This window comes from Lepidochelys olivacea (assembly GCF_965140295.1).
Source record: "Lepidochelys olivacea isolate rLepOli2 genome assembly, chromosome: 21".
Lineage (NCBI taxonomy): Eukaryota > Metazoa > Chordata > Testudines > Cheloniidae > Lepidochelys > Lepidochelys olivacea.
In genome coordinates, this window is record NC_140431.1 from 17,664,428 (window position 1) to 17,736,516 (window position 72,089).

At 49.1% G+C, this 72,089-nt stretch overlaps 1 protein-coding gene across 1 annotated transcript; it reads left to right on the forward strand.

Annotated features, from left to right (window-relative positions):
* Window positions 1-9,201: 9,201 nt before the first annotated feature.
* On the forward strand, window positions 9,202-58,903 carry LMOD1 (leiomodin 1; the record flags this gene model as incomplete). The annotated part of the gene is made up of 3 exons (XM_084611592.1): window positions 9,202-9,581; window positions 55,485-57,072; window positions 58,641-58,903. Exons 1-3 carry the CDS (start codon window positions 9,321-9,323, stop codon window positions 58,901-58,903), a joined length of 2,112 nt encoding a protein of 703 aa, XP_084467718.1. The 5' UTR covers window positions 9,202-9,320.
* Between the last annotated feature and the right edge of the window lie 13,186 nt (window positions 58,904-72,089).

The following is a 72,089-nucleotide window of genomic DNA, read 5'->3' on the forward strand; positions in this document are numbered from 1 at the left end:
CCTGTTCCAGTTTGAATTCATCCTTCTTAAACATGGGAGACCAGAACTGCACACAGTATTCCAGGTGAGGTCTCACCAGTGCCTTATATAACGGTACTAAAACCTCCTTATCCCTACTGGAAATACCTCTCCTGATGCATCCCAAGACGACATTAGCTTTTTTCACAGCCATATCACATTGGCAGCTCATAGTCATCCTATGATCAACCAATACTCCAAGGTCCTTTTCCTCCTCCGTTACTTCTAGTTGATGCGTCCCTAGCTTATAACTAAAATTCTTGTTATTAATCCCTAAATGCATGACCTTACACTTCTCACTATTAAATTTCATCCTATTCCTATTACTCCAGTTTACAAGGTCATCCAGATCCTCCTGTAGGGTATCCCTGTCCTTCTCTAAATTAGCAATACCTCCCAGCTTTGTATCATCTGCAAACTTTATTAGCACACTCCCACTTTTTGTGCCCAGGTCAGTAATAAAAAGATTAAATAAGATTGGTCCCAAAACTGATCCTTGAGGAACTCCACTGGTAACCTCCCTCCAACTTGACAGTTCACCTTTCAGTAGGACCCGTTGTAGTCTCCCCTTTAACCAATTCCCTATCCACCTTTCAATTTTCCTATTGATGCCCATCTTATCCAATTTAACTAATAATTCCCCATGTGGCACAGTATCAAACGCCTTACTAAAATCTAAGTAAATTAGATCCACTGCGTTTCCTTTGTCTAAAAAATCTGTTACTGTCTCAAAGAAGGAGATCAGGTTGGTTTGGCACGATCTACCTTTTGTAAAACCATGTTGTATTTTGTCCCATTTACCATTGACTTCAATGTCCTTAACTACCTTCTCCTTCAAAATTTTTCCCAAGACCTTGCATACTACAGATGTCAAACTAACAGGCCTATAATTACTTGGATCACTTTTTTTCCCTTTCTTAAAAATAGGAACTATGTTAGCAATTCTCCAATCATACGGTACAACCCCTGAGTTTACAGATTCATTAAAAATTCTTGCTAATGGGCTTGCAATTTCTTGTGCCAATTCTTTTAATATTCTTGGATGAAGATTATCTGGGCCCCCCGATTTAGTCCCATTAAGCTGTTTGATAACGCCCTGAGACCATTTTCTCAAAGACAAAGACAGACTTGTACACCAGCAAGGTGCTAAAGAGCCATTACCTACTTGGACATCCACCAGCAGAGGAGGAAGGTATAAACAAAGTATTTGCAATTCACCTGAAGGACAGCTTGTATGCAGTGGAACTGCTGACCCCATGACCCAGCAAAGATTTTTCCAATACAAAGGGTCAGAATATAAGAAGGAGGGAAAAGGCCTCTGGCTACCTCTCCACTCCACCTCCCAGGACATCAAGGAATACCTGAAGAATACTGAACTAAGGGGAGTGGTCCTAGGCTGGAAAAAAGAAGCACCCTGTGAAATACATTGTAGCTAATGGTGAGACGACTTATTTTGCTTTTAGAACTATTCGCCTGGGTAAAGTTTAGAAATTAGATTTTATTTCTTTTTATTTCTTTTGTAAACAATTCTGACTTGTACACATTATCACCTGTAAATCACTTAAAATCTATCTTTGTCTTGTTAATTAACTTGCTTTACTGTTTTATCTAAACCAGTGGGTTTGATTGAAGGGTTTGGGAAGCCTCCCCATGAGACAAAAAGGCTGATTCCCATTCATTACTCTTTGTTGGAATGATGGACTGATTTATGAGCATGTACGGTCCAGTGAGCTACTTAATGGTACAAAATGCATATTTTCGGGGGGGGCAAGGCTTGGACTGAGGGGAACATGAGTATCGCCCTCTTCATGGATGGATGGCATAGTATTCATGTACTGAGCTGGTAGTGACGGCTGTGATTGCAGAGCCATTGGCCATTATCTTTGAAAACTCGTGGCGAACCGGGGAAGTCCCGGATGACTGGAAAAAGGCTAATGTAGTGCCAATCTTTAAAAAAGGGAAGAAGGAAGATCCTGGGAACTACAGGCCAGTCAGCCTCACCTCAGTCCCTGGAAAAATCATGGAGCAGGTCCTCAAAGAATCAATCCTGAAGCACTTGCATGAGAGGAAAGTGATCAGGAACAGCCAGCATGGATTCACCAAGGGAAGGTCATGCCTGACTAATCTAATCGCCTTTTACGATGAGATTACTGGTTCTGTGGATGAAGGGAAAGCAGTGGATGTATTGTTTCTTGACTTTAGCAAAGCTTTTGACACCGTCTCCCACAGTATTCTTGTCAGCAAGTTAAGGAAGTATGGGCTGGATGAATGCACTATAAGGTGGGTAGAAAGCTGGCTAGATTGTCGCGCTCAACGGGTAGTGATCAATGGCTCCATGTCTAGTTGGCAGCCGGTATCAAGTGGAGTGCCCCAAGGGTCGGTCCTGGGGCCGGTTTTGTTCAATATCTTCATAAATGATCTGGAGGATGGTGTGGATTGCACTCTCAGCAAATTTGCGGATGATACTAAACTGGGAGGAGTGGTAGATACGCTGGAGGGGAGGGATAGGATACAGAAGGACCTAGACCAATTGGAAGATTGGGCCAAAAGAAATCTGATGAGGTTCAATAAGGATAAGTGCAGGGTCCTGCCCTTAGGACGGAAGAACCCAATGCACAGCTACAGACTAGGGACCGAATGGCTAGGCAGCAGTTCTGCGGAAAAGGACCTAGGGGTGACAGTGGACGAGAAGCTGGATATGAGTCAGCAGTGTGCCCTTGTTGCCAAGAAGGCCAATGGCATTTTGGGATGTATAAGTAGGGGCATAGCGAGCAGATCGAGGGACGTGATCGTTCCCCTCTATTCGACATTGGTGAGGCCTCATCTGGAGTACTGTGTCCAGTTTTGGGCCCCACACTACAAGATGGATGTGGATAAATTGGAGAGAGTCCAGCGAAGGGCAACAAAAATGATTAGGGGTCTAGAACACATGACTTATGAGGAGAGGCTGAGGGAACTGGGATTGTTTAGTCTGCAGAAGAGAAGAATGAGGGGGGATTTGATAGCTGCTTTCAAGTACCTGAAAGGGGGTTCCAAAGAGGATGGCTCTAGACTGTTCTCAATGGTAGCAGATGACAGAACGAGGAGTAATGGTCTCAAGTTGCAGTGGGGGAGGTTTATATTGGATATTAGGAAAAACTTTTTCACTAAGAGGGTGGTGAAACACTGGAATGCGTTACCTAGGGAGGTGGTAGAATCTCCTTCCTTAGAGGTTTTTAAGGTCAGGCTTGACAAAGCCCTGGCTGGGATGATTTAACTGGGAATTGGTCCTGCTTCGAGCAGGGGGTTGGACTAGATGACCTTCTGGGGTCCCTTCCAACCCTGATATTCTATGATTCTATGACTGTGTGCTGGGAGGGATCAGAGCCTGGAGAGGTTTGCTGTTCACTAGCAAAGCATTGCAAAAGGCACCCTAGGCTGGAGAGTTAAGGGGACCTAGCAGTTCAGGTTGCACCCTGGGGCACATCACACTTTCCCAACCCCTACCTGACACTGTCCCAAGAAAGGGCAGCCAGAACATAGGGCTGTGTGTAAAATAAAAAAAACACATTCAGAGTATCTTAAGTATCTAGCCTATGTTTTCATGCACATACATTGATTTCTATTTGATATTTAGGGTTATGTAGTTTACAAAGTCCTTTATGCGACAGACGCAGTGCTTCGTATGAAGCACAGAATATTCAGACTATTTTATTAAATTTATAAATGTTACATGTATCTTTGTGGACTGGCTAGTGATTGAACCAGGAATACAATGGGAGCTACATGACCTTTTCATGTTCTCTGCATATATATATCTTCCTACTGTATTTTCCACTCCATCTGATGAAGTGGGTTTTAGCCCACGAAAGCTTATCCCCGAATAAATTTGTTAGCCAATGAGAAACTGAAGAACTGGAATTAATTTGCAAACTGGACACCATCAAATTAGGCTTGCATAAAGACTGGGAGTGGATGGGTCATTACACAAACTAAAAACTATTTCCCCATGCTAATTTTTCCCCCTACTGTTACTCACACCTTCTTTCAGAGTAGCAGCCATGTTAATCTGTATCCGCAAAAAGAAAAGGAGGACTTATGGCACCTTAGAGACTAACAAATTTATTTGAAGTGATATCATATGTCATCATATGAAGTGAGCTGTAGCTCACGAAAGCTCATGCTCAAATAAATTTGTTAGTCTCTAAGGTGCCACAAGTCCTCCTTTTCTTTTTTCTCACACCTTCTTGTCAACTGTTTGAAATGGACCATCCTGATTATCAGTACCAAAGTTTTTTTTCTCCTACTGATAATAGCCCACCTTAATTGATTTGTCTTGTTAGAGTTGGTACGGCAACCCCAATCTTTTCATGTTCTCTGTATATGTTCTCTGTATATATATATCTTCCTACTGTATTTTCCACTCCATGCATCTGATGAAGTGGGTTTTAGCCCACGAAAGCTTATGCCTAAATACATTTGTTAGTCTCTAAGGTGCCACAAGTACTCCTCATTCTTTTTGCTGATACAGACTAACACGGCTACCACTCTGAAACCTGTCACCATACAAGGCACTGAATTTAGCCATATGAAGTGGAAATCCAACAACTTCATGAAAAAACTTGTACAGATACAGACAGACATCATCTTCCTTTCCAAATGCAAACAGATGGACATCATACCAAAAAGACTGAGGGTAAAAAATCCATTACAATCTACATACCACACAGACTATGCTCAGAGATTGTGCCGCACACTCTCAAAGAAACTGTGGAACCACCTGATCAACATCCTATACAGCAAACAGGGAAAGATCAAGAATGAGCTCTCAAAACTGGATACTCTCATAAAAAAACAACCTTCCACACAAACTTCCTCGTGGCTGGACTTTACAAAAAACTAGACAAGCCATTTACAGCACACACTTTGCTTCTCTACAAAGAAAAAGGATACGAAACTATCTAAACTACTGCATGCCACAAGGGGCCAAAACAGTTGTTCCCTTAACCCACCCAACAATATTGTTAATCTATCCAGCTATACACTTAGCCTGGCAGAAGAATCTGTCCTATCTCAGGGCCTCTCCTTCTGCCCGTGCACCCCCACGAACATGATACAGTTCTGTGGTGACCTAGAATCCTACTTTCGATGTCTCCGACTTAAGGAATATTTCCAACACACCTCTGAACAGCATACTAACCCACGGAAACCTTCTTACCAACGCTACAAAAAGAAGGATTCTGCGTGGACTCCTCCTGAAGGTTGAAACAACAGGCTGGACTTCTACATAGAGTGCTTCCGGCGATGAGCACGGGCAGAAATTGTGGAAAAGCAGCATCACTTGCCCCATAACCTCAGCCGTGCAGAACACAACGCTATCCACAGCCTCAGAAACAACTCTGACATCATAATCAAAAAAGCTGACAAAGGAGGTGCTGTCATCATCATGAATAGGCTGGAATATGAACAAGAGGCTGCTAGGCAGCTCTCTAACACCACATTCTACAGGCCATTTGGTAACCACTGAGGGTTACCAAAAGAAACTACATTTGCTCAAGAAACTCCCTGACAAAGTACAAGATAACTGCACAGACACATTCCTAGAATCCTGACCAGGGGTATTCTATCTGCTACCCAAAATCCATAAACCTGGAAATCCTGGATGCCCCATCATCTCAGGCATTAGCACCCTGACAGCAGGATTGTCTGGCTATGTAGACTCTCTCCTCAGGCCCTACCCTACCAGCAGTCCCAGCTATCTTTGAGACACCATTGACTTCCTGAGAAAACTACAATCCATTGCTGATCTTCCAGAAAACACCATCCTAGCCACTATGGATGTAGAAGCCCTCTACACCAACATTCCACACAAAGATGGACTACAAGCCATCAGGAACAGTATCCCTGATAATGTCATGGCAAACCTGGTGGCTGAACTTTGTGACTTTGTCCTCACCCACAACTATTTCACATTTGGGGACAACGTATACCTTCAAGTCAGCAGCATTGTATGGGGACCCGCATATCCCACAGTATGCCAACATTTTTGTGGTTGACTTAGAAAAACACTTCCTCAACTCTCGTCACCTAATGCCCCTACTCTACTTGCACTACATTGATGACCTCTTCATCATCTGGACCCATGGAAAAGAAGCCCTTGAGGAATTCCACCAGGATTTCAACAATTTCCATCCCACCATCAACCTCAGCCTGGACCAGTCCACACAAGAGATCCACTTCCTGGACACTAGAGCACTAATAAGCGATGGTCATATAAACACCATCCTATACCAGAAACCTACCGACCACTATACTTACCTACATGCCTCCAACTTTCATCCAGACCACATCACATGATCCATTGTCTACAGCCAAGCTCTAAGATACAACCGCATTTGCTCCAACCCCTCAGACAGAAATAAACACCTACAGGATCTCTTTCAAGCGTTCTTAAAACTACAGTACCCACCTGCTGCAGTGAAGAAACAGATTGACAGAGCCAGAAGAGTACCCAGAAATCACCTACTACAGGACAGGCCCAACAAAGAGAATAACAGAACGCCACTAGCCATCACCTTCAGCCCTCAACTAAAACCTTTCCAGTGCATCATCAAGGATCTACCACCGATCCTGAAGGACGATCCCTCACTCTCACAGACCTTGGGAGGCAGGCCAGTCATCGCTTACAGACAGCCCCTGAAAGTGAAGCAAATAATCACCAGCAACCACCCACACCACACACCAAAAACACTAATCCAGGAACCTATCCTTGCAACAAACCCTATTGCCTATTCTGTCCACATATCTATTCAAGGGACACCATCCTAGGACCTAATCACATCAGCCACATCATCAGGGGCTTGTTCACCTGCACATCTACCAATGTGATACACGCTTGCACATGATGGCGTATACATTGGCCAAACCGGTCAGTCTCTACGCAAAAGAATAAATGGACACAAATCAGACGTCAAGAATTATAACATTCAAAAAACAGTCAGAGAATACTTCAACCTCCCTGGACACTCAATTACACATCTAAAAGTGTCAATTCTTCAACAAAAAAACTTCAAAAACAGACTCCAACGAGAAACTGCAGAACTGGAATTAATTTGCAAACTGGACACCATCAAATTAGGCTTGAATAAAGACTGGGAGTGGATGGGTCATTACACAAACTAAAAACTATTTCCCCATGCTAATTTTCCCCCCTACTGTTACTCACACCTTCTTGTCAACTGTTTGAAATGAGCCATCCTGATTATCACTACCAAAGTTTTTTTTTCTCCTGCTGATAATAGTCCACCTTAATTGATTTGTCTCATTAGAGTTAGTATGGAAACCCCCATCTTTTCATGTTCTCTGTATATGTTCTCTGTATATATATATCTTCCTACTGTATTTTCCACTCCATGCATCTGATGAAGTGGGTTTTAGCCCATGAAAGCTTATGCCCAAATACATTTGTTAGTCTCTAAGGTGCCACAAGTACTCCTCGTTCTTTTTGCTGATACAGACTAACATGGCTGCCACTCTGAAACAAGTCCCATTTTGTGTCAGATCTCTAAGTCATGTTTAGTGTTCATTGTAGTTATCCTACCTAAGTATTGAAGTGCTCAACACACTCCGATGCCTCCTCAAATGGTAACAAGTCTGGAAGTTTAATCCCAGGGAAGGTGTGTAGACTGGTTTGATCTGGTTCAAAAGGCCTGGCAAATAAAGAACAGCAAACTGTATGAAGAGGCAGCCTTGATCTGGGAGTCAAAAATGAACATGAGACTGGGAGAGAGCCCTTGAGCGAACATGAAATACTTTGGTGACACCAGGTAAACTAGGCTATGTATAAGCTGTTTATTTTTTAAGAGATGTTTTCTCTATAATGGTTTTGTTCTGAATAAATAGTACTTTGCTTTCTGAAGTTTGGCTGGTCACTGATTAACCCTGTCACCGCCCCTGAGAGAACTGGACTGCAGTGCTGCTGAAGGGCTGAGAGAATCCTGGTTGATTGCAGGTCTAGAGGAAGAGTGTTGTGGGTCTCTGCCCTGAGAAAGGTGACAGCTAGAGACCTGAGACCTATGTGGGGAGTCATCAAGGGGGCCACAAAGGTGTCAGAAGTGCAGTTATCTTGAGAACAAATATTTTAATACACCAAGCACTCACTGTGACATACTATAGGGAAGATAGGCCATTTAGAGCTATGCTAATACCTCCATAAAAGGAAAATATGATTAAGAGCCAAGATGATGTGAAGATATAACTGTCGATTACAGACCTTTGACAGCTCCCTGAACGTATAGTCATCTAGATCTGCTTGCTGCAGATCCGATCATGTACCATTTCCAGAGGAAGATACCCATTTTCCCACTTCGTCCTCCTCAGCTTCTCACTTCTTTCAAAACAGGATGGGTTTCCCTTGCTTTGACACCTTCTCTTCGACACCTGCTGTTGCTCACCCAATACACATACCAATCAGGCAATAGTCATCTTCAATTTTAAAAACCTGTAGCCAGAAATATCCAATGTACTCATGGGGTTTTTGGAAGGGGGAAATTGTACGGGTTTCCAAATGAAAGAATGTAGATTTGCCTTAAAAGGACGGGAGATTGTAAGAGATTTCAGGGAACTGTAAATATATACAGGGAACATTTTGTGAAAATGAAAACTTTCTTAAATCCTGTGCAGGCATATAATGGTCTCCCGCATACTATTATCAAATTCATCAGAAAGCTGGGAATTGACAGAATGTGAGTTCCAGCTACACATTTCACCCCTGTGATGGGGAAGCAAACTGTATGTTACAAGTAGCTTTAATGCCTTTGCTGTCAGATCTTGAAGCTGCATATGGACACATCCTAAAGATCTGCAGCTCTGGTTCTTTCCTCACTGGTTTCAAAGCCCCAGCCTAGCAGCTTGTGCGTTTTTGCATATTTTCTCACTGCGTTGTCCCATTGCCTTTAAAAGGCTAAACGTTCAGTACTAAATTTGGTCATGCAGCTCTTCCAGATTCCCTGGAATGTCCTCAGGTTTCAAACTCCTCGGATAGAAAGAAAGCCCGCCTCCTGCCTTTCCTGATTGGTTTTTCTGAACCAGGCTGTACAGCTGTTAAATGTAACTGGCCAGCTATTTTACCAACCCCTGTCCCCCCTTTATAACCAATTTATCCTAGGTTGCAGTAAGTTAGAGCTGCTTAGATTTAACACTTCAGCACCTGAACGGTGGGGAGGGGAGGAAGTAGCTTCTGGACTTCTATTATTTAACTAATTTTCCTCCACTCTTTGGCTTTGCATATCATCACAGCTGTGCTTCACCTACAAACTGCCAAGATGTCCAGGGTAGCAAAATACAGAAGGCAAGTCAGTGAAGATCCAGATATTGATAGCTTATTGTCTACTTTGTCTCCAGAGGAGATGGAAGAGCTAGAAAAGGAGTTGGATGTGGCTGATCCGGATGGAAACATCCCTTTGGGGCTCAGGCAGAGAAACCAAACTGACAAGCACTCAACTGGCTTATACAACCGAGAAGCAATGCTCAACTACTGTGAAAAGGAGACCAAGAAACTTATTCAGAGGGAACTGTCAGTGGACGTAAGTCACATCTGCCAGTATTTGAGTTGTAAACAGGGACATTTGGAGAGAACTCCATCAGGCTAGCTTAGGGGACAGAATGGAAACTAACATTTAGGAACAATTGGCATGTAGGAAAGTGAGCAGGCAAGTTCCATGGCTGGGTGCTGAGAAATCTAAATGGCATCCCTTTCTATTCAGGGGATGGGCAGATGAGTGGGAAGGGGTCAGGGAAATTCTTGAAATCCCAACATTATTCAGAAATACAGAAGCCCTTGCTACTGCCTGAAATTGGTTTCTGTTTGACTCTGGTAATCTACGAACTAATGTAAGGCTAACATCCTTTGGCAAGGCTTTTATGGGAGGCAGCTTTTCCCAACGGAATACACCTCAAGACTTCAGTGCATTAAAACAATCCACAGTTGTGTGTTCTCCACATTTGTTCTCTTTGGTTTTGGAGAATTCCACTACCCCAGTCTTTTCAGTTCATCATATACAAATATTGGAAAGATTTCTTGGAATAGCAGAAAAGATGGGTGGTGGGTTTGCTGTCCTATGAAAATCAGTGTCAGAAGTAGGTGTTGTGCACTAAGCCAGGGGTTCTCAGACTTGTGTCCTGTGACCCCTTTCACACAGCAAGCCTCTGAGTGCGACCTCCCTTAGAAATTCATAACACTCTTTGATATATTTAACACCATTATAAATGCTGGAGGCAAAGCGGAGTTTGGGGTGGAGGCTGACAGCTCACGACCCCCCATGTAATAACCTCCCGACCCCCAGTTTGAGAACCCTGCACTAAGCCATTTGGTTTGTGATTTTTGTTGTAAACATAATTCAACTGAAGTTCACTCTTTTGTTAGAGTTGGATTTATTTATGCTTCTTTTCTATTCATTTCTCTTTTTCTCTACCTGGAAAGTCTCATCAGTTTCTCAGGTACTGTGAATTTCTCTCTTTCAATGGCTTGCTCTCAGCCCTGATTCTGATGAGGAGTTTGGCTTGTGGTTTCTTTGTCATGTGCCTCCCATTCAAGGCTTCTTATATGTAGCTTTGATGGAAACCAATTCCATTTTTCTGCAACATTTATTACCCTATGGAGTAGCAATACACAGCATTTGCTTCAGCCTTGGGAGGGTGGGGAAATGTTGGCTCCTATTTGCCATTCTCTGCAAGGTTTGTTTTGTTTTTACTATGGCAAACTGGAGCCACACCCAATTGGCGAATGATGGGTCCCTCTATTTGTCTTCAAGCTTCCATGTCCCAAGCCTGACTGTAGGTGCTGTAAAAGGACAGGACTGAGGGAGAAAAACAGTGTGAGCATTGTAAAGGCTTATGTGAAATACCCATTTTAACAGTCTGTATTGGCCCTAATTTCTTACCTGTTCCAGTTTATCCAGGGACACCTTGAATCTGCCAGCTCACAGCTGAGTTATCAAGCCCTAAACTAGACTGTAAACTCTTTGAGCCAGGGATTGTGTCTTATGTATTTGTACAGCATTTGAGCCTCAATTCTGGTTGGGGCCTCTGGGTACTGCCAGAACATTGCAGATTTAGGAGGAACAAACAAGATATTTGCTATCTAAACGAAGAGTTCAGTATTTCTCTCTCTCCCCACTCCCCGTGGTTTGAATACCGCTGGGGGATTTGGTCTTGCTCTGATGTGGCCTGGCAGTTTTTCTCTAGCAGGGCACTCACTGACTTCCACAATGATCTATATAGGACATTCCGTGTAGGTTGATGGACTTCTGCCCACTCCCAGAGACTGTACTTAACAACTCACTGTCTAGATACTATGGCTGTAAAGTACAGTTCACCTTAGTACCACAGGTCCAGATTTATTCTCTCACTTGCTGACTGGCATGCAATGGGAGATGTGCTCTTTGCAATGTAAACCAGGCAGAATGAATAATTCCTGTTACCACAAAACAAATAGTTGTGTAAAGAATGGAACCTTGAGTAGGAGTAGGGAGGTCATATTACCCCTGTGTTTGGGGCTGGAGCAACTACTACTGGAATCCTGTGTCCAGTTCTGGTGCCCACAATTCAAGAAGGATGTTGGTAAACTGGAGAGGGTTTGGATAAGAGTCGTGAGAATGATTAAAGGATTAGAAACCCTGCCTTACTGTAAGAGAGGCAAGGAGTTCAATCTCAATAACAAAAGAAAAGGGTGGCTTGATCACAGTCCATAAGGTCTAGATCAACAAAGGTCCTCGGGCGCCTAAGTCCAACTTAAGCACTGCTGACATTGTGTGTGCACCTTATGCTAGTGGTCAGGGCACTCAGCTGGGCTGGGGGAGACCCAGGTTCACATCCCTGTTCTGCCTGATTTGGAGAAGGGACTTGAACCTGGGTCTATACTAGGATGGCTTTTTGGTGTGTTTTTTTTAGATACATTTCACTCCTGCCCAGCTTAGGCAGCTTGTTGGCTTCTGAGATCCCTTTCTTGGATGTCTAATGCTCTCCACACATTGCATAGGGAGCCTGGACACCTAATGAAGGGCTAAGGATTCTGTGAGGTGGCCGGGCATCTTGGAGTTACACATTACAGTGCCTAAGTCCCTTTGTGGATCAAGCGCTAGGTACCTACATGGGGAACAGCAATTTCATGACAGCGGGCTCTTCAGTCTAGCAGACACAGGTCTAACAAGATCCAATGGCTGGAAGGTGAAGCCAGACATTCAGTCTAGAAATAAGATGCAATTTTTTTACAGTGAGAGTAATTAACCATTGGAACAACTTACCCAGGGCTGTGGTGGGTTCTCCATCACTCGCAATTTAAAAATCAAGATGATGTTTTTCTAAAAGATCTGCTCTAGTTTAAATAGAGAAATTAATTCAGTCCACTGGCCTGTGTTATGCAGAAGGTCAGACTAGATGATTACTGCCTGGCTTTATGGTCTATGAATCTACAAAATGATGGTAGGAAGGGTTTGCGACAGTCAGCATTCTGCAATGGTATGCAGACAACCCAAGTTCACAGTGAGCATTATGCAAAACTTATGCTCAAATAAACTGGTTAGTCTCTAAGGTGCCACAAGTACTCCTTTTCTTTTTAGTGAGCATTCAAGAGCTGTCATTTGGAAAGCCTAAATAATCAGGCTGCATGAGATGCGCTGGTTCTCAATAGATTGTGAGAAGACTTCTGCTACTTCTTGCATTTGGCATCTATGGTGATGGCACATAGTTTTTATTCACAGGCAACGCTAACCCTGAGCTGGAGTTAGATGAGAAAGTATCTGTAATAAAAAGGAAGAGAAAGGAAAACGTGATTTTCGAAAACTAGAAAGCTAGGAATGTTGTCATTAAGGCTAAACTTTAAATAAGTTGGAAAATATGCAAATTCACCCAAGGAGGGGGGTGTTGTGGGGGAAGGACTTTTTGGTGGAGTGGGTGAGGGGAAGGACTGTGGGAGTGACTCACTTTTCAGAGTAGAAGTGCACAGTAAGAAGAGATTTGAAGGAGAACAGCGAGGTTAGTTGCTCTGTGGCTGGAAGGATGGGGCTATGGTCCTGGCGTCTTGAGGGTGCTGCTTTCTCTCTAAGTTGACCTGCAGTAACTTTAGGCTGTGGAAGACAAAGCTTATTGGCTGTTGGTCAAACTCTTTGGTAAAATTGGCCCAGTTAGATTGCATTGCAGTAATTGGATATTGTGGAGCTAACTTACTTCTTCTATTTCCATCCCTGGAGGGAAAGAAAAAAATATCCCCCAACCCCTTCCCCCTCTTGGCATTGTTAGGAACTGGAGATTAGCACTTGTAAAATACCAAGTCCCAGCACTATAGTAGTTCAGTGCCTTCTGCTCTTTCGTGGGCCACACAGATCGGGAGAGAGCTCATACGACCACAGTGGCTATCACCGAAAACAGGCCACTCTTGTTACTCTCTAGAATGTAGGAAGCATGTACAGAATTACTATTTTTTGTTAGACAGTTTTAGCATACTGGGCACAGTTGGAGCTTTCTGATTTGCTCTCTGTGTTATCAGTTAATACCATGGCAATAATGCCCAGTGACTACACAAATCACTTTCCCTGTGTTTAGATTTTATATCATGATTATCTTTGGCTGTACATTTGGAGCTACTATTGGATCTTGTGGAGGGGGTGAAGTCACTTAGCTTTCAGCTTTGTGCTTTACAAGCCCCCATGTATTCTCCCTGCACACCCTGGTCTCATGCTCCTGATTAAATAAATCAAGCCAAAATGTTACAAGCAGAAAACAGAATTGAAAGCATGGGTGAGGAAGGGATGGGGCGAGGACCAACAAGGGAAGGGCGTAAAGTTTCTTTTGACTGTAATGACTGTAGAAACATCTTAAAGATTTTACTATCTATTGGGTCTGAGTTTCCAGTAACTGGAAATGAGACCAGGTTTTTTTCTTCCTTAAACTATAGAAAGTGCCTGAATCCAAAACACTGTAGAAAAGGGACACGGATGTTAAATATCTGGTGGATTTTCTTTCTAGCTCCACGTTAGAATCTCATGCTGCATGACATTATTGCTAAGCAGCTAATTTTGCAAGGCGGCATGGGTGTTCACAGGTCCAATGACAAGCAATACAGAGCCCTCATGACCTGCCCAGAGCTTGCCTGGTTTTGTTTAACATTCCAGTGCCTTTAACAAGGATTACAGGAGGAAGGCTGTACACGCTAACCCAGGCAGTGGCGAGAATTTTGTTGATATCTTAAATATGCACGTTTTAAAGAGATACTGACCAGACTGCTAGGCTAAAATGATACTTACCGATGGGGCTGTGGATTGTAGACACGTTGCAATTTTCCTGCCACCCCCACCCCCATTCTTCTTAGTAGCAGAGTATTAATATTTATGAGAACTCTTTGAAGCACTTGGAGACCATTCTAGCTCTGCTGTAGCCCTTGTTTGGGAAGAACTGATCACTTTTCCTGGATCTGGCAAAATATACAGGAGCAAACTGTGGTATTGTACAGAGAGGGCTTCAGCCTTGCTAACCCTTGAAGTATCTCTTGAACTGATTTTTGTTTTCTGAGGACTAGCTCCAGACATCCCAAATGCTTGCTGAATCTTGGAGGAGTGAGGTGAAAAGGGCAAACTTGGGTAACCATGAAGATGTTTATAAACAACCCAAAATAGAAGTGAGCTTCTCTGCACTGGGGAGCCAAGTCCACATCTTGGTTATGCATTAATGAACCTTTGTTTCCTGTTGCTAGTGAGTGAAAATATCTCCCAGTTCAGTCATTAGCCTTAGGCCCTTGTCTCTCTTTAGAAGCACTTAACAGAACCTCAGACCTGCACAGAGATCCATGTATCAGGGGGCTTATGTGAAAGTAGGCATTGAGGTGAAATTTAGGTCAGGGATCTACAAAAAGATTTTCAATATCAGAGGGCTCTTTAATCTAGCAGGCAAAGGCAGCACAAGATCCAATGGCTAGAAGCTGAAGCAGGCTAGAGATGTGGTGCACATTTTTAATGGTGAGGGTAATTAACCATTGGCACAGTGTACCTAAGGAGATGTGATGGATTCTCCATTGCTGGAAGTCTTTAACCAGGATTGGATGGCTCTTTCTAAAAAATAAGCTCTAATTCAATCACAAACTATGGGCTCAATGCAGGAATCACTGAGTGAAATTCACTGGCATATATATGGGGGGGTTGTTCTTGTGGGGGTAGTGTTGCTGAGCACCAGGAATTGTGCTTTGGGTTTCCTTGTCTCTCTCTCTCTCTAGTTTTGGGGCTTGAGGAACTGAATAAAGCGTTGTCCTGCTGGGTTCTGTCTAGAGTGATTTCTGCTAACTATTTGCCCGACCTCTCCTCTTCGTTTATGTTCTGCACACACGTTATCTCTGGGGACCCACCCCAGAGCATCCCATAGTCCATTAGTCAGGACTCTAAAGTTCAAATCCCTGCTCACAGAGTGGGGAATTGAACATGTGTCTCCCTTGTCCTGATGAGTGTGTGAACCAGTAGGCTAAAAGCTGTTGCTACTTCTCCCTCTTCTCCAGTCTGTTTGGGGAAGCTGAGGCATGCTCTGAGCATGCCTTCTGAATTGGGCCCCCAGGCAAGAAGAGGGGGATAACTAGTTTGAAGATCCCACTGGAGCTTGGGCAGGCGGTAGGCACACAACCTCACTGGCAGAAATATTGGCACTAGGGTCTCCAGGCACCTGTTTTTTGACCAGAACGCCCAGTCGAAAAGGGACCCGGTTCCCCATTCCTGGCCAATGGGAGCTGCAGGAGATGGTGCCTGAGACCAGGGGCAGCACACAGAGCTTCTTGGCCATCCCTAGACCTAGGAGCCAGAGGGACATGCTGGCTGCTTCCCAGGAGCCACGTGAAGTGAGTGGTGCCTGGAGCCTGCACCTCTCACCCCCTTCCATGCCCCAACCCCCTACCCCAGCCCTGTGCCCCCTCCCACACTCCAAAACCCTTGGCCCAGCTCAGAGTCCCCTCCTGCACCCCAAACCCCTCATCCCAAGCCCCACCCCAGAGCCCACACCCCCAGCCAGAGCCTTCACCCCCTCTCACACCCCAACTCCCTGCCCCAGCTCAGAACCCCCTCCCACACCCAAACTCCCTCCCAGAGCCCACACCCTGCACGCCCTCTCTCACCCCAACCCCCTGCCCCAGCACCTGAGCCACCTCCCACACCCAAGCTCCCTCCTGGAGCCCACATCCCTTCCCACACTCCAAATGCCTCGGTCCCAGCCCAGAGCCTTCTCCTGCACCCCAAACTCCTCATCCCTGGACCCACCCCAGAAGCCACACCCCCAGTTGGAGCCCTCACCCCCTCCTACACCCCAGCCCCCTGCCTCAGCCTGGAGCCCCCTCCCGCACCCTGAACCCCTCATTTCTGGCCCCACCCCAGTGCCCACACCCCCAGCCCAGAGCCCTCACCTCCTTCTGCACCCCAACCCCTGCCCAGCCCGGCAAAAATGTGTGAGCAAGGGTGGGGGAGAGCGAGCAACAGAGGGAAGGGGGATGGAGTGGGCGGGGACTCATAGAAGGGGCGGAGCAGGGCAAGGATGTTTGGTTTTCTGCAGTCAGAATGTTGGCAATCCTAATCGGCACCTTCAAGGCTAGGTGGCAGCTGAGCAGGGATTTTGAGAATCTCCGTTATGTCTAAATGTTGGACTTAGGCCTAAAGTGTCAGGTAGGTTCGTAAGTCACATTGTTGATCTCTCTCTAGGAGTATATCTACCCCTTCTCTTGCTATTTGCCTTTACAGCAGAAACCCATGGGCCTTGGTGTTTCCTCCACGCTCCATGGCAATGGATTGATGACTCTTTGCTTTGCCTCTCTGCCCCTTTTACACTTGGTGGAAATTTTAGTTTCTCCTTTAGAGTCCCCATCCATCCACAGCCTCACTCACAACAAGCCTATGCTTTTCACACCAGCCTGGGCAGAGACTGCATCTTCTCCTATGTGTGAAAAGTGTGAGCACATTGGGGCACTATCCTAGTACCAAAAATAAATACTGTTTTATGGGGGTTTTCTTCTCCCAAACCGCACCATTAGAGACTTCTGATCAGCAACCTGCTTTCCAGTCACAGAGCCTGTAAAAGCTGTCCCAAACATAAGCCAGAAGGAGTAGAGTTTTCCCTGAGTAAGCACTTTGGGATTTGGCACTGGAATAGCAGGGGCTTCTGAAAGCCAGGAGTGAAGCTCATTGTGGGACCAGGAGTGTTCAGAGTGGACAGACTCCCATTTCAGAGCAATTAAACCTTTGAGAGCCTCCTATTGCTCACATGTCCCATGCCCTACAGGAGGTTTTGTCTGAACCAATATGCTTGAGGATTTCCCTATGCTTTGGGGCAATACAGTTTATCTTTTGTTAAATAACATTGCTGCTGGGCAGAACTTTGCTCTTCCATGCCATGTTTCGAAATTAACAACTATTGAAAAGGGATCTCAGAAGTAGTTTATGTACTCCATATGTACTGCATTTGAAGAGTCTAGCTTTCAGAGGATGGTTGGAGAATGTAGAGCAATGGAAACATTGGGTGTTAGCCCTAACTGGCATAATATTGGCTGAAAATCTCCTTTTATTTTGACTGGATTGCCCCAAGGAACCAATTCTAAGAGAGGCACCAATATATGAAAACAATATTCAGTTGGAGAGCAGCAGTCTAGAGCCCCAACAACATACACTTGAGTTCCCGATAAAGGTCTCCCAAAGGTTCCTACTACTCTCTCTGAATTGTTACTTGGGCTGGTGAAGTACTTCATGCTGTGCAGTTCTGAATACAGGATTTATGCTTGTGTCATCTTTGGGAGACAATGCCACCAAAAGCTAAATCTACAAAACTTTAACTCTGTGTAGAAGCTGCGGAGAGCCAAGAGATTTTCTTAAATTTCATGGGCATACTCCTGAGCTTGCTATTTTTTTCTGACACTGTTTAGAATAAACATGCTCCAGACTTGGGTAGCTGGGACAGGTTTGAGGGAAATCATAAAAGAAGAAAACAAATGGTTGTATCATTTTCTAAACATGTTAAGGATTTTGTGACTAACACTGATGCATTTAAACTCTGCTACTTTGTTTACCAGCTGTTTCTGTAGACTTGCCAGGCATGTTCCTTCATCAACTCTGGAGACCATCTCTCTCTTTCTCCCCTCCCCCAACACACACTTCTTTTCCCGTAGACCTTGCTCTGGGCATTGTCATGGTCTCATGTAACCTCACTGTCTGGTGTTCATTTAGCCTGGTCTGCAAGGCAAGCAATAGGCTGTAGCAATGACCATGGGGGTGTGTGAGGTTACCCTCCCCAGCTGCATGTGGATCACCCCCTTTCTGTGAAATTGTGGAAGGAGAACAGATGCTGCTATGGGTCCAGGAATCAGGGAGAGGCAGTGGGACATGCATCCCCCCAACTAACACACAGAGAGCACACTGAAAAGTGAATGCAGACTGACAGGACACTAATGTGTGTCTGTTCTGGATAGGGGCTATTCCAGCAGACAGTAGCTGGAGATGGAACAGGCAGTGACCACTCACAATCCCAGGTTGCCTATATGTCTCTTTCTCACAACAATTTTTACAAAACACCAAAACAAAGGCTTTGGAGAAACATTCTCTAACAATCCGGAATAGAACAACTAATCCCCTTTCTTTCTCTATTAACTTTAATTGTAGGGAATTAAATCCACTCCAGCTTCTGGAATAGGCAGGGTATCATAACCTACAATCAGTTCTTTAAAAAGAGGGGAAAGACACTTGAGACTTTGTAGGCATGATATCTTGCTGTCTGCAGTACCTGTTTGTGTCTTCAGATCCTTTAGAAAATACAGATACTTTGCACTATATGGCTATATTAGTAGAAAAGATTTTTTTGAGGGGCTCATTTCATCTTTGTTCACCTAACTTCTTGATTATCAAACAGAAAATAATATGTTTTATTATATTAAATTGCTCATAAATGGAGTTCACCAGCAGCAAAAATGTGCAGCTGATCAGTTTTACACTCGCCCTGCAACTGCAGAGAAGAGCACACATTGAGTTCAGTTCTCAGCCATTCTATAGCTAGTTGCAGAACAGACACACATCCCGTACTCTCTGTCATGAATCACAGACTATCAGGGCTGGAAGGGACCTCAGGAGTCATCTAGTCCCACCCCCTGCTCAAAGCAGGACCAACACCAACTAAATCATCCCAACCAGGGTAACCCATTCCAGTGCTCCACCACCCTCCTAGTGAAATAATGTTTCCTAATATCCAATCTAGGCACCCCCCACACTGCAACTTGAGACCACTGCTTCTTCTTCTGTCATCTGCCATCACTGAGAACAGCCGAGCTCCATCCTCTTTGGAACCCCCCTTCAGGTAATTGAAGGCTGCTATCAAATCCCCCCTCATTCTTCTCTTCTGCAGATTAAACAAGCCCAATTCCCTCAGCCTCTCCTCGTAAGTCATGTGCCCCAGGCCCCTGATAATTTTCGTTGCCCTCTGCTGGACTCTCTCCAATTTGTCCACATCCTTTCTGTAGTGTGGGGCCCAAAACTGGACGCAGTACTCCAGATGTGGCCTCACCAGTGCCGAATAGAGGGGAATAATCACGTCCCTCCATCTGCTGGCAATGCTCCGACTAATGCAGCCCAATATGCCATTAGCCTTCTTGGCAACAAGGGCACACTGCTGACTCGTATCCAGTTTCTCTTCTACTTTAATCCCCAGCAGAACTGCTGCTTAGCCAGTTGGTCCCCAGCCTGTAGCGGTGCATGGGATTCTTCCAGCCTAAGTGCAGGACTCTGCACTTGTCCTTGTTAAACCTCATCAGATTTCTTTTGGCCCAATCCTCCAATTTATCTAAGTTACTCTGGACCCTATCCCTGCCCTCCAGTTTATCTACCACTCCCCCCAGCTTAGTGTCACCCATGAACTTGCTGAGGGTGCAATCCATCCCATCATCCAGATCATCAATGAAAATGTTGAGCAAAGCTGGCCCCAGGACCAACCCCTGGGGCACTTCACTTGATACCGGCTGCTGACTAGACATCAAGCCATTGATCACTACCCGTTGAGCCTGAAAATCTAGCCAGCTTTCTATCTACCTTATAGTCCATTCATCTAATCCATACCTTTTTAACTTGCTGGCAAGAATGCTGTGGGAGACCATATCAAAAGCTTTGTTAAAGCTTTACTTGTGTTCTTTCCTTTTTCTTTTCTCCCCCACACCTTTTTTTTAGTTTAAAATGAAAATTACTGTAGACAAAGTAAAGGTTTGCTCTTTGTGTTTGGAAACATAACAAGCATTGCAATGAGGACTATGAGCTCCTAGATAGCTAAGGAACAGCACAATGGTCTGGTTAAAAAGGGAAAGGGCGAACTATGAAAATAGGAAAAGTTTGTAGTTTAATGAAAAGCAGGAACAATTAGGATGATATGCACACAGATATGAACTGCATTTTCATGTAAATGCTGTGTAAGACAATGGCATAAAAATATTTTGTTTCTAATGCTATTAGGAAAAGGGCCATTTGCAGGGTTTGTGTTTTCCAAAGGAACTGGGTGAGTTGCAGTATAAAGTTTGGCCAGAGGTTCTTAGGATGTTCCAAAAACAAACTTCCTAGCTGAAAAACGTTAGTTCCATCTAAGGGCACAAATGGAGGGAGAAAATGATTCTGAATTTCTAACCAAACTATAAAAGCATCTTCATTCCATATTTACATATAGGACAGCTATATAGGACTGCAGTGAAATACATGGAGACACTGTATTGTTTAATTTATATGGACTGAGTTGCCACTGATGAGGGAATTGTGTTCATTTTCTATTTATGGTTAGCTGGAAGTTGACTTATAGAGCAGAAAGGGAATTCAGATGCTTTATGTATCGCTTTCCCCCTCAGCATTATTACGTCATTCATACATTAAAATGGCCTCTCTGACTCAACTCCCGATGGGGCAGTCACACTGAACCAGCTGTGTCACTCAATCTTCCCCATGTCTCAGTGGGCACCATGGAACTTCGGAGCATGCATCCTCTCATGCTGTATTTCATAGGAGATGACATTTTCAGGGCAATTATATCTTCCCCCATGGTAACATGTGCAGTGTGGGGATAGAAGCATCAAATGAAGAGGGTTCTTTTCAAATATTTCCAAACCAATTGTGTATTGATGGTGGCAAAACATCATCATGGTGAAATATCACATGATGAAACTACATGATCCCTTCTCAGTTCCCTCACTACCTTTACCAAAAGCTTAGTGGCAAATAGGGATAAATAACACCCACAGAATTCCTAGGAAACAGCTAAATTGAAGAAATAAGGCAATGAAGGGGACCCTGAATATACCACCTCCTGCTGAGAGAACCAAGATCAGGTCACTTCTGGTTAGGACTTTCATACTTGTGGAAGAGCCATGTTTCCATCTGACTCGTTATCGGGCCAGATTGAGCAGTGACCAGAACTGGGACCAGATATGTCACTTGTACTCATCTGTTCTGAATGTGCAGTAAAATGCGAGGAATTAGGTGAGTACAGTTTGCACAGCAGTGGGCCCGCTGAAGAGGAAACGTAAACAGACCAGTTATTGGCCAGCATGATCAGGCTGAATTGGTAGGTGCCAAGACACTTGGAACAAGCCAGAGGCCAGCACTTTTAGAATCTTTAATCTCCATAGGCCACCTCTCCAGATGAAGATAACTGCAGTTTGTTCCATTTGATGCAAAAGTCTCACCTCTTGGCCCACAGACCATGTGGCCCTTCATTTGGATAACCCTGCTTTATTTAAGTATCATGTTCTGGGTAAAAGTTTCAGAAGTCCCCAAAATCCAGGGCCTCCAAGGTATTTAGGTGCATAACTGGGGGAGGAGAAAAATAGGCTTTTCTTATAACCTCTATCCCAGTGCACAACGATATCAACGACATGAAAGAGAATCTCTTGCTGACCTCCCCACCCTCAAAGAAGTAACACAAGCTATTATGCAAACTAAGAAAAACAAGGCAGCAGGGCCAGATGGCATACCAGCTGTGGTCTACAAGTTTGGAGGTGAAGAACTGGTAACGAACCTCCACAAACTTTTTCTTCTTATCTGGTATAATAAGAAGATTCCAGAAGACTTGAGAAATGCTAACATTGTTATAATCTTTAAGAAAGGAGATAAGTCAGAGTGTGGAAACTATCGAGGCATTGACTTGCTATCTACAACAGGGAAAATTCTTGCCTGTATCCTCTTAAACTGATTACTTCCCCTTTCTGAGGAAATATTGCCGGAATCTCAGTGTGGTTTTAGACCATCCCAGGGACAACAGACATAATCTTCATTGCCTGCCAAATTCAGGAAAAGTCTCAGGAGCAAAATCAGGACCTGTACATGGCCTTCATCATTTTGACAAAGGCCTTTGACTCTGTCAATTACGAAGCCCTGCGGAAGGTGCTGGCCAGATTTGGCTACCCTCCAAAATTTATTAAGGCCCTCAGGCTTCTCCATGATCAGATGACTGCCATGGTTCTCTGTAATGGCCTAGAGACGGAGCCTTTCATCATCAAAACGGGTGTTAAGAAGGATGCGTTATTGCCCTGACCCTGTTCTACATCTATTTAGCAGTCATTTTGGTCCTCGTTGAAGATCACCTCCCGAATGGAGTTGACATTCAATACAGAATGGATGGGCGGGTCTTTAATCTTCAACGTCTTCTCGAAGTCTAAAGTCCTCAGGGTGTCCATTACTGATCTTCAGTATGCTGATGATTGTGCTATCCTTGTGCACACTGAGAATGACCTTCAGTCTACTCTGGATTTTTTTTGCACAAGCTTACCGAAGCCTAGAACTCTCACTCAGTATTGAAAAGCAACCTGCTTCTGGGCTTGCACATGACCCACCACAAATCACCATTGAGGGACAGACTTTGGAGACAGACTTTTGTTACCTCAGTAGCCAACTTTCTCAAAACACAAAAATCAACAGTGACATCCAGTACAGGATCCAGCGCACAAGTGCTTCCTTTGGAAAATTGCTCCAACGCGTTTTTACAGACCATGACCTATGGCAGGACACAAAGCTCCAGGCCTATAAGACAATCGTTGTTCGTTCACTCTTCTATGGATGCAAAACCTGGGTGACCTACAGACAGCACCTCAAGAGTGGTACCTCCAGCGATGCCTCTAGAAGCTCCTTCGCGTCAAGTAGCAAGATAGCTGAACGAACTCCAGCATCCTCGCTGAAGCCAGTGTCACCAGCATTGAAAATAATGATCCTCCTGCACAAACTTCACTGGGCTGGAGATTGTGTGCGGGTGCCAGACTCTCACCTCCCAAACAAGTCCTCTACTCTCAGTTTACCCATGTTCAGAGATCCTGAGGTGATCACAGGAAACGCTACAAAGACACACTGAAAGCACATCTTAAGAAAAAGACATCACAACCTGGGAAGAGCAAGCCACCAACCGACCCCAGTGGTGCCATATCCTTCATCAGGCAGTGTCCCGCTTCAAGGAGATGCGCCTTGCCCTTGAAGCTGAAGAGAGAGAGAGAGAAGGAAGGAAAAAGAAAAAACTTTCTCCCAGCAGGCAGCTGGCCTGCCACAAAATGTCTGTACTTACTGTGGGTGGATCTGTGGTTCCAGGATCGGACTCCTGAGTTATCTCAGGGCCATACGTAAATCCGTGGTCGAAATCACCCTCGAATCAAGGGATTGCGAATCAGCTCAATGCACAGCACACTCACCTGGGATGTGAGAAACCTCAGTTCAGTTTCCCCCTCCGTGTGATGAGGAGAAAGGATTTGAATAGGGGTCCCCCACCTCACAATTGAGTGCCCTAAGCACTGGACTATGGGATAGTCTGAAGCGGGTCTCCCTCAGCCTCTCTCGTTGACTATTAACCAGGCCAGGGACAGAGCGCGAAATGACTCCAGTGGGTAGGACACAACTGACTCATTCTCACTCTGTCTCTAGCCCAATTAGTTTTGTAACTAAAGGGTCTTCAAGAGGAGAGAGTGGGAGAGCCCCACATAGGAATATCCCAGAGCGCCATGGTTAGGGTTCTCAGGTCATTCTGTGCATCTGGGTCTCAGGCAAAAGTGTTTACGAGCCAGGTTTCCAAAGGTATTTAGGCACCCAAAGATGCAGATAGGTGCCCAGTGCGATTTCAGAAGTGCCTGACTCCCTAGGAGCCTACGCAGTGCAGACAGTCCCAGTAGATGGGCATCTTCATCTTTAGGCACCTCAATATCTTTAAAAATCTGGTCCTAAGGCAGTTTTGAAAATAGTACTGTCTATCCCTACTGAACCTCCCATGCCTCCTCATTCCAAGGTGGTATTCCCGCTAATCCTCACCTTCTGGGCCAATGTGTCTTTCATTTGCCCTTGGCACCAGAAACAGGGGCTGGCATAGGTGGCTCTGCCAGTGCCTATTCATGACTATCCTTCTTGCAAAAAAAATCCAACTCCAAGTAGCCTCCTGAATTTAATTTGTGTTTCCTAATTCAGAGATTTCAAGGCCAGAAGGGACCATTGTGATCATCTAGTCCAGAGGTGGGCAAACTACGGCCTGCGGGCAACATCCGGCCCGTGGGACTGTCCTCCCAGCCCTTGAGCTCCTGGCCGGGGAGGCTAGCCCCCGTCCCGTCCCCTGGTGTCCTCTCTCCCCCGCAGCCTCAACTTGCTGTGCCACCAGCACTCTGGGCGGCAGGGCTGCGAGCTCCTGCCGGGCAGCGCAGCGGTGTGGCTGGCTCCGGCCGGGCAGCGTGGCTGCCAGACATGCTGCTCTGAGCGGCATGGTAAGGGGGTGGGGAGCGGGGGGTTGGATAAGGGGCAGGGGGTCCCAGGGGGCAGTCAGGGGACAGGGAGCGGGGGGGCAGTTGGATGGAGCAGAGGTTCGGTGGGGCGGTCAGGGGATGGGGAACAGGGGGGTTGGATAGGCGTGGGAGTCCTGGGAGGCCTGTCAGGGGGCGGGGGGGTGGTTAGGGGCAGGGGGTCTCAAGAGGGGGTGGTCAGGGGACAAGGAGCAGGGGGAGTTGCATGGGTCGGGGGTTCTGAGGGGGGCAGTCAGGGGGCAGGAAGTGGGAGGTGGCGGATAGGGGTTGGGGGCCAGGCTGTTTGGGGAGGCACAGCCTTCCCTACCCAGCCCGCCATACAGTTTTGGAATCCTGATGTGACCCTCAGGCCAAAAAGTTTGCCTATCCCTGATCTAGTCTGACCCCCTGTCTAACACAGACCAAAGAACTGCCCCACAATAATTCCTAGAGCAGATCTGTTACACAAACATCCAATCTTTATTTTAAAATTGTCATTGATGGAGAATCCACCACAACCCTTAGTTAGAGTAACCACTGCAACAATTTACCATTAAAAAATTATGCCTTATTTCCAGTCTGAATTTGTCTAGATTCAGCTTCATAGAATCATAAAATATCAGGGTTGGAAGGGACATCAGGAGGTCATCTAGTCCAATGCCCTGCTCAAAGCAGGACCAATCCCCAACTAAATCATCCCAGCCAAGGCTTTGTCAAGCCTGGCCTTAAAAAACCTCTAAGGAGGGAGATTCCACCACCTCCCTAGGTAACCCATTCCAGTGCTTCACCACCCTCATAGTGAAACAGTGTTTCCTAATATCCAACCTAGACGTCCCCCATTGGCTTTCAGCCATTGGATCATGTTAGACTTCCTCTACTAGATTGAAGAGCCCATTATTATATTTGTTCCCCATGTAGGTACTTATAAACTCTAATCAAGTCAGTCCTTAACCTTCCCTTTGTTAAGCTAAGTAGATTGAGCTCCTTGAGTCAGTCACTATAAGGCAGGTTTTCGAATCCTTTCATCATTCTTGTGGCTTTTTTCTGAACCCTCTGCAATTTTCCAACATCCTTCTTGAATTGTGGACACCAGAACTGGACACAGGATTCTAGCAGCTGTCGCAGCAGTGCCATTTTTAATTTAATTTTGTTTTTATTTAATTACTTACGCAGTTCCATTTCCACAGCATTTAAACACCCCACATTCAATTTAAATTCAACACATATGGGTTGGCCAAATGACAGACTTGTAATGATACATCACCCAGGCACGCTGCGATGGTAAATTCTTAGTACAGAATTGGAGCTGACAGCAACACAGTGCCTCAGAGGCTGGCAAACCTGAGTTCCAATGATCAGAGAGATCAGATTCTGCAGGGGAAAGCTCTACACTGGAACCCCACCTAGATGATTCATTTCTAGGCTCTGGGAAGGGACATACTTATTGCCGGCACCACCTAATAGTCAGGGGGGTGTGAGGGAGGTTATCTTCCTCCCAGGCATCCTCCTTTCTTGCTACTGCCTGCCCTGTGTCACTCTTTGCTTCCAGTGACTCAGCCCTCCAACCAGGTCTTGTGTTCATATCCACCCCTTTTGGGGTGTATATAAGAGTCCAATAACAGGGAAGTCTTTGGGATAACCAGGAGATTCAGGGCTTCCCCCTTGGGCTAGGGTCTTATGGTCCAAACCCTTGTATCTTCAGGGTCTTCCTCCAATTAGGGTTCCCGCATCAGGGACAGATCTTCTGTAGTTGTCCCTTCCTAGGGGTTGACAGTAGAGCCTGGCCCACCCTCTCTACCAGGCTCTGATCCAGGTCCCAGTGGCAGATAGCTAAGTCCTGCACCCTGGAGTGCTCTGCAGCTGCCTCCTGGATCATACCCTCCCAATCCCCTCTCCTCCCACCAAGTAAAGACAAGAACTAAAAACCACGCTAGAGTCTCTGGCCTTCAGAGAAGCACAGGTCTCTTCTTTGTGGGCTCAGTCAGGTCGCTACAGCCAGGCCTCAGGCAGCAAGGGCTCCTGGGGTGCAGGTCAGCTCAGCTCCCCTGTTGGCCAGTCACGGAGCCACTCTGCCCCCCCCCCCCCCGTACACTCCTTTTCCAGCCTGTGTCAGGATGGTGGGGTGGGGGCACCTGGGCCCAGAGTAGCTCTTTAGCCCCTTTCTTTCCAGTGTGGGGTTTGTACACCCCATCTCAGGAACCAACAGCAACCATGTCCTGTATTCATAACAGCCACAATGGGACAAACAACCGGGGATAAAAGCAGACTCACAGATCCTTGGACCCCAGACCAGCTAGGGCTTCATGGATCCTAAACAAGAGCTTGAGTGAATGTAAAAGCAGTGCAGACTGCAGGTATTGTACACCTGTAACAGCGCACCCTACTGGAGGGCCATTGCATTCTGCACTAGCTGAGGAGATGTATTTACAATATTTTTTAATGGGAAATAAGTGAAGTGAAGTGGTAACATTTGCAGGTGACACAAAGTCACTTGTGTCTGGTTAGTCACTACGAGGGAAGACTGTGTGGAACCTCAGAGGGACAGAACAAAGCTACCTGAATGGAAGCCATGATGGCAGATCAAATTCAGTGTTGACATGTGTAAGATAATTCATGTTGGAAGAAATAATCTATAGTACTGAGACTCCCTAGTGGGCTATATAATAATTATAACCATTCAGGAAATGGTGTGGGCACCATTGTAGACAGCTCAATAAGGACCTCCGCTAAGCAGTCAGCAGTCAGAAAAGCAAGCAAGATATTAGGGTGTATAAAGAACAGGGTAGAAAAATAATTTTGAAAATGTGATAATGTCATTCTATAAATGAGTGATATACCCTTGGTTGGAATACTGGGGCCAGTTCTGGTCACCACATCCCAAAAAAGATACAGCAGAAATAGAAGGGCAATGTGAATGATCAGAGGCCAGGAGAGACTTTCGTAAGAGGAGAGATTGAAAAGATTGAGACTATTTGGTTTAGAGAGAAGACACACAAGAGGGGACATGATGAAGGTGTATAAAATCATAGAATCATAGAATATCAGGGTGGGAAGGGACCTCAGGAGGTCATCTAGTCCAACCCCCTGCTCGAAGCAGGACCAATCCCCAACTAAATCAGCCCAGCTAGGGCTTTGTCAAGCCTGACCTTAAAAATATCTAAGGAAGAAGATTCCACCACATCCCTAGGTAACCCATTCCAGTGTTTCACCACCCTCCTAGTGAAAAAGTTTTTCCTAATATCCAACCTAAACCTCCCCCACTGCAACTTGAGACCATTACTCCTTGTTCTGTCATCAACTACCACTGAGAACAGTCTAGATCCATCCTCTTTGGAACCCTCTTTCAGGTAGTTGAAAGCAGCTATCAAATCCCCCCTCATGCTTCTCTTCCACAGACTAAACAATCCCAGTTCCCTCAGCCTCTCCTCATAACTCATGTGTTCCAGTCCCCTAATCATTTTTGTTGCCCTCCGCTGGACTCTTTCCAATTTTTCCATCCTTCTTGTAGTGTGGGGCCCAAAACTGGACACAGTACTCCAGATGAGGCCTCACCAATGTCAAATAGAGGGGAATGATCACGTCCCTCGATCTGCTGGCAATGCCCCTACTTATACATCCCAAAATGCCATTGGCCTTCTTGGCAACAAGGGCACACTGTTGACTCATATCCAGCTTCTCGTCCACTGTAACCCCTAAGTCCTTTTCTGCCGAGCCATTCGGTCCCTAGTCTGTAGCGGTGCATGGGATTCTTCCGTCCTAAGTGCAGGACTCTGCACTTGTCCTTGTTGAACCTCATCAGATTTCTTTTGGCCCAATCCTCTAATTTGTCTAGGTAATGAAATAATAATTGTCTAGGTAAAATAATTTACGATTTGGGAAGGTTGATATAGTGTTTCTATTTACACTCTCCTAATACAAGTTGAAAGTCAACAAATTTAAAATTGATTTAAAAGTTTTAATTAAAGAATGCATATGTAACCTGTGGAACTCATTGCCTCAATATATCAATGTGTCCAAGAGTTGAGCAGGTTTCTGAAAAGAAATAGACATTTTAAATAGGATAATGAGAACATCCACAATACATTGGATAGGACAAAACACATAAGGTATATAAATCTCCATGCATCATGGCATAAGCCAAACACTAACTGGTGTGGGTTAGGAAACATTTCCCCTAAGGGCAAGTTAGTCCATAATTGTGATTATGGGATTCTTGCACCTTCTTCTAAAGCACATGGTATCAGACACTACTGGAGACAGGATACTGAACTGCATGGAGCCTGGTCCGATCTGCTTGGGAATTCTCACATTCCTACAAACCCTTTCGGTGCTCTTTGGAGGAGCCCAAGATAAAGGTCATTGCAGAAAATGAGCTGGGAGGTGACAGCAGTGTGAGTCATGGGGGTGTGCCTACTATTCTTGATCTCTATCAAAGGCCTTGCAGGGGGCTACAGTTTAGGAATGTTCATTTCAGCGGTAGCAGTGCTGGGAGGTGGGGCTCAAAAAGGAAACAGGCAGAAGGGAGACTGCAGACTTTTTAAAATGGGGTTTATTAGAGAAACAAAACCGTCCATGTGCAACGCATCCAGCAGCCTAATTGGATCTCTGGGCACTAGTTTCACAATACCCACAAGGAGATGGGGCTATTTTTGTAAAATGTCATTTTTGACAAAAGAACTGAATCTTAAGGTCTGTTCATTGCATTCAGCTCAGCAAGCAAGGCCAGTTTAGGCCTAGACTTAGGGCCAGGAGAAGGTCAGTCTCTGGAGAACAGTGTTCCAGTTCTGTAGGAGCATGTTTCAGGACCATTGGCCTGGGGAGCGGAGAAAGGCGGTGGACTCTCTCGGCCTGATCAGAGGGGAAGTGGAATAAGTTTGTGCCCCTTGTTAAGATGAATGAAAGGCATGGCTAAGGAACAGAAAAGATGCTGTTCATGCGTTAGGTACGTGCAGGGTTGGCGGGAGGCCAGGCAGGGTCTGTAACAACAGCAATGGCATCCCTGCTTGATACTGGAAGCCAATGTCAATTTGCCAGTGCCAGAGTCACACTGTGTCTTGCCAAAAAAAGTAAATATGCCAAAATGTAAGTCATCAGCAGTCTGGGAATCCCCTTATTAGGGAAACTCTAGAGACAGGATCTCTGGTTGGCAAGGCAGTGCACCAAGGCATTGGGAGGGACTTCAGCATATGTGGGAAATGGGCTTAGCTAACCAAAGGGAGGGAAGATCCCCACTGGAGACTGGATGTGGTCGGAGGAGCTCAGGTAGAGAAGTGCCAGACTTCCTTGGAGGTTGGGAGAATGTATCTCATAGGACCTGGCTACCTTAGGAGCAGATTGGGATCCTTTGCTCACAATGAGTCGTACTTTACTGTGCTAGTAACCACACTGATTGGAATGTGACCGTTTTCAGACTAAGGTGCTACTCGATATTAGCAAGGGCATCCTCGTCTGGTTTTTAGAACCCTCTGTCTCCAGGATCTGCTGCAATAGCTGTCCCAGAAGCGCGTTTTCAGGGCAAGCCAAGCCCCACTTTAGGTCTTGCTCCCTCTGGTGGCCACTGGGAGTCGGAGTTTAGTAACCTTCAGAATATGGCCAAGGACACATCTTTTTGCCAGGAATTTAGTTGACTGTGGCCCATACCTGGGTTATTTATGCTTGGCTGGGAAGCACAAGGAAGGGAGGTGTGTGTCCTCTCAGTTGTGGACAGTTTGGGTTAATTAATCTCTCCCATTTGCCCAGATGTTATGATAACAGGTGTATGAAAATTCAAATAACCTGCCTTTACTTGTTGGCAGCTTTCCTCAGGTCTCTGTGGGAAGGAGAAGGCTCTGGCAGAGATGCTCCCACTCACCATCAGCTTTCCTGGGCCTGTGTCTTCCCTTGATCACAGCTACTCACTTCCCTACAGCTGGCTCCTGCTCCTCCCCTTCGTCTTCGTCCTCTTCCCCTGACTCCTCCCCTTTGTCAGCTGCTCTCCATCTCCACCTCAGCCAGTGTTGGTGGGGATGCTCCGCACTCTTGCTTCTCGCTGAACACTCTTGTCCCACTCTGTCTTCCTTTACGCTGGGTCCTATCTAACAGGAGGCTGTTATATAGATCTTGAGACCTTCTGGTGCTCCTCAGGCCTTCTGAGTAGCATCTGTAGAACATGCAGAAGCATCTTGGGCAAGCAGCTGGTCTGGTTGCTTGCAGGGCAGTAATTATGATTAAATCCCTTCATTAGAGTAACTGACACCAGCTTCCCACACACAGTGGTCTGCTCCAGAGAGTCCCATCTCACTCACAGTTTCTTGATAGCTGCCTCTTTAACTCCCCAGACCCTCTTCAGGCCCTTGTGAGACCCCTGATGCACTGCCCATCGCTGTCTTGCAAATCCAAGATGGCGGTCAGGACCTGACAAAGCTTTGCCGTTCACTCTGTGGGTTCCCCACTTTTCCTCCATAGAGCTCAGAGACAGTGAGCAGCAGGGAACGTTCTGTCAGCTGTAGAAGGTTTTTAACAATAGAGTGGGGGGAAGAGAAGAGGGACAAATGTTTGTCTCAGGTAGGGTGACCAGATGAAATGGACAAAATATCGGGACACGTAGGGGAAGCAAAAAAAAAAAAAAAATTGGCCTGAGCAGCCAAAGCCGCAATATCGGGACAAATGGCGGGACAAAGAACTAAAAATCGGGACAGTCCCGATTTTATTGGGTTGTCTGGTCACCCTAGTCTCAGGTTTTACCCAGGCTGCCCTATGTTCTCTGTGCTGTTCAGGTTTGCTTGCAAGGCACAAACTCCTCTCTAGAGATTATCTGCCCAAGACAAGATAAAACTCCTGCCTGCCAGTGGCCATGCAGAAAACAGTGCCCTTAATAATACCTGGTTGAGTCAGGGAAGGGGCTGTCTGTGAAATCAATGAGAGCTAGGCACCTAAATATGTTTTAGGATCTGGGCCTAACTCCTGCTCCTTGGTTGATGAGAGGTTGAGAAAAAGGAAGTCTCTTTCATTAAGGTCCAGTTTACACACACAAACTACATTGGTTTGACTAAATCACTTTCTAAATTGATTTAGTTAAAGTTGTGCAGCTGTCTTGTGTGGATGCTCTTGACCCACCTGAAGAGTGGCAAATATCAATTTAGGGTAATTCAGTAACAAATAGAAGAAGCTAAATGGGTGTTAGCCATTCCTAACCCAATTTAAGAGCATCCACTCAAAGGGGTTGCGCTAATTTAATTAACTCAACTTAGAAATCAATGTTGTTAAATCAGTGCAATTTCTGTGCGTGGACAAGGCTTGGATATACAGAAAATTGCCTCCCAGTTTCTCTGTGGACTAGATGGTATGTGGTCCTCCACTGCCTTCCATGAGAGCAGATTTCCCCAAGTGACACATGGATTTGGATCTGTCTATTTCAGGGTTTAGTGAAGCACCCATCACTGCAAGACATTAGCAAGGAGTTTCTGGAGCCCTGGATCACTCAGGAGTTGATGGTCCATAATTTCCAATGCTCAGTGCTCTGATGGTGAAAGATGATGCTGTTTGGGAGGTACCATCACACAGAGTCCTAAGCAAACAACACAGTTGTCTCCAAAGACCCTGGCTCAGCTCTGATTTCACAGCTTGTTCTCATTCTGCCACTCAGCCATGCCACAGCGTGATGAGAAGATATTACTCACCTTGCACATATCTGAATCAATCTAGCAATCAGGTTGGAATGTTTTTGGAAGACCCCAAATTGTTTATCATAGGATCTTTTGGGTTTCACCATCTTTAAAGACAGGATACTTACACACTGTAAGATGAATTAACTAGATTTTAGGAGGATTTAGCACTGGTGAAAGGTGCAGACTTTGACATTCCTGGACAGTGTCTAGAGTGATGTGCAGCCAATATTTGAACAAGGGGCTCCCACAAACAATTTCCCCTTAACTTATAAACCCCATGTCCCACGGTGTATGTGCTTTACAGAGAAGGAAGGAAAGTCTAAGAAATCTTTTAGTTTGTTTACCCATTTAAACCAAACCCCTCTCCGAACCAAGGAGAGAAGCAGCTCCCCTTATCAAACACGTTCATGTTTAGCTGCCAATTCCTGGCAATGTTTACATTTTATCCCTGAGAACCAGGAAAGCTCAGCAGAATGCATGGAGAGTGGGGCAGAGCACTGCCAGCTGGGGGCAGATTGGAGGGGCTCTGCAGACGCATTCATAGAATCACAGAATATCAGGGTTGGAAGGGACCTCAGGAGGTCATCTAGTCCAACCCCCTGCTCAAAGCAGGACCAATCCCCCACTAAATCATCCCAGCCAGGGCTTTGTCAAGCCTGACCTTAAAAATATCTAAGGAAGGAGATTCCACCACATCCCTAGGTAACGCATTCCAGTGTTTCACCACCCTCCTAGTGAAAAAGTTTTTCCTAATATCCAACCTAAACCTCCCCCACTGCAACTTGAGACCATTACTCCTTGTTCTGTCATCAGTTACCATTGAGAACAGTCTAGATCCATCCTCTCTGGAACCCTCTTTCAGGTAGTTGAAAGCAGCTATCAAATCCCCCCTCATGCTTCTTTTCCGCAGACTAAACAATCCCAGTTCCCTCAGCCTCTCCTCATAAGTCATGTATTCCAGTCCCCTAATCATTTTTGTTGCCCTTTGCTGGACTCTCTCCAATTTATCCACATCCTTCTTGTAGTGTGGGGCCCAAAACTGGACACAGTACTCCAGATGAGGCCTCACCAATGTCGAATAGAGGGGAACGATCACGTCCCTCGATCTGCTGGCAATGCCCCTACATATACATCCCAAAATGCCATTGGCCTTCTTGGCAACAAGGGCACACTGTTGACTCATATCCAGCTTCTCGTCCACTCTAATGTCTAGGTCCTTTTCTGCTGAACTGCTGCCGAGCCATTCGGTCCCTAGTCTGTAGCGGTGCATGGGATTCTTCCGTCCTAAGTGCAGGACTCTGCACTTGTCCTTGTTGAACCTCATCAGATTTCTTTTGGCCCAATCCTCTAAATTTGTCTAGGGCCCTCTGTATCCTATTCCTACCCTCCAGCGTATCTACCTCTCCTCCCAGTTTAGTGTCATCTGCAAACTTGCTGAGGGTGCAATCCACACCATCCTCCAGATCATTTACGAAGATATTGAACAAAACCGGCCCGAGAACCGACCCTTGGGGCACTCCACTTGATACCGGCTACCAACTAGACATGAAGCCATTGATTACTACCCGTTGAGCCTGACAATCTAGCCAACTTTCTATACACCTGACAGTCCATTCATCTTCTTTAACTTGCTGGCAAGAATACTGTGGGAGACTGTGTCAAAAGTTTTGCTAAAGTCAAGGAACAACACGTCCACCGCTTTCCCCTCATCCACAGGGCCAGTTATCTCATCATAGAAGGCAATTAGATTAGTCAGGCATGACTTTCTCTTGGTGAATCCATGCTGACTGTTCCTGATCACTTTCCTCTCCTCTAAGTGCTTCAGAATTGATTCCTTGAGGACCTGCTCCATGATTTTTCCAGGGACTGAGGTGAGGCTGACTGGCCTGTAGTTCCCAGGATCCTCCTTCTTCCCTTTTTTAAAGATGGGCACTACATTAGCCTTTTTCCAGTCGTCCGGGACTTCCCCCGATCGCCATGAGTTTTTAAAGATAATGGCCAATGGCTCTGCAATCACATCCGCCAACTCCTTTAGCACTCTCGGATGCAATGCATCCGGCCCCATGGACTTGTGCATGTCCAGCTTTTCTAAATAGCCCCAAACCACTTCTTTCTCCACAGAGGGCTGGTCACCTCCTCCCCATGCTGTGCTGCCCAGTGCAGCAGTCTGGGAGCTGACCTTGTTCGTAAAGACAGAGGCAAAAAAAGCATTGAGTACATTAGCTTTTTCCACATCCTCTGTCACTAGGTTACCTCCCCCATTCAGTAAGGGGCCCACACTTTCCTTGACTTTCTTCTTGTTGCTAACATACCTGAAGAAACCCTTCTTGTTATTCTTAACATGTCTTGCTAGCTGCTACTCCAAGTGTGATTTGGCCTTCCTGATTTCACTCCTGCATGCCCGAGCAATATTTTTATACTCTTCCCTGGTCATTTGTCCAGTCTTCCAGTTCTTGTAAGCGTCTGTTTTGTGTTTAAGATCTGCAAGGATTTCACTGTTAAGCCAAGCTGGTCGCCTGCCATATTTACTATTCTTTCTATACAGCAGGATGGTTTGTCCCTGTAACCTCAATAAGGATTATTTAAAATACAGCCAGCTCTCCTGGACTCCTTTCCCCCTCATGTTATTCTCCCAGGGGATCCTGCCCATCAGTTCCCTGAGGGAATCAAAGTCTGCTTTTCTGAAGTCCAGGGTCTGTATTCTGGTGCTCTCCTTTCTTCCCTGTGTCAGGATCCTGAACTCGACCATCTCATGGTCACTGCCTCCCAGGTTCCCATCCACTTTTGCTTCCCCTACTAATTCTTCCCGGTTTGTGAGCAGCAGGTCAAGAAGAGCTCTGCCCCTAGTTGGTTCCTCCAGCAGTTGCACCAGGAAATTATCCCCTACCCTTTCCAAAAACTTCCTGGATAGTCTGTGCACTGCTGTATTGCTCTCCCAGCAGATATCAGGGTGTTTGAAGTCTCCCATGAGAACCAGGGCCTGCGCTCTAGTAACCCAGGACATGGTTTGAAAATATTGGTTCTTTGGTGTAATCTGGTCTATTCCAAACGTGAAACATTCTCTTCTGATGTACTTTTACCAAGCCTGTAGATCCGTACTCTCTGCCAGGGATGATGTAACAGAGAGGCATGGAAATCACCCCTGCCTTCCCGTCTGTTATATTGCAGGATTTTAAGAGAGTCCCCTCCAGCACTTCACAGGTGGCAGCATGTAACTTTTCCTCACATCACCTGCACCAATATATCTGCCTCTGCCCTGAAGAGACCACTTCTAGGCACAGAGGGGAATTTCTGTCTCCACGATCCAGTCACTCTTTGATTCCTGTGCTGAGATGGCTAAGTAGGGTGCCATTTGGTGAAGGCTGTGTGATGTGAACATCCAGGTTATCATGGAATCATAGAATATCAGGGTTGGAAGGGACCCCAGAAGGTCATCTAGTCCAACCCCCTGCTCGAAGCAGGACCAATTCCCAGTTAAATCATCCCAGCCAGGGCTTTGTCAAGCCTGACCTTAAAAACCTCTAAGGAAGGAGATTCTACTACCTCCCTAGGTAACGCATTCCAGTGTTTCACCACCCTCTTAGTGAAAAAGTTTTTCCTAATATCCAATCTAAACCTCCTCCACTGCAACTTGAGACCATTACTCCTCGTTCTGTCATCTGCTACCATTGAGAACAGTCTAGAGCCATCCTCTTTGGAACCCCCTTTCAGGTACTTGAAAGCAGCTATCAAATCCCCCCTCATTCTTCTCTTCTGCAGGCTAAACAATCCCAGCTCCCTCAGCCTCTCCTCATAAGTCATGTGTTCCAGACCCCTAATCATTTTTGTTGCCCTTCGCTGGACTCTCTCCAATTTATCCACATCCTTCTTGTAGTGTGGGGCCCAAAACTGGACACAGTACTCCAGATGAGGCCCCATATCATCCACATCATTACTGGTGTTCTTTAGCTAGCCATTCTCCACCCCTAGCAATTTGTAAATTGAGATGACCCCTTTTTTTCTGGGAATTCTTGTGGGACAGGTCTCTGGGCTGTTACAGACAAGCTCAGACTAGATGTCACAATGGCCCCGTCTTACCTTGGAACCTAGGAAGCTATGAAAATGCCACAGCACCTTTGTGACACTTTGGTATTCAGCCCAGACCAGTAAGGGGCTGCTGTGGCTCATAGCCCTGACATCACCAGCTGGCAGACAAGCAAGCAGCCACACCATGGCTTTCACCGCCCAGTTACCTTTTACAGTGACCCCAACACCCTTCCAGTTCTGCATTTCCCCAGAGTCAGCTGCAGATGTGACAATCTGCTGGGAGTCCCAGAACTGTGAGTGACAGCACTACCCCTCTCAACCTCGCAAAGGAGAGTGTTACTGCTGCTTAGCTGTGTGACAGCTCCCTGACATCCCAGCGTGTTTGCCTGGCCAGCAAACTCTTCAGGGCTCTGCCAGTCCAAGCTTTGCTTGACAGTCAACAGACAGCGATCCCCAGCTCCCGAGTTCCCCAGAGACGTCTCCCTACAGTGTCCAGCCCTCGCCTGTAGCACTCCGAGGAGTTATTCATTTCATTGCTCCAGTAAAGAGACAATACACTGCAGCACATTAAGTGAACTGGGGCTTGACAAACACTCTGATTTCAATCATAGCCTGAACTGGCTTATAGTAAAAGTAAAACAAGTTTATTTAACAAAAAGATTAAATGATACCAAGAGTAAGGAATAAAGTTAGAAAGGGCAACAATCAAAAGTAAAAATCCGCTTCTAAGACTAAAATGTAATTTCAGCAACTTAGTCTTTGCCTAAGCAGGTTTCTCACCTAAAGTCGGTTCCTAGTGCCTTCAACCCCCTTGACTGAAGGTTCCTCAACATTCTGTGATTTCGGTATCTCTGGCCCCTGGAACCCTCCTAGTGATGGATTCCTGAATGGCTTCTCGCAAAGCTCATTGACCCTGTTCCAAGAGGCAGGAGGACCTCCTGCTGTTCTTCCCTTCCTGTGGGCTTCCCATGCCCCTGCTGATTCATATGTAAATAGGGTTTCCATTGTGTTGGTTCCATGATGCTTAATTGACACTGGAGATAGGTCGATAGCTGTCTTCCCTCCTGTCTGTTTCTCCGTGCGTTTGGTCACAGACTGTAACACATGATATCTGTGAGTATCCATAATTCCTCCTATAGTCTTAAAACAGACATTTCACAATGATATCATTCCCCAGTGTGTCTCAGGCTTTCCGAAAAGACCTCACTCAGTACACTTTTATCATACAGATATATTGTATACAATCAGGTGTTTCACTTGCTTATCACTTGAGGGTCAGATCCCTTGCCTTCATAGTCCAGTAAACCTGGAAATGGATTCTTTGAAAAGTCAGCCCAGACCAAACGTCTCTCTCCTGCTGGGGTGTGGATGCCATGGTGTCTTCCCAAAGCACATTGACCCTGTTTCAAGAGGCAGGAAGGCTCCCTGGGGGAGTGCAGTCTCCATCCCCCATTGAGATTGTTAAGTATTCCTCTTTCCCCACTCACTCTCCTGATGGCTTTGTTCACCTTGCATGTAAAGGTGCCTTCTTTGTCTTTGATCACACCCTGTACACATTTAGGCAGGTTGAAACACATTCCTGTGTCTGCAACAGGCATGGCTTAGGCATTGCTTGCCAAATGCATTTTAAGAACATAATTCTAGCCCATATTTATAACTCTTTTTCCTCCCTCCGATATGTGCACCAGGCAATGGTTTTTGGGACTAGTGTGTTACCAGTTTGTATGTGATATCGTATGTGACACCTTTTAGATACAGATCATGACAACCATCTGTTAGGTGTGGTGAGTGTGCCTGACAAGAGTTGCTGACACACAGTAGTGAACCACCAGTGGGCCTCTGGGTCGCAACCTTCCTATGTAACATCTGCATTTTAATTGAGTTCTACACAAAGGGCCTGCCTACACTACAGCCCTAAGTCGACCTACGTTAGGTCAACTTACAGCCACTGCAGTAATGACTGCAATGGCTGATGTTCACACTACCCTCCTTCTGTCGGCAGTGCGCGTGCTCACCAAGAGTGCTTCCACCAACTGCTGGCTCTCAGCTCCGCACAGCTCCCCGCCGGAGCCCAGGTCCCTCCCTGGGCTCTCAGCTCCCTGCTCCCAGCTGAGAGCAGAGGGGCAGCGACTTAGGCTTCTCAGGTCCCTGAATAGGGAGCCTCCAGGCAGCAGTCAGGGTGGGATTGGGGAGCTGGGGGCAGCCAGACTCTTGCTGCCTGGCTTTCTTGTCAATTTCACAGTTCTAGCATGGAGACCTGAAATTGACAAGACAGCCATAAGCCTATGTAAGTAATGTAGTGTCTACACAGACAATGTGTCACTCTAACTACACTGTCGTAAGCCCTATGCCTCTCGTGGAGGTGGAGTTATGTCGCTGTAGTAGGGCATTTACATTGGTGGGACAGGACTGTGGTGTGTATGCTGACATAATTAGGTCAACAAAAGCTGTTTTTTGTCGACCTAACTGTGTAGTGCAGACCAGGCCTAATGCCCAGATCCTCAAAGATATACTGCCATTAATTTCAGTGAGTGTTAGGCACCAAAATAGCTTTTGAGAATTCTACTAGCTGACCCACCCCAGGACTCAGGAAGGAGCAATGTGGTCTTTAGCCCTTAGTTCTTTTCTTAAAAATATTAACACAATGTGCTGCACTTCACCTTCACACCAAACTTCTGCTAAATGCCACAGACCAACAGGTGAATCTCCAGAGTCAAATGATGTCTGTTTAATAACCCTACAAATGTCTGTCTCTGACAAACAAACTTTGCAGTAGAAGACTGGCAGTTTGTACTGGGGAGGAATCACTAGTTTGTAATGCTCAGATTCCAGACAAGTTCTCAGTCTCCTTTTCCTTTTAAGGAAACATCTGAGTGGGTTTGGGAGTGCAGTCACCAGCAAGCAATAGCAATGCTCATTTTAGTCTATTTAGAGGAAACTAGCAGTCATTTCAGTTCATCAAAACACCAGTGATTAATCAGCCAAGCACCCGGCTGGTTTTGTTAAGACTTCTTTTTAAAGGCCTGACAGTGGGTATGAAAACACTACCCTAATTAGGGTGACCAGATGTCCCGATTTTATAGGGTCAGTCCCGATTTTGGGGGCTTTTTCTTATATAGGCACCTTTTACCCCCCACCCCATCCCGATTTTTTACACTTGTTATCTGTTCACCTTAACCCTAATAATTGTGCTCCAGGATGACTAGGGAAACACACTCAGATGGGAGATTTGCACTGTCATTCATTTTTAGACCTATTAGAAGTAAATGTGTCAGAGCACTATGGAAAAGCCTAAACAGATGTGGTGTGAACAGGGCAGCAGAGATGGAGCAGATTGGCAGGGTGCAACGGAGGGGGAGGGGCATACATTGTGTGGAGAACTGTACCTTTAAGAGGCTCTAGCATTCTGTGCAGACACTCATGTTCCACAAGGCTGATCGTTGAGAACTCAGTGACTGAATGAAACAGAGTATGTCAGACTCTTTGGCTTGGCATGAGCACTGACCACCTTGCGTAGCAGCAGGGAGGGCTGCAAGGCAAGGGACGAAGGGTCTTGTGGCTAAGGCAGTGGCCTAGGCTGCAGCGGCCAGGCAGGGTCATTATAATAAATTAGTCCGATGGCCTGAGAATCCCCCCAGTGATCTCTGCTGTGTCAAGCCCCTCACTTCTCGATGAGCTAGTCCAGTGGTTTTCAACCTTTTTTCATTTGTGTACCCCTAAAACATTTGGAACAGAGATGCAGACCCCTTTGGAAATCTCAGACATAATCTGTGGACCCCCGGGGTCTGCGGAGCACAGGTTGAAAACCACTGAGCTAGAGGATAGATTTTTGAAGAAGATACATCGGCCCTGATATAAAACTGTAAGTGAGAGAGCATCCAGCACAGCCCTTGGGAGTTGTTACAATGGGTAATTACACTTACTGTTAAAAACTTGCACCTTATTTCTAATTTGAATTTGTCTAGCCTCAACTTACCTTGTTACACCGTTATCTGCTAGACTGAAGATCCCTAGACTGTCAGAAATCTTTTCTCCACTAGGTACCGGATGGTCTGTGAGCAAGTCATCCCTTGACCTTGTTAAATTAAATAGATTGAGTTTGTTTATTCTCTCACTGTAAGGTCTGTTTTCTAGACCTGGAATAATTTTTGGAGTTAAATGGCTTTTTTAAAAGTTTGGGCACAAGGACTAGACACAGCCTTTAGTAAGGATCTTGCTAGTGCAGTATTCAGTAGTGATAACACCACCTTGACTTCTGCTTGGATTGTAGTTGCTTCCTTAGCCATCTCACTGCAGTGGGGCCAGGAGCCCCCACTGCGATGCTGTGGCCACAGGGGTAATGAGGAACCTCAAGTAGGTTAGAGGGTTGATTTCCCCTCTGTATTTGGCACTGGTGCCACCACTGCTGGAATCCTGTGTCCTGTTCTGGTGCCCACAATTCAAGGAGGCTGTTGATAAATTGGAGAGGGGCCATGAGAATCATTAAAGAATTAGAAAACCTGCCTTCGAGTGATGGTGCAGGTCTACATTCAAAACACTGCATTGGAAAGCTGCACTGCTGTAGTGCATAAGTGAAGAAGCTCCTATGCGGACAGGAGAACTTCTCCATCAGCGTAGTTACTCAACCCCCTGAGAGGAGGCAGCTGTGTGGATGGGAGAAGCGCTCCTGCCGACATAGCGCTGTCAACGTGGGGGGTGAGGTCAGTGTAACTACGTTGCACAGGGGTGGATTTTTCACACCCTGGAGTGATGTGGTTATACCAATATAGGTCTGTATTGTAGGCCTGGCCAGAGATTCAAGGATCTATTTAGCTTAACACAAAGAAGGTTAAGGGGTGACTGTATCCACATCTCCTATTAGCATTCCTGCGAGCTGTGTATTTAGACCGCTATGTTTCCCTCCCAGAATGACTGACGGATATTTTAGCCACATCACAGACCTCAGTGTTCGCGGATTGTCAGACTACCATTACCAGTTTCCAGAGAGAAAGTTTTTTGCACTGGGCTCTTCTTGCTTCAGCCTGCCACATTGGCCTCTGAAACCTCCTTCTTCCCCTGTTCCCCAGCTCCCCTCAAGCTAATTACCCTCCCCCCTTGGGCAGCTGTGCTTGGCTTTGGACATTAGGGAAGAACAGTCCATTCAGAGAGCTCCGGAAGAAGTGATGTGAAAATCATTTTCAGAGCCATGACTCCAGTGATCTCAGCTTTGCAAGGACAGAGACTTCAGAGCCAGTTTATGCCTCTTGAAAATTGTCTTGCTCTCCCCAGGATGAATTCCTGAGGCTCTGTCATTGCCTGAGCAAAGAAACTCAAGACGATGCTTACTGGAGTCTTTGTGAAGATGAAACTTGTAGCAAACCCACAAACCCAACCCTGCAGTGGGCCCAGGAGTTAAACATGCCCACTGGTATCTGGAGAGATGGGAATGTGATGAAGAATAATGGCAATTAAGTGTTACTGTGCTGGAAGCGATAGGAACTGTTGCTTCTACTGCAGATTTGCTAAGCCTGGACCTGCCCCGTGTCCTATTTTGCTCTAAGGCTCTTCAGATTTGGGGGAGACCTATCTCCTATTCTTTCTTTGTGCCGCTCCTAGTGTAGGACATGTTCCATCTCCTTCTCTCCCATATCTTCCTTCACAGCCTCCCTTTCTCCAGGGAGTCCTCATTATTTGCTGCTTAGCCATATGGTGCCAGGCATCCTTGGGTCCCAGGTGTGTCCAGACCGTTGCTGTAAGATGCCCTGATTTGAACCTGAAGGAATTGGAGGGGCTCAAGAGTCTCCAGTGTGCCAAGCTGCACTGGCTGAGCTGAGAAAGAAAGAGCTTTCAGAGCAGCTGGCATGTGGAGTGAGCGGCTGGCACTTGCGTAAAGAGCTGAAAAGATCAGGGGAGACGGGATTCCTTCTACTTGAGGCAGGAGGGTGAGTGGAACTCCCAGAATACCAGCTGTTACCAGTACCCATCTTCTTGGGTCACAGCAGAGTGTGGGCGGCACACGTTCTTCCTGCCCCCCCCCCCCGCCCATGTCCATGAATACTATTATTATTGATTCATATTTCAGTAGTGCCAAGGGCCCCTTGGAGGAGTGGGACCCATTGTGCAGGGCACAGACAAACTGGGACACTCCTTGCCCCAAGACACTCACAAGACAAGACAGGTGAACACAAAGAGACAGACAACCAATATGCAAATGGCTAACTCTGTCCAACCTGACCCATGAGATCAGAGTATCCTTGGTCATGTAATAGTACAGACTGGGTCATAAAAGTATCTTCCAGCATCATGCCCCATGTGGCTAGGTGGTATGGCTGTGTAGGGGCTCAGTGAGGGTGGGGCTGGGTGATATGACTGTGTAGGGGATCAGTGGGGGCAGGGCCAGGTGGTATGGCTGTGTGGGGGCTCAGGGGGGCTGGGGCGGGTGGCATGATGGCTGTATAGGGGCTCAGTGGGGGTGGGGCCGGGTGGTATGGCTGTGTGGGGGCTCAGGGGGGCTGGGGCGGGTGGCATGATGGCTGTGTAGGGGCTCAGTGGGGGTGGGAACGGGTGGCATGGCTGTGTAGGGGCTCAGTGGGGGTGGGGCCGGGGGGCATGGTGGCTGTGTAGGGGCTCAGTGGGGGTGGGGCCAGAGGGCATGATGGCTGTGTAGGGGCTCAGTGGGGACGAGGACGGGTGGCATGATGGCTGTGTAGGGGCTCAGTGGGGGTGGGAATGGGTGGCATGGCTGTGTAGAGGCTCAGTGGGGACGGGGACGGGTGGCATGATGGCTGTGTAGGGGCTCAGTGGGGGTGGGGCATGGGGGCATGATGGATTTGTAGGGGGTTAGAGGTGGCTTAAGCCCACCAGGGAGAGTCCCACACCAAAGTGCAATGAGTGAGGGAGTTTCCACCCACTCAAATACTGTTGTAATAGGAACATAGTGCTGCCCTGGCTACGGCTTCCCTGGGACGACCGCATCTCTGAGACTGCACTGAGCTTGCGCTAATGCTCCCAGCTAGAGGAAGTCCCTGTGCTTGTGCACCTGCCATCCACAGGTGTGATGAGCCTGAGGCTTATTCCCCTTACGGAGCAGGACACAGGAACACCGCCTGAGCTGTGCAGCTGGGGATAGGCCAGGGCGCTGAGTGATGTCCTATTGTCCGGGGAATACCCGCAATAATGGGGACATGGGGTGGTAGCTAAAGCCAAGGAGGCAGGGTCTCTGCCGAGAGGGAGGGGCTGGAGGAGCAGTGGTTCATGGAGGGGTAGCTCATGACTGGGCGGCTGGGGGGGGTGAATGGGGTTGCTGTGCTGTGAAGAAGGGAAGGTGTTTCTTTGGCAAAGGGTGGTGTTGGAGATGGGCCGCTGTTGATAGAGCAGGAGAAGGGGGTTCCTGAAGCAAAAGAGAAGCATTTACTGATGATGGGGCTGGTACCAAGGGGAGCAAAGGGATCATATTACCATGCAAGTGCCCTTACTGGGGAGTTGGGACAGGGTCGGTGTACGATGGCTGCAGGAGAACTCCTGAGCCTGCTGCTGAGATCCCTGATTTGGAGACAAGAATGAGCCTCATTTGCTTCTGCTTGAAGCAAAGAAAGTGTCTGGCAGCAACCAACACAGATTAGCCATATTTGTTCCAGAGCTGGAGACGCCGCCACCTAGATCTCAGAAAGGGGCTCTCGCCTTCGTGAGAGGGGAAATGCCACCACCCAAGGTGAACTCAAGCTGCCTGCTCCCAGCAGCTGCATCCAGAATGAGAAGAAGGAGGAGCTGGACTGTGGGCTGGTGAGGCCCCGAAGCTGCCTCCCCAAGCAGCAAAGCATCTCCTCTCCCAGGTGGGTGGCTGCAGTGGCTAGTTTGCATTCCAGGTTGGAGCACATGGAATTGGCAGGAGGAGCAGCTGCAGGGCTGTTGTTCAGGCTGGTGTATGCCCTTCTGCTGCTTGCTTAGATCTGAGATGGGCAGCCAAGAAGTCTTGAAATGAAATAAACAGAACTCCCATCCCAAATGGCATCTGTTTATGCTACAAGTACAAACAGACTCCAAGGGCAGCTCCACACGCACTTCGAGCCAGGCCAGATTGTTCCACAGAAAAACGTCTGTCTTTGTGGAATTCATTTAACCCCAGGTTTGCGAACTGCACATTGCACAGCAGGGAAAGAGTTGGAATGGAACTGAATCTGAGCCAGAGCCAAAGATCTCTGTGGGCAGGGGCGTTCAGAGCTGGGGGTTGGCCCATAATACAGAAGGGGAACAGCATTGACTGCAAATTTCCACAGACGTCAATCATCTTTGGACTTGGCTTTTGTGCTGGCCCATTTCCAGGTTCTGGGCTTTGGTTGCAGTTCAGTGCCAGCAGCTCGCGAGTTCCCTGCAGCTGAGACCACTATTAGCAGGTTCCTACATCAGAGCAAAACAGAGCCCTGTTTCTTCTCCTTTCCCCTACGCCTCAAAGGGCCCGCGGTGATGGTGCTGCCTCTGCCAACACCTCCATGCCACTCTGTTCAGAAACAATCTGTGGTGTTGCCGAGTCCTCTGGGGCATGCTTTCCTGCCCTCCTGCAGCGCTGAGCCCTGCTGGCCAGAGCAGCAGGGGGACCCAGGTTAATTCATATAGTTAAAGCTCTGAGCCCAGCTGAGCACCTAGCGGGGGAGTGGGGTGGCTCCCTGTTAGCTATAGTGCAAGGCAATGTTCCCCTTTGCTTGTCTTCAGACAGAAAACCTTTCCCACTTCCCCAGTAGGCTCAGCCCACTCTGTTCCCTTCTGAACTCTTAGGGGAGGCAGAAACTCTCCCAGGATCAATGAGTGACACACAGATCTGATCCCCCCCTCATAAGCTATGTAGTGCACAAAGTCAAAACCATACTAACTGCAGAGGATCCCAAGGAGCAGTCCCTCTGCACTTCACGAACCACAGACGTGTGCAATGGGGTTAAACTAACAGGCCTCAGACCCAGAATTCACGGGAGGATTTTAATTCACTCAAGAAACAAACAACCCAAGCCACCCCTCCAAATGTGCTCTCCAAGTGACAGATGCTGGGATGCTGTGCAAGCTCCGAGCGGTCTGGTCATGGGGTGGAACAGCTGCCCTGTATGTTTGCTTTGAGTGGACTGGCTGTGTTGTGTCTTTGTGAGGCACATAAAGAATAGGAGACAAATCCCAAGCCACAAGAAAATAAACACACCAGGAGAAGTTATTTGAGTCAAATGGAGATCCTCCAGGATGTAGAAATCTAACCCTCACAAAGCCAATGAAAAGGAGCCTAAACAACAGCAGAATATTTGTACAAAGAAATAGGGAGGTTAAGATGGGTTTTGAAGAGCACAAAAATATAAACACAAACTACAAGAAATTCTTTAAGTGTGTCAGAAGCAGGAAGCCTGCAAAAATACCAGTGTGTCTGCTGAATCACCAGGGTTTAAAAGGACTAGGAACAACTAAGGAAGATAAGGACATTGGTGAGAAGCAGCATGATTTCTTTGCATCAGTCTTCCCCATGGAGGAAGTTCGGGAGATTCCTACTACAAACACACTCTTTCCTGGTAATAAAGATGAGGTACTATCAGAGAATGAGGTGTCAGAAGAAGACAGGCTCAGAAAAAATAGATACATTCAAAAGCGATATGGCATCCTCAGGTTACAGCTCTACTTGAGCTACCCAGCTGGACATGTCCCAGACAGCTGCGGGGAGCCTCCTACTTAATCCGATGTTCCTTTAGCTTGCTGGGGCTGGACACTGTTAGGCCCTGTTCTAGGCATGCACTCCAGCATGGGAGCTTGGAGGGTAACTCGTGTTGTATTGAGATTTAGAAACATTTATAAAAGGTTCTAAAGGCAATCTGAGGAATTACAGACCAATAAGCCTTACATCTGTACCTGGTAAATTGGTTGAAATTATGATCAAACATAGAATAATAAAATTGTAAGATCATGCTACATATAAGATCTAAACAGCTCTGCATCTTTTCTGCTAAGGAAAACCATGTTTTGCTAATCTATTAGAAACTTGGAAATGGTCAGTAAAGTAGTGGATAAAGGAGAACTGGTTGACAATTTAAACTTTCAAAGGCCTTTGACAAGGTCCTACACAAAAGGCAACTAAAGAAGCTAGCTAGTCATGCAATGAAAGGCGAAGTATTGTCATGGATCAAAACAAAGAATAGAACTAACTGACCAATTTGCATTCTGACAAAAAATGAACAGTGAGGGCCTGACGTTCTGTACTAGGCCCTGTCTTGTTCGATATATTTATTAACGAGCTGGAAAGGGGCATGAGCAGTGAGGCAGCAAAATCTGAAGATGACACAGAATTCTTTAAGTTAATCAGGATCACAGAGAACTGTGAGGAACGTCAAAGAGACCTAACAAGCTTGCGGAATGGGCAACACAATGGCAAATGAATGTCAGTGTCCATAAATGCAAAGTAATGCCCACCATAGCGGAAAATGTGAAGTACTCATGCACCTGACAGGCTGCTACTCTCACTGTATCATGTCAGGAATAGGACCTGGATGTCATTGCAGAAGCTCAGTGAGACTTTGGCTCAACTTCCATCTGTCATGAAAGAAGCAAACACACTGTTCATAATGTCAGTGTAGAAATCAAAGGTGCTGCCTCATCTGGATACTGTGTGCAGCACTGATCCCTCCGTCTCCAACAGGATAGTGCAGAAGCAGAGGCCATGGCAGCAAGAATGGTCAAGGGCCTGGAAAAATTCTCCTATGAAGAAAGATTGAAAAGTTTGCGATTGTTTCATAAGAAAGGCGATGGGGATAGGAAAAAATGATTAGCCTAGAGAAGGGAGATGGAGACCTTCTTTTGTCCTTTCTCATAACAGAAGAACAAGGGGACACAATTAAAATGAAAGGTGGGAAATTCAAAACTGATAATAGGAAATATATTTTCACACCATGTGTAATTAGACTGTGGAACTCACTGCCACATGAATTAGTAAAATCAAGAATTTATAGATTCATAGGTTCCAGGCCAGAAGGGACCATTGTGATAATCTAGTCTAATTTCTTGTATAATACAGGCCATAGAACTTCCACAAAATAATTCCTAGAACAGATATTTTAGAAAAATATCCAATCTTGATTTAAAAATTGCCAGTGATGGAGAATCCACCACAACATTTAGTAAATTGTTGTATTGGTCAATTACTTTCAGTGTTAAAAATGTATGTCCTATTTACCGTCTGAATGTGTCTAGCTTCAACTTCCAGCCATTGAATCATGCAGCTTTCTCTGCTAGACTGAAAAGCCCATTGCTAAATATTTGTTGCCGATGTAGCTACTTATAGACTGAAATCAAGTCACATCTTAACCTTCTTTTTGTTAAGTTATATAGACTGAGCTCCTTTTCTAATCTTTCAATAATTCCTGTGGCTCTTCAATTTATCAACATTCTTCTTGAATTATGGACACCTGAACTGGACACAGTATTCCAGCAGCAGTTAGCAAACACAGAGGTAAAATAATCTGTCTACTCCTACTGGAGATTCCCCTGTTTGAGCATTAGCCCTTTTGGCCATAGCATTGCACTGGGAGCTCATGTTCAGATGGATTATCCACCGGGACCCCCAATCTTTTTCAGAATCACTGCTTCCTGGGATAGAATCCCCCACCCTGTAAGTATGGCCTAAGTTCTTTATTCCTAGATGGATACATTTGCATTTAGCCTTATTAAAATGCAGTGTTTGCTTGCACGCAGTTTACCAAGTGATCCAAGATCACTATGAATCAGTGACCTGCCCTGTCCATTATTCACCACTCCTCCAATTTTTGTGTCATCTGCAAACTTTAGCAGTGATGATTTTATGTTTTCTTCCAGGTCATTGATAAATGTTTAAAAGGGCAAAGAACCAATCCCTGTGGGACCCCACTGGAAACACACCTGCTCAATGATGATTCCCCATTTACCGTTACATTTTGAGATCAATCTTTAGCCAGATTTTAATCCATTTAATGTGTGTCAGGTTAATTTGATATCATTCTAGTTTTGTAATCAAAATGTGGTACGATTCCAAATCAAACGCCTTACAGAAGTGTAAGTAAATTACATCAGCACTATTATTATCAACCAAACTTGTCATTTCCTCAAAACAAGATAGTTTGGCAGGATCTATTTCTATAAATCCATGTTGTTTGGCATTAATTATATTAGTTAGCTAGTACCCTCTGGCATTTGGGGCAGCGACGAAGCTCCTCCACTCCTGTCTGTTTCTGGCAAGTCTTTCAATGGTTCCCCAGCTGTGCCCCAGGATTTTTAGCTCCGCTTCCACAGCTCTTCACCAGGTTGTTTTTAAGCGGCCTCATTTTCGCTTGCCTTCAGGTGTCCATCTTATTGCCACTCTGGTGATGGAATCAGTTTCCATTCGAAGCACATGGCCAATCCATCGCCAGCACCTCCTGGCAACGGTGGTGCTCATATCTTCTTGGCTGCACTGTGTGAATAGATAATAGGTTTGAGATTGTTCTGGGCCAAAATATAGGGAGGATTTTTCTGAGGCAGGTTGTGTGGAATGAAGACAGTTTGGACTTGTCATACTTTCTCATTCCCCAGCATTCTGCACTATATAGTATAAATGCAGCTCTGATAAATCTTGAGTTTGGTTTTGGTGTTGTATTTTGATGATTTCCAGACTGTATTTAAGCTTCTGAAGGTGTTCCTGGCTTTACTGATTCTGTTCCAGATGTCCTGGCTTGTTCCGCCATCCTGGCTGATGGTGCTGCCCAAGTATGTGACTGTTTACTACATTAGTGAGAATGTGATCCTCTATCCATACTGGTGATGGTGAGGCAATATTAAGGGTCACAATATCTGTCTTATTACGGTTGATTTTCAGTCCGATTTGCTGGCTGAATGTATTGAGTCAGGTTGTTTTTTCTTGCATATGGTGTTGGTTATGTGTTAGGAGAGCAAGATGATCTGCAAAGTCCAGGTCTTCAAGGAATGAGAAGGGTGTCCATCTGATGCCTCTTGGCATATCTTCTGTTGTACACCACATTACCCAGTCGATGGCAATGTTGAAGAGGATTGCAGACATGACACACCCCTGACGTACTCCTGTTTTGACTTCAAAACAGCTCACTTTGATCAATACTGCATATAAAGTTGGAATAGAAGCTTTTGATTATGTTGATTATATGGAGGGGGATTTCATATGCCTGCAGAATACGTCATAGGCTGGTCCTCTGAATGCTATGAAAAGTCTTCTCAAAGTCTATGAAGTTTACGTAGAGTTGCCATTGCCATTCCGAGCATTATTCTATTTTGTTTTGTAGAGTGAAGATCTGGTCTGTCCATCCACGCCCTTTCCAAAAACCGGCTTGCTCTTTTCTGAGAATGCTATCAACTGCCTCTGATATACACTGGACTATGAACTTACACAATACCTTGCTTGGCACAAATTAAAGTGTGATACCATGCCAGTTATTACAATCACTGAGAGCATCTTTCTATGGTATCTTCACTATAACCCCATTGTTCCACTCATCTGGCACTTTTTCCCTTTCCCAGACTGATGGGAATAGAGGGGCCAGGATAGATGCTGCTAACTCAGGATTTACATTGAACAATTCTGCATTCAAGTTGTCCTTGCCAGGAGCTTTCCAATTTTTTAAGGATTTGGTGGTGTGGATGATCTCTTCCTTAGTTGGAGTGTCTGAGTTGATATCAAGATCTTCTTCTGCCTTCAGCAATTCTTTGAAGTGCTCTGTCCAGCATATTTCTTGTTCTTTTTCTGTTGTCAGTGGATGGCCTTGTTTGTCCCTGTTACGTGTGTTTCTTGGTGTCTGCCATTTGCACTGATAAGTACCGTCTTTTTTTTTAGACAGTTCCTTGTTCACCACAAGTAGCTTCATCCTCTGCTTGTGCTGCCAGATTATCAGCATCATGTTGTTTGTCCGCTCTCACAAGGTGTTTGCCCTCTCGGTGTGCCTTGCTGTACTGCTTGTGGTATTTGTCCTTTAGCTTCTGGGATTTTGTGTCTAAAACTTTTTTCTTCAGAGCTCATCTGCTTTCTATGGCATTCCATATGCTGGGTGTAATCCACTCCTTCCTTTTCTTCTGCTTGTAGCCTAGACAGGCTTCACTGCCCTGTTTATAGATTTTTATTACTTTGTCCCACTTCTTGTTGATCCCCCCATCTGTGTTCCCCTCCTCTTCATCGTCTGCAAGTGCCTGAAACCTGTTCTTTAACTGCAGAACGAAGGTTTTCTGTATTTCAGGGACCTTTTGCTTGCTAACGTGATAACGTCTATGTCCCTTGTTTGGTGGACCCACACTTCTCAGTTTTAGCTTGATGGAGGCTGTCACAAGGTGATGGTCGCTGCCAACATCTGCTCCCCTTCTCACTTTCACATCTGTCAGTGAGCGTCGCCTTTTGCCATCATATGGTCAATCTGGTTCTTATCTCTGCCATTTGGAGAACACCATGTCATCTTGTGAATTTCACGATGTTGAAATAGGGTTCCACCGATGACTGGGTCGATCATATTGCAGAGATCAACAAGTTTCTCTCCGTTTTCATTCACGCTGCCACACCCATGTCTTCCCATTGTTCTGGCATTGTTTGTGTTGTCCTTACCAACCTTGGCATTCAGGTCTCCCATGATGATAGTTAGGTTGTGGCGTGGTACTCTCTCTAACTACACCTGTAGTCTAAGGTAGAATTTGTCCTTTGCTTCTTCATCACCGTCATTTGTTGGAGTATAGCTCTGGATCAGGGTGATATTATTGTTTTTCCCTTTCAGTTTGGCTCTCATAAATCTGCTGCTGATGGACTTCCATTCAAGCAGGGACCATTCCACTCCATTCTTCAAAAGGGTAGCAACATCCTCATGATGTTGCCCATCATCCCGTGCAGAATTCTCCCAAGGCTATTGTTAGTCTTCCTGATCCCATCCACCTGCTCACTGACACCCAGGATGTGTAAACTGTTGTTTCTCATCTCTGCTGTGACTTGAGCTAGCTTCCCTGTCTTGTACATTGCCTGTACGTTCAGAAAAAAAAGTTTGTTTTTTTTCTTGATGTTGAGCACTTCAGTCTTCATGCCAGTGGCTTCCATTAATTAATTATAGGTTTCAGAGTAGCAGTCGTGTTAGTCTGTATCAGCAAAAACAACAAAGAGTACTTGTGGCACCTTAGAGACTAACATTTGAGCATAAGCTTTCGTGGGCTACAGCCCACTTCATCAGATGCAAAGAATGGAACATACAGTAAGAAGATATTTATACATACAGAGCACATGAAAAGGTGGAAGTACCCATACCAACTGTAAGAGGCTAATTAATTAAGAAGAACTATTATCAGCAGGGGAAAAAATTTTTTTGAAGTGATAATCAAGATGGCCCATTTCGGACAGTTGACACGAAGGTGTGAGGATACTTAAAGTGGGGAAATAGATTCAATTAGTGTAATGACCGAGCCATTCCCAGTCTCTGTTCAAACCTAAGTTAATGGTATCTAGTTTGCATATTAATTCAAATTACTATATGTTCCATTCTATGCATCCAATGAAGTGGGCTGTAGCCCACGAAAACTCATGCTCAAATAAATTTCTTAGTCTCTAAGGTGCCACAAGTCCTCCTGTTCTTTTTATTAATTAATTATATTACCCTCCTTTAAATATTTATTAATCGAGTCCCATTTCAGCCACTCCTTTATTTTGTCAATTTCTAACAAGTAGGAATTAGGATAAGACTGTCATGGGGGATGCATATTAATCCCACATCTGCTACTGGAGTTTTTTCTGCACCTTTCTCTGAAGCATCTGGTGCTGACCATTGTCCAAGACAGGGTACTGGGCGAGATGGAACCTGGGTCTGATCGCGTCTGGCAAGTCTTCTGTTCTTTTCATGAGCTACCAACACACTGCATGCATCATACAATGCCTGATTGGTGTGTTTGGATGTGTATTGTATACTGTGGGGACCCAGATTAATACAGAGAGTTATTAATCTACCTTTGAAAACCATGAATAGCAACAGAATTTAGAACTGTTTTGCATTAAGCAGCACTGACATTATAGTAAATAACAGAAACAGAATGCTACCCAGTTACTCTGTTATATTTGCTAGACAGTTACGGGAGTTTGTGACCAGGGTCCTAGTTGGGAGCCAGCTGTGGTCATTCAACTAGGGTGAACTGCAAAGAATGGGGCAGACAATCCCCATAAAGCTGGTGGATATTCCAATACCTAGATTTACCAAACCAGCATAAAACAGCTTCTTTATTACCTCACTGGAAACTCAGAAGTCCAAACAACACAGTTCCTTTAAAGTCAGGGCCATCCCTCGCTATTTTGGTGCCCTATGCAGCCTCCCCCCCCCTCCCCCGGTGGGGGGCCTGTGTGGGGCCCAGATCTCCACGGGGGGGAGGGGGGGCCTGGCCCCAGGCCTCCGTGGAGGATGGGGGCTGGCCACTTCCTGCGGGAAGTGGAGTGACCCGGCCCCAGCCTGCTCCGCTCCCCTGGCTCCCAGCCACACCACTGGCAAGTGCTGGGGAGTGGTTCCCCCCTGCCCCCCATGTCTGGGAGCCAGGGGAGCAGAGCAGGCTGGGGACAGGTCGCTCCACTTACCGCTGCTGGTGAGTGCAGGGTCAGGCCTGGCTGCAATCTTCAGGGGAGTGGGGGCCAGGCTGGGGCAGGGAAGAGGCAGGGGCCTGGGGAAAAGCTGGAGCAGGGGCTGGAGCAGCACCCCAAATTTCCTGGTGCCCCAAATTTCCTGGTGCCCTATGCAGCTGCATGCTTTGCATATGGGTAAGGACGGGCCTGCTTAAAATGATCAATTCTGAAGCACTTAGAGGAGAGGAAAGTGATCAGGAACAATCAGCATGGATTCACCAAGGGCAAGTCGTGCCTGACTAATCTAATTGCCTTCTATGACGAGATAACTGGCTCTGTGGATGAGGGGAAAGCAGTGGACATGTTATTCCTCGACTTTAGCAAAGCTTTTGACTTGGTCTCCCACAGTATTCTTGCCAGCAAGTTAAGGAAGTATGGGCTGGATGAATGGACGATAAGGTGGATAGAAAGCTGGCTAGCTCGTCTGGCTAAACAGGTAGTGATCAATGGCTCCATGTCTAGTTGGCAGCTGGTATCAAGCGGAGTGCCACAACGGTCAGTCCTGGGGCCGGTTTTGTTCAATATCTTCATTTATGATCTGGAGGATGGTGTGGATTGCACCCTCAGCAAGTTTGCAGATGACTCTAAACTGGGAGGAGTGGTAGATACGCTGGAGGGCAGGGTTAGGATACAGAGGGCCCTAGACAAATTAGAGGATTGGGCCAAAAGAAATCTGACGAGGTTCAACAAGGACAAGTGCAGAGTCCTGCACTTAGGACGGAAGAACCCCATGCACCGCTACAGACTAGGGACCGAATGGCTCGGCAGCAGTTCTGTAGAAAAGGACCGAGGGGTTACAGTGGACGAGAAGCTGGATATGAGTCAACAGTGTCCCCTTGTTGCCAAGAAGGCTAACGGCATTTTGGGCTGTATAAGTAGGGGCATTGCCAGCAGATTGAGGGACGTGATCATTCCCCTCTGTTTGACATTGGTGAGGCCTCGTCTGGAGTACTGGGTCCAGTTTTGGGCCCCACACTATAAGAAGGATGTGGAAAAGTTGGAAAGCATCCAGCGGAGGGCAACAAAAATGATTAGGGGACTGGAGCACATGACTTATAAGGAGAGACTGAGGGAACTGGGATTGTTTAGTCTGCAGAAGAGAAGAATGAGGGGGGATTTGATAGCTGCTTTCAACTACCTGAAAGGGGGTTCCAAAGAGGATGGATCTAGACTGTTCTCAGTGGTAGCAGATGACAGAACAAGGAGTAATGGTCTCAAGTTGCAGTTGCAGGTTTAGGTTGGATATTAGGAAAAACTTTTTCACTAGGAGGGTGGCGAAGCGCTGGAATGGGTTACCTAGGGAGGTGGTGGAATCTCCTTCCTTTGAGGTTTTTAAGATCAGGCTTGACAAAGCCCTGGCTGGGATGATTTAGTTGGGGATTGGCCCTGCTTTGAGCAGGGGGTTGAACTAGATGACCTCCTGAGGTCCCTTCCAACCCTGATATTCTACGAGTCTATGATTCTATGATCCAGCCTCAGGCCTCCATCCAGTTATCCATGTCAAATATGATGAAAATTTCTGTAAATCTTATTTCATCGTATAAAAGAAAAGGTTTTGCCAATCCCAAAGGATCTGACACATCACCTCCCAGGTTAATGAATGTTTCAGACCTTACCCAAGTACACGCTACAGCCAATTCTTATTAACTAAAATCTAAAGGTTTATTTATAAAAAGAAAGAAAGAAAGGTGAGAGTTAAAACTGGTTAAATGGAATCAATTACATACAGTAATGGCAAAGTTCTTGGCTCAGGCTTGTAGCAGTGATGGAATAAACTGCAGGTTCAAATCAAGTTTCAGGAGTACATCCACAGCTTGGATCGGTCATTCAGTCCATTGTTCAGAGCTTCAATTTGTAGCGAAGCTCCTCCAGAGGTAAGATGCAGGATTGAAGACCCAATGGAGGTGTTTCCAGGGCCTTTTATAGCTTTTGCCATGTGGAGGGCATCCCATTGTTCTTACTGTGGAAAATCACAGCAGCAAGATGGCGTTTGGAGTCACCTGGGCAAGTCCCATGTCCAGGCATGTCACCTAGTCACAGCAGGACATTCCATTCAGTGCAGAGGGCATCTCCCAGGGTCCATTGTCAGTTCAATGTTCTCTCGATGGGCCACTCCATTTGAATAGTCCCACCAGGATGTGCTGACTAATTACTTTGTGGGTGTTCCCCCAGGAACAAACATTTGAAATCCAGGTATAGAGTCAATACTTATTACTTCATGCACAAAAATGATACATGCATACAGATAGAATAATCATAACCAGCAAATCATAACCTTTTCATAGACACCTCACTCGACAACCTTTGTACAATATTTGCTGCAAATATATAACAGTGGTCGCAACAATGATCTATATGGTTATATTTTAATCAGATAATGTCACAGAGTTGTATCTAATAGTTTGTTGTTTCTTCCTCTAATTTTCTTTCTCATTAGGAAGGGATGCCAGCAGAGAGGAAGAAAGACCCCAGGAATCTGGAAGGAAAGGGCAAGGAAGCTCGTTCCCAAGACCTTGTCAGGAAACGAGACTTTGATCTGGGAAAAGAACGTAACAAAGGAGAATGTGCTCAGAGAACAAGTTACAAAGAGAAAGAAGAACTAGAGAGTAAATGCAATGAGAAACCCAAAGGAGAAAAGGTCCCCAAGGACAAAGACAAGGTCATGGACAAAAAACTCATAGGAAAGGACAGAAAGGAAGAAGAGAAGAGTGCAGCACCAAAGAAAGAGCTAGGAAAGGACAGAAAGGAAGAAGAGAAGACTGCAGCACCAAAGAAAGAGCTAGGAAAGCACAGAAAGGAAGAAGAGAAGAGTGCAGCACCAAAGAAAGAGCTAGGAAAGGACAGAAAGGAAGAAGAGAAGACTGCAGCACCAAAGAAAGAGCTAGGAAAGGACAGAAAGGAAGAAGAGAAGACTGCAGCACCAAAGAAAGAGCTAGGAAGGAATAGAAAAGGAGAAGAAAAGAGAGAAAAGGAGAGTAAAGAAGAAGAAAGGTGTTCAGCTTTAAAGAAATACTCAAAGGTTGATGGTAAGGAGAAATCACTTACAGACTCCAAAGGAGTCACTGAGGAAAAGCCTCTTCTGTCACCAGAGACAGGGCCTAAACAGATCCCAGAAAACAGCCCCTCAAAACCTGTGGATAGCCCCCCAAGCCAGACCAAGGAAGAGGAAGAAGCAGCTTCCAGTATCTTTGATGAGCCCTTAGAAAGAGTGAAGAATAATGACCCAGAGATGATGGAAGTCAATGTCAATAACTCCGACTGCATCACCAGTGAAATCCTGGTGCGCTTCACAGAGGCCTTGGAATTTAACACCGTGGTCAAAGTGTTTTCACTGGCCAATACCCATGCTGATGACCATGTGGCATTTGCCATCGCCATTATGTTGAAGTCAAACAAGACACTAACTAGCATCAATCTGGACTCTAACCACATCACGGGTAAAGGGATCCTGGCCATCTTCCGTGCACTGCTGCAGAACAACACCCTGACAGAGCTGCGTTTCCATAACCAGAGACACATCTGCGGGGGGAAGACGGAGATGGAGATAGCCAAGCTGCTGAAGGAGAACACCACCCTCCTGAAGCTGGGCTATCATTTTGAACTGGCAGGTCCCCGCATGACAGTCACAAACCTGCTGAGTAGGAACATGGACAAGCAGAGGCAGAAACGCCTGCAGGAGCAGAAGCAGGTTCAGGAACGTAGCGAGAAGAAGGATCTGCTAGAGGTGCCAAAGGCAGGCGGCTTGCTAAAGGGGTCGCCCAAGCCTTCACCACAGTCATCCCCAAAATCTTCCCCGTGGTCTTCCCCTAAAAGTTCTCCTAAGAAGGGTGGGCCTCCGGCTGCACCCCCCCCACCCCCACCTCCACTAGCCCCACCCCTGATCAATGAAAATATAAGGAATTCTCTCTCTCCAGCCACCCAGAGGAAGATGGTGGAGAAGGCACTTCCTGCTCAGGAGAAGAACTCAAGGGACCAGCTGTTGGCGGCCATTCGATCCAGCAATGTCAAACAGCTAAAGAAGGCAAGTGAGGGGCCGAGGAGCTGGGATCTCCACAGAACATTACCAGGTTCATTGGGTGACCCAAGATTTCAGGTCTAGCTTTAGATTCCTTCCCTCCCATCCCTCCCCACCCCCACCCCAGTGTTTGAGTCCAAGCACATTTGGACACCGCGTTCATGTCACCCAAGTACTGAATATGGGAGGCTTAACCTGCTTTGGAGAGTCTCCGTGTGCCAGCCAATCGGAACCAGCCTCTGGGACGGAATTCTGGCACGTTAGTCAGTTCCCGAGATCCTCTCGCCATTTGCCTCGGCAAAGCCCAGTAACCCCAAAGCAACTGGCTGAAGGCTCCAGAGCAGTTTGGCTATATTCTTTCCAGCAGCCAAATTAAGTCAATGGCCAGTTGCTGGGGGACTTGGCTTCAGATGAGCTCAAGAGCCTGAAACCTCCAATGAGTCACCGTCCGACAGTGGGTGAGCCCAGATTCCCCAGGCCCACGGGCATTGAGTCTCTGGGGCGTCTCCACACTCTGAGCTTGAGGATTTTCTCCAACTTCTCCCTCAATAACCCAGCCACAGATAACTGGGCATGTGCTCAGTGTAGTACCCAGAGGCATGTGCCATGGGACCCAGCTGAGGCCTCCCAGGTGTTAGTGGGGTGAACATCTGTCTTTTTTGCCATCTCAGCCCGGTGCTGTTGTCTGAGCTCAGATGGTACACCACAGGCTCTGGCTGGCTCAGTGTGAGGACAGAGATCTCTTGCTAGTGTCAAGTGTAAAGGCTGGTGACTCAGGTGAATGGTAATGGGGTGCCCTGTCTCTCAGTAAAGGCTTGGGGAATTGCAGGCCCCACCTGAGTTGCCCATATTGCAGCTGGTTTTCTGGCATCAGCGAGAGGCACAGACTGAATGGCCCATGGAGACCGAACTCCCCTCGACCCTCTCGAGCTGGGACAGGGGACAGAGGCCTGAGCTGCTGCTGCTGCCTGCCCACTGGAGAGAGAGTCACTCCTCATGGTTACTTATGCAACACCTGGCTCACTCAATTCATTTAAAAATAAACAAGCCCAACCTGTTCCAGTAACCCCCTGGTTCCAGTCCTGTGCCGAAGGGTAACCGACCCTTTTATCTTGGCAGGTGGAGGTCCCAAAATTATTGCAATAGGATATGGAAGCTGGATCTCCCGCATGGATGAGACCTGTGGCAGAAAATAGGATGTTTGCCTTTCTCATGACTGTTTACATGGCCAGTCCTTGGGGACTCTGCAGTGTCCACCTGCCTGCCCCAGAGCTGGAGGAGCAGTGTTCTCTGTGGGGTCCAACTAAGGGGGGCAGCCCTGAGAAGGGCCCTGGGGTCATTGGATGCAGCATGTGCGGCAGACCTGGTATTCATTTTTACATTCTTTAAAATCTTAAAGCTCTTTCTTTTAGCCAGCACCAGCGTGCGACATGCCAGTGCAAGATGGGGGCAGGGTTGCAGGAATGGGGGGAGGGTGTTTGTTCCTATTTCTGCTGACAGAGTTTGGAGCATGAGGTAGTTACCAAGTGCAGCAGATGCAGGATGGATGTCCCTGAATGTCTGGGTCCTCATCTCCAGAACTGCGTGGCTCTGCCAATACGGAACAGCACACAGACAGCGACCTGAACCCCAAAAAGCCTTGCTTTGCTCTCGGCTTGGAGTCTGTCGGGGAGAACTGGCAGCGGGACATTGTCTGGAGTGACACAGAGCCAAACTCAGGAGAATGCTTGGGGCAGAAACGAATTGCCACCTCTCTGCAGGTTCAGGATCTCCGGTGCCCTGAAAAGGAAAAGGGAGCGTACAGTGCACGGGGAGAGATGCTGACTGCCACAGACAGTTAGTATTGGCTGAATGTGTTGGGGGGCTGGGGAGATGCACCTGATGCTGATATTTTGTGCAAAGAAATAACTGAAGTTTGCAGAGGGCTGGCCCAGGGATGTCACCTCCCCCCAGCATCGTCAGGGCTCAGAGCAGCCAGTGTCTAGTGCCATGCTTTCCACGACGGATCGCCGGTCACTGTGCTTCTGCCCTTGGTGCTGGGGCTGTGCCGGTGGAGCAGAAGCAGGGGAGTCTGCACCACTAGAGCGAGGGGGGGGTCTTCCCCAGTGGCTCGGGGCGGGTCTGTGTCAGAGGAGGGGGGGTTTGCACCTGAGGAGCGGGGGAGGGTCTGTGTCAGAGGAGGGGGGGGTTGCACCTGAGGAGCGGGGGAGGGTCTGTGTCAGAGGGGGGGTTGCACCTGAGGAGCGGGGGAGGGTCTGTGTCAGAGGAGGGGGGGGTTGCACCTGAGGAGCGGGGGAGGGTCTGTGTCAGAGGAGGGGGGGTTGCACCTGAGGAGTGGGGGAGGGTCTGTGTCAGAGGGGGGGTTGCACCTGAGGAGCGGGGGAGGGTCTGTGTCAGAGGAGGGGGGGTTGCACCTGAGGAGCAGGGGAGGGTCTGTGTCAGAGGGGGGGTTGCACCTGAGGAGCGGGGGAGGGTCTGTGTCAGAGGAGGGGGGGTTGCACCTGAGGAGCAGGGGAGGGTCTGTGTCAGAGGGGGGGTTGCACCTGAGGAGCGGGGGAGGGTCTGTGTCAGAGGGGGGGTTGCACCTGAGGAGCGGGGGAGGATCTGTGTCAGAGCGGGGGGGTTGCACCTGAGGAGCGGGGGAGGGTCTGTGTCGGGGGGGAGTTGCACCTGAGGAGCGGGGGAGGGTCTGTGTCAGGGGGGGTTGCACCTGAGGAGCGGGGGAGGGTCTGTGTCAGAGCGGGGGGGTTGCACCTGAGGAGCGGGGGAGGGTCTGTGTCGAGGGGGGGTTGCACCTGAGGAGCAGGGGAGGGTCTGTGTCGGGGGGGGGGTTGCACCTGAGGAGCGGGGGAGGGTCTGTGTCGGGGGGGGGTTGCACCTGAGGAGCGGGGGAGGGTCTGTGTCAGAGCGGGGGGGTTGCACCTGAGGAGCGGGGGAGGGTCTGTGTCGGGGGGGGTTGCACCTGAGGAGCGGGGGAGGGTCTGTGTCAGAGCGGGGGGGTTGCACCTGAGGAGCGGGGGAGGGTCTGTGTCGGGGGGGGGGTTGCACCTGAGGAGCAGGGGAGGGTCTGTGTCGGGGGGGGGTTGCACCTGAGGAGCAGGGGAGGGTCTGTGTCGGGGGGGGGTTGCACCTGAGGAGCGGGGGAGGGTCTGTGTCGGGGGGGGGTTGCACCTGAGGAGCGGGGGAGGGTCTGTGTCGGGGGGGGGTTGCACCTGAGGAGCGGGGGAGGGTCTGTGTCGGGGGGGGTTGCACCTGAGGAGCGGGGGAGGGTCTGTGTCAGAGCGGGGGGGTTACACCTGAGGAGCGGGGGAGGGTCTGTGTCAGGGGGGGTTGCACCTGAGGAGCGGGGGAGGGTCTGTGTCAGAGCGGGGGGGTTGCACCTGAGGAGCGGGGGAGGGTCTGTGTCGGGGGGGGTTGCACCTGAGGAGCAGGGGAGGGTCTGTGTCAGAGCGGGGGGGTTGCACCTGAGGAGCGGGGGAGGGTCTGTGTCGGGGGGGGGGTTGCACCTGAGGAGCAGGGGAGGGTCTGTGTCGGGGGGGGGTTGCACCTGAGGAGCGGGGGAGGGTCTGTGTCAGAGCGGGGGGGTTGCACCTGAGGAGCGGGGGAGGGTCTGTGTCGGGGGGGGTTGCACCTGAGGAGCGGGGGAGGGTCTGTGTCAGAGCGGGGGGGTTGCACCTGAGGAGCGGGGGAGGGTCTGTGTCGGGGGGGGGTTGCACCTGAGGAGCGGGGGAGGGTCTGTGTCGGGGGGGGGGGTTGCACCTGAGGAGCGGGGGAGGGTCTGTGTCGGGGGGGGTTGCACCTGAGGAGCGGGGGAGGGTCTGTGTCAGAGCGGGGGGGTTGCACCTGAGGAGCGGGGGAGGGTCTGTGTCGGGGGGGGGTTGCACCTGAGGAGCGGGGGAGGGTCTGTGTCGGGGGGGGGTTGCACCTGAGGAGCGGGGGAGGGTCTGTGTCAGGGGGGGTTGCACCTGAGGAGCGGGGGAGGGTCTGTGTCAGAGCGGGGGGGTTGCACCTGAGGAGCGGGGGAGGGTCTGTGTCAGAGCGGGGGGGTTGCACCTGAGGAGCGGGGGAGGGTCTGTGTCAGAGGAGGGGGGGTTGCACCTGAGGAGCGGGGGAGGGTCTGTGTCAGAGGAGGGGGGGTTGCACCTGAGGAGCGGGGGAGGGTCTGTGTCAGAGCGGGGGGGTTGCACCTGAGGAGCGGGGGAGGGTCTGTGTCGGGGGGGGTTGCACCTGAGGAGCGGGGGAGGGTCTGTGTCGGGGGGGGGTTGCACCTGAGGAGCGGGGGAGGGTCTGTGTCGGGGGGGGGTTGCACCTGAGGAGCAGGGGAGGGTCTGTGTCGGGGGGGGGGTTGCACCTGAGGAGCAGGGGAGGGTCTGTGTCAGAGCGGGGGCGTTGCACCTGAGGAGCGGGGGAGGGTCTGTGTCGGGGGGGGGTTGCACCTGAGGAGCGGGGGAGGGTCTGTGTCAGAGCGGGGGGGTTGCACCTGAGGAGCGGGGGAGGGTCTGTGTCGGGGGGGGTTGCACCTGAGGAGCGGGGGAGGGTCTGTGTCGGGGGGGGGGTTGCACCTGAGGAGCGGGGGAGGGTCTGTGTCAGAGGAGGGGGGGGTTGCACCTGAGGAGCGGGGGAGGGTCTGTGTCGGGGGGTTTGCACCTGAGGAGCGGGGGAGGGTCTGTGTCGGGGGGGGTTGCACCTGAGGAGCAGGGGAGGGTCTGTGTCGGGGGGGGTTGCACCTGAGGAGCGGGGGAGGGTCTGTGTCAGAGGAGGGGGGGGTTGCACCTGAGGAGCGGGGGAGGGTCTGTGTCGGGGGGGGGTTGCACCTGAGGAGCGGGGGAGGGTCTGTGTCAGAGGAGGGGGGGTTGCACCTGAGGAGCGGGGGAGGGTCTGTGTCAGAGCGGGGGGGGGGTTGCACCTGAGGAGCGGGGGAGGGTCTGTGTCAGAGCGGGGGGGTTGCACCTGAGGAGCGGGGGAGGGTCTGTGTCGGGGGGGGGGTTGCACCTGAGGAGCGGGGGAGGGTCTGTGTCAGAGCGGGGGGGTTGCACCTGAGGAGCGGGGGAGGGTCTGTGTCGGGGGGGGGTTGCACCTGAGGAGCGGGGGAGGGTCTGTGTCAGAGGAGGGGGGGGTTGCACCTGAGGAGCGGGGGAGGGTCTGTGTCGGGGGGGTTGCACCTGAGGAGCAGGGGAGGGTCTGTGTCGGGGGGGGTTGCACCTGAGGAGCGGGGGAGGGTCTGTGTCGGGGGGGGGGGTTGCACCTGAGGAGCAGGGGAGGGTCTGTGTCGGGGGGGGTTGCACCTGAGGAGCGGGGGAGGGTCTGTGTCGGGGGGGGGGTTGCACCTGAGGAGCGGGGGAGGGTCTGTGTCGGGGGGGGGGGGTTGCACCTGAGGCGCGGGGGAGGGTCTGTGTCGGGGGGGGGTTGCACCTGAGGAGCGGGGGAGGGTCTGTGTCAGAGCGGGGGGGTTGCACCTGAGGAGCGGGGGAGGGTCTGTGTCGGGGGGGGGTTGCACCTGAGGAGCGGGGGAGGGTCTGTGTCAGAGGAGGGGGGGGTTGCACCTGAGGAGCGGGGGAGGGTCTGTGTCAGAGGAGGGGGGGGTTGCACCTGAGGAGCGGGGGAGGGTCTGTGTCAGAGGAGGGGGGGGTTGCACCTGAGGAGCGGGGGAGGGTCTGTGTCGGGGGGGGGTTGCACCTGAGGAGCGGGGGAGGGTCTGTGTCGGGGGGGGGTTGCACCTGAGGAGCGGGGGAGGGTCTGTGTCAGAGGAGGGGGGGGTTGCACCTGAGGAGCGGGGGAGGGTCTGTGTCAGAGGAGGGGGGGGATCTAGAGAATCACACCCTGGGGTCTGCTCTTGTGGAAGGTGTTTAGCTGGAGCTTTATGCCCCAAACCCGCCTGTCCGCGCCCGTTCTCTGGGCTCATCGCTTTGTGTGCCTTTAAATCCCCTTTGGCCGCGCACTGTGTCGTTTTCACAGTAGACCAGGTACTCTAAGCCACCATTGTCGGGGAAAGGGGGGCCCTGAGAACTGCTCTCTGGGGAGGGGGCCGTTCCCCCAAAGCACAGGGCAGGGCCCCAGGGGAGCGCTGCCCCAGGCCAGGCTGTTCTCAGAGTCCCACCGGACGGCCAGCGATGAGAAAGCAGGGGACGGTTGACGTGCTGCTGGCCCGTGGCCCTCCTGGCCCTGGGTGAGATGAACTGAGGGGCAGTAACACATCAGCATGAGGGGAACCTCCCCTGCTCTGTGTCACGAGGTAGCACCTGACTCCACAGGCACCGGCTGCTTCCTTGCCCCGGGGGTGCTCAACCCCTGCTCCGCGCGAGGCCCCACCCCCACGCCACCCCTTCCCCTGCCCCATCTCTTCCCACCCAGTTCTTCCCCCTCTCCCCGCTCCTCCTACTCCCCAGCGCCTCCTGCACGCCAAGGAACAGCTGATTGCAGCGGGCGGGAGGCACTGGGAGGGAGGGGGAGGAGTTGATCGGCGGGGCAGCAGGCGGGCACGAGGTGCTGGGAGGGGGAGGAGCTGGCTGCTGGTGGGTGCTAAGCACCCACTAATTTTTCCCCATGGGTGCTCCAGCCCTGAAGCACCCATGGAGTCAGCGCCTATGCCTGACTCACCTGCTGGAGCCTGTAGCTGCACCCAAGTCCAGGAGCCATCTGAGGTCCTGCAAGTCCCAGTTTCTGAAAGGGGGCAGCCCGCGTGGCCAGCCCAAGGCACAGCCCTGCCAGTGGGTTGATCAATATGCAGGTGTGCTCAGATGGGGCCCCGTCCGCTTTGCTGGGCTTGGTCGCCAGGGACTGGGCCTTGCAGCCACGTGGTACAGCCAGTGTGAGCACAGTGGGCTCAAGGCTTGGTGGGGGCCCAGATGCTGCATGGTGCCGTGCACGGTGAGCCAGGCAGGGCACGTGGAAGCAGAACGCCAGCCCTAGGCACAGGCCCTGACTGTTATGGAGGGCTCTGTTCTCACTTCTCCCCGCTGGGGGATAAACACATGCAGCTGGTGTCGTCATTCTGCCATCGGACGGTGGGGACAATCTGCAGCGAGCTCAGGCGCTCACACTGCACAGGTGGGCTGCCAAGCGTGACTTGCTCTAAGCTGGTGAGGAGCGAATGGGCCACCAGGCTGGCCAATGAGAAATGAAACCACCCTGCTTTCAGGTCTGACCGACACCCCAAGTTCTCATGTCAGTGTCAGACACACGACACCTGCCTCCTTCAGGGCTGCATGTGGCAGCTGCCCTCTTGGCTGACACCAGCGATCAACCAGGGATCTCCAGAGCTGAGGGCCTGAACTAGGCTTTGGCACTGGGAGTTGCAACAGACTCCCAGCCTCTGGAGACTGGGCACAGCTGGGGACATCTGACACACCCTGACAAGTGGTTTACACCCAAGCTTGCTAGGCGGCTGGATGGGCCTGACCCTGAGCTTGGCCAAAGGAGGTGCTATGGAGCAGCACAATAAGCTCCCATCCCCCCCAGAGGATAATCATGTTGACACTGCATCCATCTGAGACCCCACATCAGGTCTGGGGGACCTCAAAAGGCACCAATCCCTGATCTCCTTGTGGCCCGACAGAGCAAGACCCAGTCACTGAGCTGGCCCAACACCCACTGATGCTCATGAGTAACCTCAAAAGACCTGCCAGCAGCATCTTGAAGATGTGGGGGACAATGTTGCGTGCTCTGCTACTGCACAGAGTACAAGTTACCTGCCCACCCCACACTCTGAGCTGTCTTGTCCCCGTGGCGTGTGTGCTAATGAACTGAGCGTAGACCCAGAGCCAGGCACAGCTCAGTTCTAACCCACCACTGATGCAGACTCTCTGTAGCCCTAGCAAAGTCACGTAGCCTCACCGCTTCAGTGTCTCTCAGTGTAACAAGGGACTAATGCCCATCTCAGGGGTCGGGGGGAGAGTTTCATTAGTGTCTGCAAAGGGCTTTTTAAGTGCTGGAGATGCCGATCTATAAACAGAAGCCAAGTCACGTTCCCCTGGAACCACCCAGTGGAGGCGCCAGCCTGCCATGCAGGAAGGGAAGGACATTGTGGAGAATACACTGAAAGTGTGAAGCTACAAGCAAACACCACGGCCGTTCTCAGCTCTGTCCTCTGTGACTGTAAAACATGTTTGCACCATGTACAACATCACCCACCGTGTCACTAATAAAGCTCACCAAACGCTGCCTGTGATCAGTATGATGGCTCTGGGGTTGGGGGAACAGCCCACCTGGGGCTTGCTGCAGCGTTTACCACAGCGGGGGAGTGCTACAGTCACAGGACACCTGCCCTTGGCTGCAGGTGAAGATGGGCCCGGGCTGCCAGTGGCACGAACGGTAACGTGACTGGCCTGGGGTGGAACTAAACCACCAGGGAGAATTTGCACAAGAGGGAACTGTTGCATCTATGCACACCGCTGATTTGGGAACACATTGTTCCTGGTGTAAACAGGTGTTTAAATGGGTGCTGCCCCTCCCCACAGGAATTCTGCTGCTCCGGCTGGTTGTTGGCAGGAAACGCCTTCTCCTGATGGGGGATGCTGAGGACTCTCGGCACATTTAGATAAATGCTCAACTGCTGGGAAACTCCAGAGCTGCTGGGCAAACCTTAACCAGTGCAAAGTAAAGGGCAGTGATTGGAGGCTCTTTGCTTGCCCAGTGCAAACTAGGGGTAGGGCTGCCAACTTTCTAGTCGCACAAAACCAAACACCCTAGCTCCACCCCTGCCCCGAAGCCCCACCCCCTGCTCACTACATTCCCCCTCCCTTGGTGGCTTGCTCTCCCCCCACCCTCACTCACTTTCATTGGGCTGAGGCAAGGGGTTGAGTTATGGGAGGTGGTGAGGGCTCTAACTGGGGGGTGCGGGCTCCAGGCTGGGGCCAGAAATGAGGGATTCAGGGTGCGGGATGGGGCTCCAGGCTGGGGGAGGGAGTTGGGGTGTGGGAGGAGGTCAGAGCTCCAGCAGGGAGTGCGGGCTCTGGGGTGGGGCTAGGGATGAGGGGTTTAGGGTGCAGGAGGGGGCTTCAGGTTGGGGGGTGGGGCCAAGGGATTTGGAGTGTGGGAGGGGGCAGCAGGTTGAGGCAAGGGGGTGGGGTGCAGGAGGGGGTGAGGGCTCTGGGGTGGGGCTGGGAATGAAGGGTTTGGGGTGCAGGAGGGTGCTCCAGGTTTGGAGGTGGGGGCTCAGGGTTGGTGCATGGGCTTATCTCAGGCGGCTCCCAGTCAGTGGGGCTAAGGCAGGCTGCCTGCCTCTCCTGGCAGCAGGTCCGGGTCCTAGGTCGGGGGGAGCAGGAGGCTCTACACACCGCTCTCGCCTGCAGGCACCGCCCCCCAAGGTCCCATTGGCCGGTTCCCAGAGCTTGGGGCGGGGGCAGCAGCATGCGGAGCCCCATGGCCCCCCATCTAGGACCCGGGCCTGCTGGCAGCTTCTGGGCTCCGCATAGCACGGTGCCAGGAGAGGTAGGGACCAGCCTGCCTTAGCCCCGCAGCACTGCCAACCGGACTTTTAACGGCCCCGTCGGTGGTGCTGACCGGAGCCGCCAGGGTCCCTTTTCGACCGAGTGTTCTGGTCGACAACCGGACACCTGGTCACCCTAGGGGCACTCTCGCCACTGACCCCAGTGGAGAGTCTCCGGTGAAACCCAGAAGCAATGAGACTAGCTGGCCCTCCAGACACTTGATGAATGGCAGGGCCAGGCATGGAGGCTGGGTCAAGGCTTCATAAATTACAAACTGATTTTTCCCTGGTAACCTAAATCCAGCAGATGAGCCCAGGTCTACAGAGCCGAACAGTGCACTTAGGACGGAAGAACCCAATGCACAGCTACAGACTAGGGACCGAATGGCTCGGCAGCAGTTCTGCGGAAAAGGACCTAGGGGTGACAGTGGACGAGAAGCTGGATATGAGTCAGCAGTGTGCCCTTGTTGCCAAGAAGGCCAATGGCATTTTGGGATGTATAAGTAGGGGCATTGCCAGCAGATCGAGGGACGTGATCATCCCCCTCTATTCGACATTGGTGAGGCCTCATCTGGAGTACTGTGTCCAGTTTTGGGCCCCACACTACAAGAAGGATGTGGATAAATTGGAGAGAGTCCAGCGAAGGGCAACAAAAATGATCAGGGGTCTGGAACACATGACTTATGAGGAGAGGCTGAGGGAACTGGGATTGTTTAGTCTGCAAAAGAGAAGAGTGAGGGGGGATTTGATAGCTGCTTTCAACTACCTGAAAGGGGGTTCCAAAGAGGATGGCTCTAGACTATTCTCAATGGTAGCAGATGACAGAACGAGGAGTAATGGTCTCAAGTTGCAGTGGGGGAGGTTTAGGTTGGATATTAGGAAAAACTTTTTCACTAGGAGGGTGGTGAAACACTGGAATGGGTTACCTAGGGAGGTGGTGGAATCTCCTTCCTTAGAGGTTTTTAAGGTCAGGCTTGACAAAGCCCTGGCTGGGATGATTTAATTGGGGATTGGTCCTGCTTTTGAGCAGGGGGTTGGACTAGATGACCTTCTGGGGTCCCTTCCAACCCTGATATTCTATGATTCTATGCTTCTATGACCAACCCACAGAGCCTCGTGGCAGCAGCAGCCTTTCCACAGTGTCCAGGAGGAGCAGAGATTTGGTGCTGAACCTCCTGCAGCAGGGGTGGAGGGCGAAGGTGGGTCGATGACCACCAGGAGGGGAAGCACTATGGCAGCACGGGGCTCTGGCTCTGGAGCTCAGAGACCTGCCAAGGCCGTAGTGTCAGCCGGGCGCAAAGCCACCGCTGCAGCTTAGCTCCCCTTCCACACAACCCACAGACACCCAGCACACCCACACCCAGCACACCCACTTCCTGCACACCCACTCCCAGCACACCCAGCACACCTGCTCAGAGCGCACACCCACACCCAGGACACCCACTCCCAGCACACCCGCTTCCCACACACCCGCTTCCTGCACACCCACACCCAGCACACCTGCTCAGAGCTCACACCCACACCCAGCACACCCACTCAGAGCACACACCCACTTCCTGCACACCCGCTTCCCGCACACCAGCACCCAGCACACCTGCTCAGAGCTCACACCCACACCCGGCACACCCACTCCCAGCACACCCACTCAGAGCTCACACCCACTCCCAGCACACCCGCTCAGAGTTCACACCCGCTTCCCGCACACCAACACCCAGCACACCCGCTCAGAGCTCACACCCACACCCAGCACACCCACTTCCTACACACCTGCTCAGAGCGCACACCCACTCCCAGCACACCCACTCAGAGCACACACCTGCTTCCCGCACACCCGCTTCCTGCACACCCACTCCCAGCACACCCAGCACACCTGCTCAGAGCGCACACCCACACCCAGGACACCCACTCCCAGCACACCCGCTTCCCACACACCCGATTCCTGCACACCCACACCCAGCACACCTGCTCAGAGCTCACACCCACACCCAGCACACCCACTCAGAGCCCACACCCACACCCGGCACACCCACTCCCAGCACACCCACTCCCAGCACACCCGCTCAGAGCACACACCCGCTTCCTGCACACCCGCTTCCCGCACACCAACACCCAGCACACCCACTCAGAGCCCACACCCACACCCGGCACACCCGCTTCCTGCACACCCACTCCCAGCACACCCACTCCCAGCACACCCAGCACACCCAGCACACCAGCTCAGAGCGCACACCCACACCCAGCACACCCGCTCAGAGTTCACACCCGCTTCCCGCACACCAACACCCAGCACACCCGCTCAGAGCGCACACCCACACCCAGGACACCCACTCCCAGCACACCTGCTCAGAGCGCACACCCACTCCCAGCACACCCACTCAGAGCACACACCTGCTTCCCGCACACCCGCTTCCTGCACACCCACACCCAGCACACCCGCTCAGAGCCCACACCCAGCACACCCACTCCCAGCACACCCACTTCCTGCACACCCACTCAGAGCACACACCCACACCCAGCACACCCACTTCCCGCACACCCACTTCCCGCACACCCACTCCCAGCACACCCGCACCCAGAACACCCGCTCAGAGCCCACACCCACACCCAGCACACCCGCTTCCCACACACCCACTTAGAGGGCACCTACACCCACATCCAGCACACCCAGTCCCAACACACCCACATCAACACCCAGCACATCCATTCACAGCACATTCACACTCAGCACACACACACACACACACTCAGGTGAAAGAACCCTACAGGGAAACAAGCACTCGCCCAACACTGTCCTCTGGGTCCTTTCCAAGCAAGGGCAGCGTCACTGCAGAGCTACTCCTGTGCCCCACGGGGACAGCCCATCACTGGCAATGGGACCAAAGGCTGAGCCCAAAACATCAACACGGGCATGTCAGCCCCACCCTGTGCTGGGAGGCGGCCGCTGACTGCCAGGCCCAGAGTCTGTGTCCCACAGCAATGCCCCCACCTGACAGGTTAGTCCCAGGATGGCTCACCCTCGCCAATGAGCCCTTAAACGGCTGGTGGGGGGTGGGGTGGACCCTTCCTTGTCGGGCTTTTGTATTTTCCAGCACTCACAGTGAGGCTGTTGCTACCCATTCAGGCTCTGGGCTTAGCTCACGTGTATGAGAGGAGTTTTCAGAGGGGACAATGGAAAAGGCCCATTTAACAAAATGCCAGTGGGAACCATAGTTCTTTAGCCATTAGCCGGGTGGCAGGAACACCACATAAGAGTTTGCCATGTGGACACACCAGTACACACAGACACATGCCTGGGTGTACACATGCACACAGAAACACATATGTTCAGCCCCCACCTCTACCCAGACACTCCCATGCATGTGCGTGCAAACATACAGCCAGCCGGCTCACTGGGCAAGGTGGGCTCAGGGTTGTACCAGGCCAAAGGAGCCCCTCCCTGGCCAGGCCTTGCTGCTCATTCAGCTGAGCCCTGCAGCAGATGGCTGGGTCAGGCTCACACCCCCACATTAGCTACAGATGCTGCCGGCTGCCGAGTCTGGTTCCAAAGCTGGCTTCTTGGGACCCAGCGAAATGTCTATATTTGGGCATTATGCACAGAGCTGCCCAAACGGAGTCTCATTCCTCTGTTCTTCCTAACTGTGGGCAGGCAGCCAGCTCCAGGCCAGCAAGGGCGCTGGGATTTGCTTGCTGCACCCCCAAGGAAAGAAAACAAGGCCCAACTCCCTCCTGCTGCCCCCAACACAGTCACAGCAGGCCAAGGGGATGGGGAGGTCCTGGCCATCATGGGGTGGGGGCGGGGGTCCTGAGTCCCAAGGGATGAAGGGCCTGGCCATCAGAGACTCCCGCGGAGGAGAAGGTCTGGCCATCACAGACTCCTGGGGGGGAGGCAGGGTTCTGGCCATCACAGACTCCCGCGGGGGAGAAGGTCTGGCCATCACACGCTCCTGGCGGGAGGGGACTCTGCCCACCACAGACTCCTGGGGGTGGAGGGCGGGCCTGGACATCACAGACGCTTGGGGTGGGGGTCGGGAGCTGGCCATCGGGGTGGCAGCGGGAAACCCGTCACCTGAGCCTTGTGGCACATAAGTTTAACAGCCTAGAAGGTCAAAGGTGGCACATGGCCAGGGCCAAATTAACCCATCCCTAGGCAAGTATACATTTCTGGGCCTTTCTACTGGCCCACTAAGACAGGCTACCAGGCATATCACAAGAGCAAAGCCCCTACCCCAGAGACACTGACACCCCAAAAGCTCATGACAGCAGCATCTTTCTCAATAATTTTCTTACATATCACCAAGTGACCACTCTTTCCTCTCTTCCACAAGGTGCTATCCTGTCAAGGGGGTTGTCTAGGAACACATTTGAGAGCCATACAGCAGCTAAACCTTCTCAAAGCATCTCTACAGTCTGTTGGCTGGTCCTTTGTCACACACCAGGGCCTTCTATGCTACGAGGCAAGGTCCTTGGACGGGGTGTGACATTACGCCCTGTATTCTTCATAGAAATATGCTTATGATATGAATATGGCATACATAAGATGTATTTTATGCAAGATGGGTCATGTGAGGTATCATTGGAAAGGTTCTGATTTACTGAATATGATTAGCCAATTTGTATGCATGTATCATTTCTGAATCTGAAGTTAGGAATATTGACTATGTAACAATTACAACTGTGTTTTCACCTGGGGAACACCCACCAGACAGTATACAAACAGCCTGTCACCTGGTACGGGACATGATCTTGGACTTCTAGTGGTTTTCCATTAAGAGGGGGTGGGTGGGTCAAACTGGGAAACAAAGGATTCCTGCCATAAGCAAATCCTATTTAAGGCTGGGAAGTGAATTAATCTTGGTTCGTTCTTCATTGAATCCCCACCCAAGATGACTTTTATGTAATTTGTGTAAGATGAAGTTTGTGTAATTTGTAACTGGGGGGGGGGGGAGAGACGCAAAAAGCTGTGCATATCTTCTTCCACATTGAGGGAGGTGGCGAATTTCACGAGCTCACGCTTTACAGCTTTCTATGCAGCGCAAGACAATATAATTTTGGGTTTACACTCTAGAGAGTGTGTGCACCTGAGTGCTGGGCAATTCCCTAGCTGAAAGCCTTCCATGCAGCACTGATTTCAGTATCGGTGTCATTCTGCAGCGGGGTGTGTCCCTATTTGTATGTGTGTGTATGCAGCAGAACAAGGTGAGGGAGCCCAGGCTGGTGGAACGGGCAGGCTCGGTGGAACCCCAGGACATCAGGTGCCTCCCAGAGAAGGGTGGGAATCCGTCACAAGGGAATAATACACGGGAAGGTATGGGGGTGGGGGGGATGTGAGAACCTGGATTTATGCAGGAAATAGCCCAGCTTGATTGTCATGCACATTGTGTAAAGAGTTGTCACTTTGGATGGGCTATCACCAGCAGGAGAGTGAATTTGTGTGGGGGGGTGGAGGGTGAGAAAACCTGGATTTGTGCTGGAAATCACTTTAGATAAGCTATTACCAGCAGGACAGTGGGGTGGGAATAGGTATTGTTTCATATTCTCTGTGTATATATAAAGCCTGCTGCAGTTTCCACGATATGCATCTGAGGAAGTGAGCTGTAGCT